Source organism: Zea mays, chromosome 3 (assembly GCF_902167145.1).
Source record: "Zea mays cultivar B73 chromosome 3, Zm-B73-REFERENCE-NAM-5.0, whole genome shotgun sequence".
Classification (NCBI taxonomy): Eukaryota; Viridiplantae; Streptophyta; class Magnoliopsida; order Poales; family Poaceae; genus Zea; species Zea mays.
In genome coordinates this window covers 10,024,448-10,096,201 of record NC_050098.1, presented here as the reverse complement: position 1 = coordinate 10,096,201, position 71,754 = coordinate 10,024,448, and the positions used below count along the sequence as shown (strand labels likewise).

Here is a 71,754-nt window from a genome sequence, read left to right as displayed (position 1 = left end):
CTCACGCTCGGATAAGCGATTCTGCTGACCGAACAAGTCTTAACGCTCGAAAACTTTTCTGCCAGAACGATTTTCGTGCCTTCTCGACTATATCGATAACAGAATCCTACGAACGAGTAAGAGTGCACGTAAGCGGCGAGGTCGACCGAGCCGAGGGACTCCTACGCCTCCGGGATACGGATACATCACTCATCACCTTCCGTGAAAAGTAACTCTCGCTTGGATAAACGATTCTGCTACCGACGAACAAGTCCTGATACTCGAAACAAGAGGAAAGGAAACGCAGCTTTACAACATGACAATGATATGTTTGGGCCTCGGCGGCCGCGAAAAACATACGCACACTACAGACAAACTCTCCCTGCAGGTTTAGACATCAACAGAGGGAGCAGCAGCACCCTCGGCGTTGTCTCCACCTTCGGCGGAATCTGGCCCGGCCTTGGACGGCGACGCGGGCGGAAGGATCTCCACCTCGAAGGAGGAAGCCAGCACCAAGCTCGGGCCATCATAGCCAAGGTCTCCGTAAGGGTCCCAGCCCAGGCAAACACCTCGACCGGCCGCTCCGTAGCCTCAGCCAGCTGTCCGCCAAGGACATCAGCCTGGCTCACGGCCTCAGCAGTGAAAGGATCACGATGCCCAAAAGGGGGGTGAATTGGGCTTTTCTAAAAATCAACACTAATTAAAAGCTAAACAAGAGCTAAGTGATAGTCGCCTAGAGGGGGGTGAATAGGGCGAAACTGAAATTTACAAATATAAACACAACTACAAGTCGGGTTAGCGTTAGAAATAAAACCGAGTCCGCGAGAGAGGGTGGAAAACAAATCGCAAGCAAATGAAGAGTGTGACACGCGGATTTGTTTTACCGAGGTTCGGTTCTCTCAAACCTACTCCCCGTTGAGGAGGCCACAAAGGCCGGGTCTCTTTCAACCCTTCCCTCTCTCAAACGGTCCCTTGGACCGAGTGAGCTTCTCTTCTCAAATCAAAGCCGGGAACAAAACTTCCCCGCAAGGGCCACCACACAATTGGTGCCTCTTGCCTTGATTACAATGGAGTTTTGATCACAAGAACAAGTGAAAAAGAAAAGAAGCAATCCAAGCGCAAGAGCTCAAAAGAACACGGCAAATCTCTCTCGCTAATCACTAAGGATTTGTGCGGAGTTGGAGAGGATTTGATCTATTTGGTGTGTCTAGAATTGAATGCCTAGCTCTTGTAAGAGGTTGAGAAGTGCAAAACTTGGACACCATGAATGGTGGGGTGGTTGGGGTATTTATAGCCCCAACCACCAAACTTGACCGTTGGTGGAGCTGTCTGTCGATGGCGCACCGGATAGTCCGGTGCACACCGGACATGTCCGGTGCGACAGCCACGTCACTAAAAGCCGTTGGGGTCGACCGTTGGAGCTCTGACTTCTGGGCCCGCCTGGATGTCCGGTGGCGCACCGGACATACACTGTAGATTGTCCGGTGCGCCAGCATGGGCGTGCCTGACCTCTGTGCGCGCAGCGCGCGCATTTAATGCGTCGCAGGTAGCCGTTGGCGCCGAAATAGTCGTTGCCCCGCTGTTACACCGGACAGTCCGGTGTACACCGGACAGTCCGGTGAATTTTAGCGGAGCAGCTGAAGTGAAAACCCGAGGCTGGCGAGTTCCGGAGGCCGCTCTTCCTTGGAGCACCGGACATGTCCGGTGTACACCGGACAGTCCGGTGAATTATAACGGAGTTGCCTCTGGAAATTCCCGAAGGTGAGCAGTTCGGAGTTGGAGTCCTCTGGTGCACCGGACATGTCCCTTTGCTCTTTGGTTGAACCCAATACTTGGTCTTTTTATTGGCTAAGTGTGAACCTTTGGCACCTGTATAACTTATTCACTAGAGCAAACTAGTTAGTCCAATTATTTGTGTTGGGCAATTCAACCACCAAAATTATTTAGGAACTAGGTGTAAGCCTAATTCCCTTTCAATCTCCCCCTTTTTGGTGATTGATGCCAACACAAACCAAAGCAAATATAGAAGTGCATAATTGAACTAGTTTGCATAATGTAAGTGCAAAGGTTGCTTGGAATTGAGCCAATATTAATACTTACAAGATATGCATGGATCGTTTCTTACATTCTTAATATTTTGGACCACACTTGCACCACATGTTTTGTTCTTGCAAATTCTTTTGTAAATCCTTTTCAAAGATCTTTTTGCAAGTAGTCAAAGGTCAACGAATAGGGTTTTGCAAAGCATTTTCAAGATTTGAAATTTTCTCCCCCTGTTTCAAATGCTTTTCCTTTGACTAAACAAAACTCCCCCTAAATGAGATCCTCCTCTTAGTGTTCAAGAGGGTTTTGATATATCATTTTGAAATACTACTCTTTCCCCCTTTTGAACACAATAAGATACCAATTGAAAATACTCTTTGAAAAACTAAGTTTTTGAAATTGGTGGTGGTGCGGTCCTTTAGCTTTGGGCTCTTACTCTCTCCCCCTTTGGCATGAATCGCCAAAAACAGAATCATTAGAGCCCTTTTGAACTACTCTCTCCCCTTTGGTCATAAATAAATGAGTGAAGATTATACCAAAGATGGAGTCCTTGTGCTCATGCTTTCTCCCTCAAGAATGGAGAGTGACTTGGAGCGACGGCGAAGGATGAGTTACGGAGTGGAAGCCTTTGTCTTCGCCGAAGACTCCAATTCCCTTTCAATACACCTATGACTTGGTTTGAAATAAACTTGAAAACACATTAGTCATAGCATATGAAAGAGATATGATCAAAGGTATGTAAAATGAGCTATGTGTGCAAATCAACAAAAGAAGTTCCTAGAATCAAGAATATTTAGCTCATGCCTAAGTTTGTTAAAAGTTTGTTCATCAAGAGGCTTGGTAAAGATATCGGCTAATTGATCTTTAGTATTAATGTAAGAGATCTCGATATCTCCCTTTTGTTGGTGATCCCTAAGAAAATGATACCGAATGGCTATGTGCTTAGTGCGGCTATGCTCGACGGGATTATCCGCCATCTTGATTGCACTCTCATTATCACATAGCAAAGGGACTTTGGTTAATTTGTAACCGTAGTCCCGCAGGGTTTGCCTCATCCAAAGCAATTGCGCGCAACAATGGCCTGCGGCAATGTACTCGGCTTCGGCGGTGGAAAGAGCGACCGAATTTTGCTTCTTTGAAGCCCAAGACACCAAGGATCTTCCCAAGAACTGGCAAGTCCCCGATGTGCTCTTCCTATTGATTTTGCACCCTGCCCAGTCAGCATCCGAATATCCAATCAAATCAAATGTGGATCCCCTTGGATACCAAAGCCCAAACTTAGGAGTATAAGCCAAATATCTCAAGATTCGTTTTACGGCCGTAAGGTGAGCTTCCTTAGGGTCGGCTTGGAATCTTGCACACATGCAAACGGAAAGCATAATGTCCGGTCGAGATGCACATAAATAGAGTAATGAACCAATCATCGACCGGTATACCTTTTGATCGACAGATTTACCTCCCGTGTCGAGGTCGAGATGCCCATTAGTTCCCATGGGTGTCTTGATGGGCTTGGCATCCTTCATTCCAAACTTGGTTAGAATGTCTTGAGTGTACTTCGTTTGGCTAATGAAGGTGCCCTCTTGAAGTTGCTTGACTTGGAATCCTAGAAAATACTTCAACTCCCCCATCATAGACATCTCGAATTTCTTTGTCATGATCCTACTAAATTCTTCACATGAAGATTCGTTAGTAGACCCAAATATAATATCATCAACATAAATTTGGCATACGAACAAATCATTGTCAAGAGTTTTAGTGAATAAAGTAGGATCGGCCTTGCCGACTTTGAAGCCATTTGCAATAAGGAAATCTCTAAGGCATTCATACCATGCTCTTGGGGCTTGCTTGAGCCCATAAAGCGCCTTAGAGAGCCTATAAACATGGTTAGGGTACTCACTGTCTTCAAAGCCGGGGGGTTGCTCAACATAGACCTCTTCCTTGATTGGTCCGTTGAGGAAGGCACTCTTCACGTCCATTTGGTAAAGCTTGAAGCCATGGTAAGTAGCATAGGCCAATAATATACGAATTGACTCAAGCCTAGCTACGGGTGCATAGGTTTCACCGAAATCCAATCCTTCGACTTGTGAATACCCCTTGGCCACGAGTCGAGCTTTGTTCCTTGTCACCACACCATGCTCGTCTTGCTTGTTGCGGAAGACCCACTTGGTTCCTACAACATTTTGGTTAGGACGTGGAACTAAGTGCCATACCTCGTTCCTCGTGAAGTTGTTGAGCTCTTCTTGCATCGCCATCACCCAATCCGAATCTTGGAGTGCTTCCTCTACCCTGTGTGGCTCAATAGAGGAAACAAAAGAGTAATGCTCACAAAAATGTGCAACACGAGATCTAGTGGTTACCCCCTTATGAATGTCGCCGAGGATGGTGTCGACGGGGTGATCTCGTTGGATTGCTTGGTGGACTCTTGGGTGTGGCGGCCTTTGCTCTTCATCCTCCTTGTCTTGATCATTTGCATCTCCCCCTTGATCATTGCCGTCATCTTGAGGTGGCTCATTTGCTTGATCTTCTACTTCATCAATTTGAGCTTCATCCTCATTTTGAGTTGGTGGAGATGCTTGAGTGGAGGAGGATGGTTGATCTTGTGCATTTGGAGGCTCTTCGGATTCCTTAGGACACACATCCCCAATGGACATGTTCCTTAGCGCGATGCACAGAGCCTCTTCAATACCTATCTCATCAAGATCAACTTGCTCTACTTGAGAGCCGTTAGTTTCATCAAACACAACGTCACAAGAAACTTCAACTAGTCCTGAGGACTTGTTAAAGACTCTATATGCCCTTGTGTTTGAATTATATCCTAGTAAAAAGCCTTCTACAGTTTTAGGAGCAAATTTAGATTTTCTACCTCTCTTAACAAGAATAAAGCATTTGCTACCAAAAATCCTAAAATATGAAATATTGGGCTTTTTACCGGTTAGGAGTTCGTATGATGTCTTCTTGAGGATTCGGTGTAGATATAACCGGTTGATGGCGTAGCAGGCGGTGTTGACCGCCTCGGCCCAAAACCGATCTGAAGTCTTGTATTCATCAAGCATGGTTCTTGCCATGTCCAATAGAGTTCGATTCTTCCTCTCCACTACACCATTTTGTTGTGGTGTGTAGGGAGAAGAGAACTCATGCTTGATGCCCTCCTCCTCAAGGAAGCCTTCAATTTGAGAGTTCTTGAACTCCGTTCCGTTGTCGCTTCTAATTTTCTTGATCCTTAAGCCGAACTCATTTTGAGCCCGTCTCAAGAATCCCTTTAAGGTCTCTTGGGTATGAGATTTTTCCTGCAAAAAGAACACCCAAGTGAAGCGAGAATAATCATCCACTATTACAAGACAATACTTACTCCCGCCGATGCTTATGTAAGCAATCGGGCCGAATAGATCCATGTGGAGTAGCTCAAGCGGCCTGTCGGTCGACATGATGTTCTTGTGTGGATGATGGGCTCCAACTTGCTTCCCTGCCTGGCATGCGCTACAAATCCTGTCTTTCTCAAAATGAACATTTGTTAATCCTAAAATGTGTTCTCCCTTTAGAAGCTTATGAAGATTCTTCATCCCAACATGGGCTAGTCGGCGATACCAGAGCCAACCCAAGTTAGTCTTAGCAATTAAGCATGTGTCGAGTTCAGCTTTATCAAAATCTACCAAGTATAGCTGACCCTCTAACACACCCTTAAATGCTATTGAATCATCACTTCTTCTAAAGACAGTGACATCTACATCAGTAAAGAGACAGTTGTAGCCCATTTGACATAATTGAGATACAGAAAGCAAATTGTAATCTAAAGAATCTACAAGAAAAACATTGGAAATAGTATGGTCAGGTGATATAGCAATTTTACCCAATCCTTTGACCAAACCTTGATTTCCATCCCCGAATGTGATAGCTCGTTGGGGATCTTGGTTTTTCTCATATGAGGAGAACATCTTCTTCTCCCCTGTCATGTGGTTTATGCACCCGCTGTCGAGTATCCAACTTGAGCCCCCGGATGCATAAACCTACAAAACAATTTTAGTTCTTGACTTTAGGTACCCAAACGGTTTTGGGTCCTTTGGCATTAGAAACAAGAACTTTGGGTACCCAAACACAAGTCTTGGAGCCCTTGTGTTTGCCCCCAACAAACTTGGCAACTACTTTGCCGGATTTGTTAGTCAAAACATAAGATGCATCAAAAGTTTTAAATGAAATGCTATGATCATTTGATGCAGTAGGAGTTTTCTTTCTAGGCAACTTGGCACGGGTTGGTTGCCTAGAGCTAGATGTCTCACCCTTATACATAAAAGCATGGTTAGGCCCAGAGTGAGACTTCCTAGAATGAGTTCTCCTAATTTTGCTCTCGGGATAACCGGCAGGGTACAAAATGTAACCCTCGTTATCCTGAGGCATGGGGGCCTTGTCCTTAACAAAGTTAGACAAGTTCTTAGGAGGGGCATTAAGTTTGACATTGTCTCCCCTTTGGAAGCCAATGCCATCCTTGATGCCAGGGCGTCTCCCATTATAGAGCATACTTCTAGCAAATTTAAATTTTTCATTTTCTAAGTTATGCTCGGCAATTTTAGCATCTAATAATGCTATATGATCATTTTGTTGTTTAATTAAGACCATGTGATCATGAATAGTATTAACATCAATATCTCTACATCTAGTACAAATAGAAACATGCTCAACATTAGATGTAGAGGGTTTGCAAGATTTTAATTCAACAACCTTAGCATGTAATATATCATTCTCACTTCTAAGGTTGGAAATAGTAACATTGCAAATATCAAAATCCTTAGCCTTAGCAATTAAATTTTCATTTTCTACTCTAAGGCTAGCAAGAGAATCATTCAATTCCTTAATCTTAGCAAGCAAATCATCATTATCATTTCTAAGATTTGGAATTGAAGCATTACAAACATGGGAATCAACCTTAGCAATTAATCTAGCATTTTCATTTCTAAGGTTGTTAATGGTCTCATGGCAGCTGCTTAGCTCACTAGACAATTTTTCACATTTTTCTACCTCTAGAGCATAAGCATTCTTAATTTTAACATGCTTTTTATTTTCCTTGATTAGGAAGTCCTCTTGGGAGTCCAAGAGATCATCCTTCTCATGGATGACACTAATTAATTCATTTAATTTTTCTTTTTGTTGCATGTTTAGGTCGGCAAAAAGGGTACGCAAATTATTTTCCTCATCACTAGCATTATCATCACTAGAGGACTCATATTTAGTGGAGGATTTAGATTTAACCTTCTTCCTTTTGTCGTCCTTTGCCATGAGGCACTTGTGGCCGACGTTGGGGAAGAGGAGTCCCTTGGTGACGGCGATGTTGGCGGCGTCCTCGTCGTCGGAGGAGTCGGTGGAGCTCTCGTCGGAGTCCCACTCGCGGCACACGTGGGCATCGCTGCCCCTCTTCTTGTAGTACCTCTTCTTCTCCTTTCTTCTCCCCTTCTTGTCGTCGCCCCTGTCACTATCACTTGATAATGGACATTTAGCTATAAAGTGACCGGGCTTACCACACTTGTAGTAAACCTTCTTGGAGCGGGACTTATAGTCTTTCCCCTTCCTTTGCTTGAGGATTTGGCGAAAGCTTTTGATGACAAGCGCCATTTCCTCGTTGTCGAGCTTGGAGGCGTCGATAGGTGTTCTACTTGATGTAGGCTCCTCCTTCTTTTCCTCCGTCGCCTTGAATGCGACGGGTTGAGCTTCGGATGTGGAGGGATCATCAAGCTCGTTGATCTTCCTCGAGCCTTCGATCATGCACTCAAAACTTACAAAATTCCCGATAACTTCCTCGGGGGTCATTTTAGTATATCTAGGATTACCACGAATTAATTGAACTTGAGTGGGGTTAAGGAAAATGAGAGATCTTAGAATAACCTTAACCATTTTGTGGTCGTCCCACTTCTTGCTTCCGAGGTTGCGCACTTGGTTCACCAAGGTCTTGAGCCGGTTGTACATGTGTTGCGGCTCTTCCCCTTTGCGAAGCCGGAACCGACCGAGCTCCCCCTCGATCGTTTCCCGCTTGGTGATCTTTGTGAGCTCATCTCCCTCGTGCGCGGTTTTGAGCACATCCCAAACCTCCTTGGCGCTCTTCAACCCTTGAACTTTGTTATACTCCTCTCTACTTAAAGAGGCGAGGAGTATTGTTGTTGCTTGAGAGTTGAAGTGCTCGATTTGGGACACCTCATCCTCATCATAGTCTTCATCCCCTACAGACGGTACCTGTGCACCAAACTCAACAACATCCCATATACTTTTGTGGAGCGAGGTTAGATGAAATCGCATTAAATCGCTCCACCTAGCGTAATCTTCACCATCAAAAGTTGGTGGTTTGCCTAATGGGACGGAAAGTAAAGGTGTATGTTTTGAAATGCGAGGGTAGCGTAGGGGAATCTTACTATACTTCTTACGCTCTTGGCGTTTAGAAGTGACGAACGCCGCGTCGGAGCCGGAGGTGGATGTTGATGAAGTGTCGGTCTCGTAGTAGACCACTTTCCTCATCCTCTTGTGCTTGTCCCCACTCCGATGCGGCTTGTGAGAAGAAGATTTCTCCTTCTTCTCTTTGTGGTGAGAAGAAGATTTCTTCTCCTTCCCTTTGTTGGAGGAGCTCTTCTTTTTCTCCTTCCTTTTGGTGCGGGACTCTTCCAATGAAGTGCTCCCGTGGCTTGTAGTGGGCTTTTCGCCGGTCTCCATCTCCTTCTTGGCGTGATCTCCCGACATCACTTCGAGCGGTTAGGCTCTAATGAAGCACCGGGCTCTGATACCAATTGATAGTCGCCTAGAGGGGGGTGAATAGGGCGAAACTGAAATTTACAAATATAAACACAACTACAAGCCGGGTTAGCGTTAGAAATAAAACCGAGTCCGCGAGAGAGGGTGGAAAACAAATCGCAAGCAAATGAAGAGTGTGACACGCGGATTTGTTTTACCGAGGTTCGGTTCTCTCAAACTTACTCCCCGTTGAGGAGGCCACAAAGGCCGGGTCTCTTTCAACCCTTCCCTCTCTCAAACGGTCCCTTGGACCGAGTGAGCTTCTCTTCTCAAATCAAAGCCGGGAACAAAACTTCCCCGCAAGGGCCACCACACAATTGGTGCCTCTTGCCTTGATTACAATGGAGTTTTGATCACAAGAACAAGTGAAAAAGAAAAGAAGCAATCCAAGCGCAAGAGCTCAAAAGAACACGGCAAATCTCTCTCGCTAATCACTAAGGACTTGTGCGGAGTTGGAGAGGATTTGATCTATTTGGTGTGTCTAGAATTGAATGCCTAGCTCTTGTAAGAGGTTGAGAAGTGGAAAACTTGGACACCATGAATGGTGGGGTGGTTGGGGTATTTATAGCCCCAACCACCAAACTTGACCGTTGGTGGAGCTGTCTGTCGATGGCGCACCGGACAGTCCGGTGCACATCGGACATGTCCGGTGCGACAGCCACGTCACCAAAAGCCGTTGGGGTCGACCGTTGGAGCTCTGACTTCTGGGCCCGCCTGGATGTCCGGTGGCGCACCGGACATGCACTGTAGATTGTCCGGTGCGCCAGCATGGGCGTGCCTGACCTCTGTGCGCGCAGCGCGCGCATTTAATGCGTCGCAGGTAGCCGTTGGCGCCGAAATAGCCGTTGCCCCGCTGTTACACCGGACAGTCCGGTGTACACCGGACAGTCCGGTGAATTTTAGCGGAGCAGCTGAAGTGAAAACCCGAGGCTGGCGAGTTCCGGAGGCCGCTCTTCCTTGGAGCACCGGACATGTCCGGTGTACACCAGACAGTCCGGTGAATTATAGCGGAGTTGCCTCTGGAAATTCCCGAAGGTGAGCAGTTCGGAGTTGGAGTCCTCTGGTGCACCGGACATGTCCGGTGGCACACCGGACAGTCCGGTGCGCCAGACCAGAGGTGCCTTCGGTTGTCCCTTTGCTCTTTGGTTGAACCCAATACTTGGTCTTTTTATTGGCTAAGTGTGAACCTTTGGCACCTGTATAACTTATTCACTAGAGCAAACTAGTTAGTCCAATTATTTGTGTTGGGCAATTCAACCACCAAAATTATTTAGGAACTAGGTGTAAGCCTAATTCCCTTTCACTAAGCAAGAGCCCAACTTCACCCCAACAACTAGCACTAAGATAATAATACTAGAAATACAATAATGCTAAGACAATACTTCAAATACTTGCTAAACAAATACACAATGAAAAGTGCTTGAATTAAGTGCGGAATGTAAAGCAAAGTTTAGAAGACTCCTCCAATTTTTCCCGAGGTATCGAAGAGTCGGCACTCTCCACTAGTCCTCGTTGGAGCACCCGCGCAAGGGTATCGCTCCCCCTTGGTCCTCGCAAGAACCAAGTGCTCACTACGAGATGATCCTTTGCCACTCCGGCGCGGTGGATCCCTCGAGACCGCTTACAAACTTGAGTCGGGTCACCAACAAGATCTTCACGGTGATCACCGAGCTCCCAACACCACCAAGCCGTCTAGGTGATGCCGATCACCAAGAGTAACAAGCCGTAGACTTTCGCTTGACCAAGAGAAGCCTAATGCAAGTGGTGTGTGCTCTAGGTGGCTCTCGCTAGCGCTAATGAGGAACAAACGCGGATTAAGATTCTCTAATCTCCTCACTAGGCTTTTGGTGCTTGCAATGCTCTAGCAATGTGCTGGAATAAATGTGGAGTGCAAGACATTGAATATGGTGGGTGGAGGGGGTATAAATAGCCCTCACCCACCAACTAGCCGTTACAGGCATCTCACTGCGCAATGGCGCACCGGACAGTCCGGTGCGCCAACGGTCGTTTCTAACGGCTAGTTCTGACAGTTAGCCGTTGGACTCATGGCACACCGGACAGTGAACAGTCACTGTCTAGTGCACACCGGATAGTCCGGTGTGATGTCTGGTGCGCTGTCCGGTGCGCCACTAAAATTCAACTCCGAAAACCTGTGCTCTCAGGTTTCTGTGTGGGGAAGGTTCTTCCCCGGGCCAGCCTGGCCCCACCTGGCAGAGGGTGCACCGGACAGTCCGGTGCACACCGGACAGTCCGGTGCCCCAGAGCCAGAAACCCTACTTCTTGTTTTTCAGCTGTTTTTCAAATCGGTTTTCGTTCTAACTTGAGTGTGAGTTCTAGAGTGACACCTAGCACTGTATGTGAGTGTGATTGTGCACCAACACTACACTAGAACTCTCTTGGTCAAACTACTCATCAACAACCCCTCTTTATAGTACGACTAAAAGAGAATAAAAGACCTAACTAAATCACGAGTGTCCACATCTCCTTGACACTCAGACTCCGTAGTCCTTCACCTTTTGTTTCGTCGTTTTAGCCGTCGCTTCGAGTTCTTATCTCCGGGATTGTTTTCATCGTTGTAGTACTTCTACCTGTCATGCGACCTAACTTACCATTTGTCTCTGCAAAACACACGTTAGTCACATATAACATTACATTGTCATTAATCACTAAAACCAACCAGGGGCCTAGTTTCTTTCAGGCAGCGCGACTCCAGGGTTGGTCCCACTAGCGGACGACCTGGCCAAGCTCCAGCTGCCGCTACTGCACCTCCTCGGCCAGGGAGGCCACGTGCTCCCGGGCCGACGAAGCTTCTTCTCGAGTCGACTCCGCCTCTGTCCACGCTGAAACCGCTGCCTCCGGCTCCAGCTCATTGCAGAGCAGCCGAGGGTTCTTTAACTGAGCAAGAGAAGCCTTGCGTGGCAAGGCCGACTGAGCCAAGGGACTCCTACGCCTCCGGGATACGGATACCTCACTCGTCACCTTCCGCACAGGGCAACTCACACTCGGTTAAGCGGTTCAGCTAGCCGACAGGCGAGTCCTAGTGCTCGAAATGAGGAAGAAACCCGGTATTACACTAAAATACTTGGATGTTCAGGCCTTGACAGCCACAATGAACACACACCGACACTCAAGGTGCCATTACAAACGGAACTCCGGTTCCACTCCCGCGGGTATGAACAACCTCCACATCGGAGGGCCTACGGGACGACAAATTCCAGGTGGCTCGCCGCCGACCGCTCCATCAGCAGCGACAACGACCTCCGCTCCGCGCGGCTAAACAGCAGCAGCGATGACCTCAGGGCAGACACTGCTGCGACAAGGCCCTCGCCCGCGTCCCCACTCGAGGGGCGAGGACAAGCTATCAAAGCCAAAGAGCCGGAGGTCAGTGCGCGGGTGGCGCCAACGGTCTCATCGGTGGAGAAACCTTCTCCGGCTGCCACCACCTCAGCACCGACGACAGGCAGGCCCACCGGCAGATCCCCACTCAAGTCCTCCCGGACGGGCGAGCACCGACCTCCGCGCAGAGGCGTTGTGCCGGAGTGAGGACAAGACAATCCAAGAACACGAACGCCGCCCTAGCGGCGTGCGACGTATTGGGCGGTCCCCCGGTGCGCAACAGCCACCCGTACGGCGGACGGATAGCCACGCTCCGCCCCAGCGGTGGGAGGTGGCACCGGAAGCAGCGCCAGAGCCAGCTGAGCCAGCGAGCCATGCATGCTGAAGCTGACGACGCCTGCCGCCGACCGACCCCGCGTTGTTGAAGTCCGCCCCCTCCGCTAGGCCGGTGAGCGCGCTCTCCCCTGAATGCTGAAGGAAGAGGTGGCCCGCCGGCCCATACGGGAGGTAGGGCTCCGGCTCAGCTCGCCCCCCGCCGCAGCAAGGATGATGAAGATCCTTGAAGTTGAGGGTGGGGCAGATGCCGCAGCTTGGCTTGCTTCTCCCCACCATCGAGCTAGTGGTCACCATCCTGGGTGACCATTGGTGAGGGAATGCAGCCGGGCTGCCTGATGAAAATCCTTGAAGCCGAGCGATGGCTGAAGGGTGCCAACCTCCGTGAGGTTGCGCTCCTCCAACAACGAGACGAAGCAACACGGGCGCTCCCCATCCAGGGGCTCGAATGATGGAAGGGCGCGATGCATGAGGGGAGTGCGAAGGCATGGCTACCTCCCGAGGGATCGATCCCTTTTTAAAGGCGGCTCTCCTCACTCGCGTCCTCAGGCGTCGTGGACTAAGTCTTCACCAACGTGCTCCAGGGTCCTCCCCCTATGACACGGGGGCTGGGTCCCACATGTCATGCAAGTTGGCCCAGAACAGAAGAAGCCAAACCGCCGCGCGCGGAGCGTGTAACCGTCTCGCGGTTACAAGCACTCCTCCACCCTCGTCGAAACCAACGGTTGAAAGGGTGGACCGCCACGAAGGTGGTGTGCAACCACACCACGGAGACGCACCCCTTCGACTTCGACGCATCCAGCATGGAGGCCTAGGCCCACACGTCATGTAACCGGCGCGCCGGTTACTACGTGCGAGAAACTGCACCACCACTTGCGCCAATGCCGCGCCTTCTCGACTGCGGAACCGGTGCCGCGACTCGAGGCAACCCTGCGCATGGCCCAACAGTGCCAACTGAGCACATCGGTCACGGGTCAGTCAGCCGCGGGAGGAGGCGCGACGGTCGATATGGCCAAAAGTGGGCCGGCAGTATTGGCGACAGCAGGCGGGCGGAAGCAGCAGTCAAATCGCCTGCAGTCTCACGTCCCCTCCTGGAGCAGCAGGGGAGCCCTCTCCCATGGCGTGAAGACGGCGCACCCGTGTTCCGTCCCTCGAACGGCTCGCGCAACAGCTGCCCCGCGAACCACCCGTCTCGTCGCGTTAACTTCGCGGCAAGGTAGGCGACACCTTTGGCAGGCGAAGCGGGCGACGTTTCACCTCCGCCATGATGACCGCGTCAAAAAAGGTGTGCCACATCATTTAAATTCGTATCCTTTTCTTCTCCCCCTTCCTCTCTCTTGCTACATAGACCGGGAAAGGGGATATTTCGAAAGGGATCCTTCTCCGTGAAGGAAGCAGGCCCCGAGCCCTCCTACTGATCAGGGGTTCGAAGGCTGGCCCCTCGGAAGTGTTCGACAGCCGCCCTAGAGCACTTGGGCTTCAGGCTCATTACTGATCAGAGGTTCGAAGGCTGGCCCCTCGGAAGGGTTCGACAGCTGCCTTAGAGCACTCGGGCTCCGCGCCCACTACTGATTAGGGGTTCGAAGGCTGGCCCCTCGAAGGGTTCGGCAGCCGCCCCAGAGCACGTAGAGCGAGGGATGACTCTGGGTACGTCTGATACATGGCCGAGGCTCGGGCTACGCTCCCGAGGTACCCTAGGACATTTCCGAGACCAGCAGGAGCGATTTTGTAACGGAATCCCATCAGAGGGAGGCATCGAGCCCTCGGACCCTATCAAACGGGACCGGGTCCGACAAATCACCTGCAGGTACTTTTGGAGCGCGCCTCTGGGCCACTAGCCGACCCTTATCGAATGGGGCACGGGCATCCACTCGGATCACCCGTTAGCAACTCACTGGAGACACCATGTTCGGCGCCCTCCGAGGGCAACATGGCGCTTTCCCCCCTCCTCCTTGCAGAAAGGCGACGAAGGGGCGTATGATAAAAGCCGAGTCAGTCCTTGATCGTCCTCTCGCTCTGTGCAGAGGCTCAGGGACTGCTCTTGCAAACCCGACTCCGGCCAAACCGTTGACAGCGTCAACAAACCAGCCTGAAAACTCGGAACCTGACCGTGCACCCGGACCACAATCAGATCGCATGAGGGAACAACCTGACCGGCCAAGGCATCACGAAAGGCATTAAGACCTCGGAGGAGTCAAACAACTCCTCCGAGGCCTCGGGGGCTACACCCGGCGGGTGCGCTCGCGCGCACCCACCGAAACAAAATATAACCGAGAAAGGCCGGTCCCCTTGCAAAAAAGTGCGACAAAGCCTCCAAGCGAGTACCAACACTCCCTTTGAGGCTCGGGGGCTACTGTCGGGTACCATAGTTAGGGGTACCCCCAACACTCCTAAACTCGGCTGGTAATCACCATCAGCGCAAACTGCAAAGGCTGATGGGCGCAATTCAGGTCAAGGTTTCGTCTACTCAAGGTACGTGATCTCGCCTCGCCCGAGCCCAGCCTCGGGCGGGAACAGTAGTCCCAGACGGATTCACGCCTCGCCCGAGGGCCCCCTCAAGCAACGGCCACTCTCTCGACTCGCCCGAGGCCCAGCTCGGGCAGGCTTCGCAGTGAAGCAACCTTGACCAGATCGCCTCGCCAACCGACTGTATCGCAGGAGCATTCAATGCGAGGATCGCCTGACACCTTATCCTGACGCGCGGTCCTCAGTCGACAGGGCCGAAGTGACCGCAGTCACTTTGCCCTTTCCACTGACCGACCTGACAGGAAAGCAGTCGCCTGCCCCGCTCCGACTGTTGTGCCACCCGCCAGGGTGAAGCTGACGGCAGCTGAGTCCAGCCTCAGGCGCCACAGGAAGCTCCGCCTCGCCCGACCTCAGGTCTCGGCCTCAGGAGAAGTCTCCGCCTCGCCCGACCCCAGGGCTCGGCCCCCGCCTCGGAAGATGGACTCCGCCTTGCCCGACCCCAGGGCTCGGCCTCGACCTCGACCTCAGAAGATGGATTCCGCCTCGCCCGACCCCAGGGCTCGGCCTCGACCTCGACCTCGGAAGGTGGTCTCCGCCTCGCCCGACCCCAGGGCCCGGCCTCAACCTCGACCTCGAGCGGAATCGCGTCCTCGCCCGACCCCGGCCTCGGCCTGAGGAGGAGTCTCTGCCTCGCCCGACCTTGGACTCGGACCCACCACGCCGCAAGGGGTACATCATTACCCTACCCCTAGCTAGCTCAGGCTACGGGGGAACAAGACCGGCGTCCCATCCGGGCTCGCCCCGGTAACAAGTAATGATGGCTCCCCGCGTGCGTCCATGACGATGGTGGCTCTCAGCCCCTTACGGAAGCAAGGAGACGTCAGCAAGGTCTCGACAGCCCCGACAGCTGTGCTTCTACAGGGCTCAAGCGCTCCTCCGACGGCCACAACACCCCGTACACAGGGCCCTAGCACCTCTCCGACAGCCACGTTGGCATGTACATAGGGCTCCGGCTCCTCTCTGCCGGACACGTTAGCATACTGCTACACCCCCATTGTACACCTGGACCCTCTCCTTGCATCTATAAAAGGAAGGGCCAGGGCCCTCATACAGGAGGGTGGTCGCGCGGGACTCTCTCTCTCCCTCGCGAACGCTTGTAACCCCTACTGCAAGCGCACCCACTCTGGCGCAGGATAACACGGAGCCGCGGTTTTCTCCCCCCCCCTTCGTGTCCCGTCTCGCGCCAACCCATCTGGGCTGGGGCACGCAGCGACAATTTACTCGTCGGTCCAGGGACCCCCCCAGGGTCGAAACGCCGACAAAGACCTTCAATCAACCCCTCCTCTTTAGCTTTGCGAATCATACACGCCAAGCCATCAGCCACCAAATTAAACAAAAGGGGACAAAAAGGATCCCCTTGTCTCACCCCTTTATGCGTAGTAAAATAAGGACCCACCATATCGTTTGTTTTTATGGCTACTTTGCCACCTCACACTATCCTCATCACCCAATCACACCAAGTACTCCCAAAACCTTTTTTCTCCATCATGACATAAAGAAAATGCCAATTCACTTTGTCATAAGCTTTTTCAAAATCAATCTTAAGGACCACTCCACTTTGTTTTTTCCTCTTAACCTCATGAAGAATCTCATTGAGCGAGACCACCCCGTCCATTATGTATCTGCCCTTAATAAAGCCATACTGAGAATCACTAATCACTTTTGTGATACAACTAGCCAGCCTGTTATTCAACACTTTGGTAATAATTTTATAACAAACATTCAAAAGACAAATGGGCCTGAAATTCTTCATATCAACCACATTATCCACTTTTGGTAAGAGAGTAACCATCCCATAATTCAATCTCTCATTATCCAGATTTCCATCATAGAAGTCTTTGAATAAGTTCCAAATGTCCATGTGAATAAGCTCCCAAATTTTTTGAAAGAATTCAGCAGGAAAACCATCAGGACTAGGAGCACTGTTATGCTTCATCTCAAACACCACTTTTTAAATTTCATTGATGCTAAAAGGAGCAGTTAAAAGCGATCTGTCTATGTCAGACAACTGATTCATTATGAGATTTGAAACATTAATACTAGAGTAGACAGAAGGGCCAAAAAGATCTTTATAATATGAAGACGCAATCTTATTAATAGCTATAGTATCATTCAAGCTTTTCAATTCTTTCAGCATCCGAAATGCCTAATATTTCACTTCTTTTATCCAAAGTATCAATTTTACTCATCAACTCTTTTTTCAGTTTCAAATATCTTCCTTCGACATTTTTGTTCCAACCTTTCAACGTTTTTTTGAGACGCTTTGTTTTTTCTTTCCAAATATCAATACTTTTTTTTACCTCTGACAGGCATAGACCAATTATTTTCAACTAGTTTTCTAAAATCAGGTCTAAGCATCCAACACAGCTCATATCTAAAATCTCTGAATAAAGAGGGCGCAAGGCAATAATGGTACATGTGATACAGCACCTTTGTAAAGATCCACCATCATCACTTATGAACCTTAAAGCACAGCTGACGGCACATCACATATGTAAATACAACAAGTGAAACACTCAAACACAGATCTTAATTCCGTTCCAAGTCACAGCAGGTTTCCTGAACCAGCTGCTCTCATCGCTGTGAGGATCAGCCTGTCCGAGAGGAACAAGTGATTATTACGCCGCCACAGCAGCAGCAGCAACAACAACAGACAACACTTACATGTCCCGTAGCAGCAGAAGCAGCAGCACGCAGTGAAGAGGCTGCCAAATATGAGAAAGCTATCTCCAACAACTTACTCATCTTCATTCATATATTTAAGCTCTACTATGCAAACATTACAAAACACGGTCATATAGTTAAGCTGCTAGAGACATGCATGGTGGCAGCCTCCCGTGGCGGAGCTTCTGGACGTGCACATCTTCTGCGTCGCCGGAGGGTTATACATCTTCATCTTCTACCTCTACAGGAGGAGTTCACGAGATTGTTCCTGCAGCTCTGATGTTTCTCTTATAAAGAGAGCTCTCAGCTCAACTCAAGGTTGCCATGTGTCACTATCAGGCAGGCTACTTCGTCCGGTAAGCAAGTATCACTGCTACCACGCACCACCTGATCGGTCAATAGTCTTTCATATCTGAAAGGAACATGTTGTTCTATTAGACTATCTGCAGATCATCTATCCCATCTTTTATCTTATTCCCTATTTCAAACATCACTATGTAATGTTATCTACAGTTCTATTTTACACTATTCTTAGTTGTTAATATTCTTGTCTGGCGCTTGGCAGCGTTTGGCAGACGCACGTTAACGGATGTCTGGAGTAGAGCAATAAACAAGTGCTTGTTAAGACTGTCTCAAATAGAGCGTGGAAATGTGGAAAATATGGGACGTGAAATTGTAGATGACATTGTTTGACACTGGTTACGAAGAAAAATTTAAAATAGAAAATGAGGTAGAAGATGGATAGATGATTTACTAGAGATAGCCTAATAGAAGCGGTGGGATTCAATTATGAGGTGGGGATTGAGTAAGGATTCAGACAATGTACTCCCTCCGTTTCTTTTTATTTGTCGCTGGATAGTGCAATTTTACACTATCCAGCGACAAATAAAAAGAAACGGAGGGAGTATATCATATCGTACAAAGGGACATATATACAGCGTATGAATTCATTTCTTACTTTTTTCTGGACCTATATACTCTCTCCTCTCTAAATTATACGATGTTTCAGTTTTTGACGCACCTAAATAACACAAGTTATATCAAAATATATCGTATCTACAAATGCTAAAACGTCTAATAATTTAAAACAAGCAGAAGAAGTATATACGTGTGAAAACGTATCTATATTAGCAACGTATACTTTGAAGACGACGTAGAAGATGTGCATGTCCCTTGCTTTGCTCGGGGCAGCATCCTTATGTTGGACAGTGGCAAAAAATCCAAAACGTCCCTTTGTCCTCAAACCAAAGGGCTCCAGTGGCAAAAATCCAAAACATACACTTTCAAAGCCTGCACACATGCTTGGACAGTGGCTCTAGGGGCTCTCTGAAGCTATGCAGTCCATTGCTTTGCTCGGGGCAGCAGCCTTATGTTGGTCTATCTGACTCTATAGAAATAATATTGTGTTTGAAAACAAAATTTGTGCTTCTTCTATACAGGTTATCTTTGCAGCTATTCATTGGGTTCGGTCATGGGCTATCCTTTAACGGGGGATCACAGTCACAGGAGCTTGCTATGGAGGCCTCGCTTCACTTAACGCGAGTGGTCGTGGATTTCTTTTCCTGAGAGCATGAGTGGCGGTCTAGTCTAAGAATTGATAGCCACTAGTTTATACCGCGAGTGGTCGTGGATTTCTTTTCCTGAGAGCATGAGTGGCGGTCTAGTCTAAGAATTGATAGCCACTAGTTTATACCGCGAGTGGTCGTGGATTTCTTTTCCTGGGAACATGGGTGGCGGTCTAGTCTAAGAATTGATAGTCATTAGTTTATACCCGGTTTTATGTTTGGGTTTGTAGTGTTGGCTGTGTGTACGGAATAGAGGCCGGAAGATGTGTTTTCAAAAACTTGCAACTCGTTGTGTGAACTTGAAATTAATATATCTTCCATTTCCAAAAAAAATTAACAACCTACACTTTGAAATTGAAGGCTATCTGATCCCCACAGCTGGATCCAAATAATCTCAGAATATTAGGTAAAAAACATTAAGCCAGTTCTTGGTTACTAAGGCTCCGTTTGGTTTCATACAGATTATAGAATCTAGAGTGTGCGCGTTACCCCGAGAAAATCTAAGGAGCACTTGATTTCCAAAAAAAAAACAGTACCAATCAGCAAGTAGATAACCTAAGCACAACATTTTGAGAGAGACTTGTTCGTTTTCATCCAGCCTCAGCTGTTCTTGTTTCTTTTTTTACTGATTATGTCCACTTAAAAGAATAAAAAAATAAGCACAAGCTATTTGCCACGAAATCAACAACCAAAAAAAAGGAAAGCTGCAAACTTGTCGATTGTCATCCTCCCATGGGGCATACATACTGTCCAGATACACAGCAGAGAGCGCTGTGGTAGAACCAGACAACATTTAGGCAGCAAGAAGAGAACACCATGCCCATTTCAAGAATACGCCATTGCAAAAATCCAAAACGTCCCTTTGTCCTCAAACCGTCAGCTATTAATTACAGACTTTGACAAGGGGGGTTATGCATACACAGAAGGTAACAAAATGCCTTCGTGCGTGCATCCCCCAGCGAAGCAAGCAACTCCATCATCTAGCTTTAGCTACCAAGCGGCGAAAACAGAGCAACATCTGGTTGCAACCTCGTGTTCTCATGTCACGGTGAGGGATACAAGACGAGCCGATGAAGAGGGCGCGGGGAAGCTGCTCGCATCGGCAGCGATCGTCGTCGGCTGGTGGTACCCGCGAGCGGCACTTCGCTCCAGCTGCTCCCACATGAGCCTCCGCCGCTCCTCAGTCACGGCCCGCTTCTCCTCTTCCTCTTGGAAGTTGTCGTGGCAGGCTTGAAGCAGCCTCTCGTCCATGTCGCGGAACATTTTCCGCACGTTCATGGTTACGTTGAGGACCGACTGGTTCCAGTGCCAGCGGGTGTTCCTCTCCAGAGCTGGGTATATGATTGGTAGGATTACTTGGCGGTTTTGGGAGATCATGTCGAATAGGTGCTCGTTGTTCCATAGGAACAAGGCTCTCTCTGCAACCTGCAAAAAAGCATGCCAAGAAAAGGCAGTGCTTGAGTGTCAAAGGATAATCCCTTTACGCAACAATGCAATATGCATGTGTTGTTGAACATGCCAGTGACACGAACAAAGATAGTATAATCACAAACATCATGCTGTTCCCAACCCTACATTTATGTATCCTATTTAGTCGACGAAGACAGATGAATACAATATATTGTACATACAAGGAAATGAGTGTTGCTGTGTTCATCCACATCCGTGCACAAAATCGATACAGAACCGATTGAAAATCACAATTCTACCTAGCTGATTGTCAAGCCCCACAAAGTGCAAATGTCTGCATCTTCGATTTATTGAGAAAATTCGAGTATTTACAACTTACAAGAGAAGCAGAATTTTGGCAATTGCCACACAAACACCCCAAAGACTCCTATCATCTGCCTTTGTACCGGATTTATTTGTGACCTAAGATTTCCGTAGTACACTGAGACTGATATGAGGCAGAATTAGATAGGTCATTTCCAATTCTATGGTCAAAACGAATGGCCTGAAGCCTCATAAAGAGAAGTGACCACCAACTAAACTTAAGCCACTAACATAAGTGTGTGGTCTCACTTTAGCCAACAAGAACAGATTCTAACCACTGATGAAACTTTTATCATTAATTAGCGAGCACTATGTCAGAAAGGCATAGGAGACCATGTAAAGGGACACTAATAAATCAGAAAAGCAAGGCGAAAACGAAAGGTGCCAAACATACTCTTCAATTAACATAAGAAAAAAGATCCATCTGGCAAACAACATTGCAACTATTACTTGATTAAAAAAAAGCTTAAAGCTGTGCATCTAACCTTTAGTCAAGAAACTAATGATTACACGAGCATATATTCCTGTTAGCATTTCTTACCACGGCAATTGTTATGAGCACAAGACCAGAGCAAAAATATAAAGAGTGAATCTCACCTGAAAATGAGAGCTATTCAGGCAACTAGCAATCTTCCGGAATAAGGGGACCATGCACTTCTGAAATTCAGCCATGTCAGTCAACTCCAGCACCTCCTCCAACTCCCCCAAAAACATCATTTCCTTTTGACTATTTGTAACTGGCCAATACTTTAACAGGCCCCTGATCACAGTCCCAGCAAGCTTTGGTTCCTTGTCAATAAATTGTGTGATGCAATATGTCAGCTGTGGCAGATACACTCCCATTGATTTCGGCTTATGAAGTGGTATCAATGCTTTCCATAAGAACAACTTATGTTCCTCCTTCAATGGCTTTGCAAACCCACTTATCACACTGCCAAAGACCTCCAATAGTTCGGCAATCCCATTGTGGTGATCCGTCTCGAACACAAACCTATAGAAGATGTTGCTCACAGCCTTACGGATGAACGGTCGGTTTCCCATGAACTTGCCATATATCCTATGCAATATTGTCTTCAAGCAGTCCCTTTCTCTCGGGTCATCCGAATCAAACAGATCGAGCAGCTTGGAGACGAAAGGGCTATCCACATACTTCCTAGCCACCTTAGCATCCACGAGTGGTGAGGTCACAAACCTAAGGAGAAACTCGTAAACGACTTGCAGGTGGTACCAGGACGGATCGAAGAACGGCTCGTCCTCCTCGGTCTCCGAAGCCGAGGTGCCAGACCGGACTTTGGGCGGGAAGACCCTGAACAGGTTAGCAGCGAACATGCGCACGCACGCTGCTATCATCGTCTCCGTGAGCGGCTCCTCGGCGGCGCCAATGCAGTCGACGAGGGACATGAGCATTTGCCGCTTCCGCTCCTTCTCCGGCGAGTCCTTGCCTCGGTCGGAGAAGTCGTACACCGCGCAGCAAATGTTAACTTTCTGGACAAAGGCGTCCTCCCTGGACCTCACCTCGGCTCCGGCTCCGGCGCCAGCCGCGGGAGACCGAGGCGAGACGTTAGGCTTCCCCGTGGCCCCATTCTCCCGCGGTGAGGCTCCATTATCCCGCGGCGACGATAGTGGCGCCGGCGGCGACCCCCCGCTGCCAGAGCTGGATTTCATTGACTTCCACGATAGCTTTCCGATAAATTGCTTCCACATGTCGGCGAGATCCGGCGGCACCAATAACACATCAAATCTCCCCAATTAGACGACCATTCCGACAAGTCCGACCTCCTCTCGGCGACACGAACACGCGGAGGGGGCGAATCTTCGGGCTTTAAAAGAGCGCACTTGGCAACGGCGACGAGGCGGCCGGTCCTCCCGCAGCAACAGCTAGAGATCGCAAGGCGCGCTGCACCCGCCAGTACAGATCAACCACCACCCCCCGGTTAGCGCACAAAGAAGAAAGGGAATGCCACGCCGCGCCCAATAGAACCGGGCCGGGAGCGCGACGGCGGGGTGGAGACCTGGCAGGGATCCGGCAATGGCGGGCTCAGCGCCAGATCCGGGGGCGGGAGGTGGCCATGGATGGGATCTCGGGGGGAGGGGAAAGGGCGTCTAGAGGTGGGGAAATTTTTGGCGTTTTGAGGAGGGGCGGTGGTGGGCTGGTGGCAGCCGCTGGCGGAGAGGGGAGGAGGCGAGAGGACACACTCCGAGTGTTGAGCGAGCGAGCTGCAGTGGTGCGCTGCAAGGACGACGGATCGCCCGCTCGGCGCGGTTTGGACCGTCGGATAGGGCGTTTCGAGCTTCCTCAGCCGTCGGATCTCCGCCTTTTTTTTAATGTCTGCTTTCCTTCTTTAGCTCTGGAAAGGTGTACGGGTATGAACTGCATGATGGTGATTGGATAATAGGAAATCAGTTAACATCTCGGGAAATAATATTTGTCACACTCGAATTTAAGTAACAAAGCTGGTTAAATCTTATACATACGCTAAAAAGATATCATATATAATTACATAGTGTATAGAGATAAATGTCACAATAATCAGAGTATTTATTACATAGCGTAAGTTTTACAAAAAAATAAGATAAATATAACAGAATCTAAAATCCTTCCTTGGCGCCAGAAAGCTGACTGGGAGACGGCACCTAGATCAAGTCGAAAGCCTCAGTGTTAGGGAGCTCCTCTTCGACCACATATTCTTCTCCTGTAGGGGGTGTGAGACAGCAAGAGTGAGCTCACATATGTTCATCGCTCAACAAGTTGTGAGGAATAATGTGGCATGAACTCACTAAAGGTGGGAGTTCATGAAGTGTAAGGCTGATCAATAAACTAAAGGTTGAAGCTGAGCATTGCTTATATAAGTTGGTCAAAATTTTATTAGCAGTTACTAAGTGTTAGTAAATACCAAACCATAATAATAATAAATAAAAGTAATAATAAAATAATCTCAGATACAATAAAATGACACGTTGAATTTAAGTTCCATAAATTAATCATGTGAGTGTCCGAGTCGCTCATGACCGTGAGCACGGTTAGTATATCAGTTTTACACTCTGCAGAATTTGCGTATCTTTACCCACAAGTCGTGTTACCCATTTGCCACGGAGTTGATCAGACCCCATACACCTCTACCAAGGAAGCGAGGCAGGGTACCACTATGAGGCCTTTACAAAGTTTCACTAGCTTCAGAAAACCCGCTACAGTTTATAGGAAGCTCCAGTGCAGGAATCCCTCGCCTGACCGCCATCGCAGCAAAATCAACCCAAGGACCTCCCTACACTGACCACTCCCCTACTGCCCTTGCCCCTTTCGGGTAAGGTAGTCATCCACTAGCTTTCCTAGTTAATCAGCCAAGGGCGTCCCATTAAACCCTTGTGGTAGCACTGTTTTACTGGGTGGTTCTTCATGTTCCCATTAACATAATGATCTTATCATGAACAGTAAATAATAAACAAATAATAAAAAGTGTAAACATGAGTAATGAATATCTCTATACCCAAAACCACATAAAGCAATAGCATGTACTATCCAAAAATTTAGTAGTAAAACCAGTGATGAAACAAGGTATAAAGATAGTCAAAATCTAGGGTAACCTATTGGGTCCTATCAAAATTAACCTATGCAGATCATTATGATTAATAAGAACATGAATGGGTAAAAGGAAGTGATCAAGGGCACAACTTGCCTTCCACGAGCTCCTGCTCAGTAGTCTCTACCAGCTGAACCTTAGGATCCTCTGTAGCTTGCTCGTCTATCCGCATCAACACAATACATACATAGTATAGCAAAAATTAACATCACACCAAATATGTAAATAAAATATACAATAATAATCTAGACATTAAATTAAGATCATAGGAACTGGAATTATTAATTTGGGAGTTATAGATTTTAAGTTATGAATTTCCAAAGGTTTTATGTATTTAATACAAGATTAAGTACTAGATAAATTTTAATGTGTCTTTCATGCCAAAACAGAGGCACAAATGGATAGACAATAATATTACAAAAATTTAGGAACTGGAATGGACCAATTTGGAGTTCATATGAATTTTCTACAAATTAAACAAGTTTCTGCATTTAAACATATACTAAAAACTATTTTCTAAATACTTTTCCTAGTTTTATCAATTATCTGGACTGCGCATTATTTTCTGGAAAGTGCAGGGGCCCCGGGGTAAAATTTCCTAGACCCAGACTACAGTGGTCGTGGACTGCGGGTTTATTTCTAATAGAACCAGGGTTTCTTAAGCAAAACGTCCTTGTGAAGGGGTATGGAGAGTTCTGGGCCGTTGGATTCAAATCTCACGTCCAGGATTAGATTCCGCCGCGGTTGACTCGGGGTGTAACCAGAACCGATGGATCAGGGTTCAACGACTAGGATCCTAGATCTAATTCCATTCGTCCGATCGAAGATCAACGGTCTTGATTTAATGTCATGAAGGGGTATCCCCTGCTTCTAATTAGAGCCGTTACCCCAAGGATCAACGATCCTCGTGATGCCTACCCCAATCCTGACCAGGGACGGCGGCGCCCGGAGTCTACGGCGGTGCCATGGTCGGCAGAATCATATCCCCGCGTTCCCGACCCCGTTTTCCGATTCGGTGCAGCCACACAATGTGGAAGGCATAAAGATGACAGGGATGGCTTTATTACCGGCTATGGCGTCGTGCAGGAGCCATGCCACGACGAGAGGCGGAAGAACAGCGCACACTCAACTCCGATGTGAAATTCTGCGGCCACCGCGGAGCCCCGATCTCCACCAACGCCGCGATTACTTCTGCCGCCAGCTGGTGTTGCTCACTGGCGCGCTTTGCCCACGGAGCAATTGCGTATCCACCTAAGTCTCTGTACGCTGGAAAGGCTTTCTCTCCCGTCTCCACACCGTGGTCTCTCTGGTGGCGTCCAATGTGGGTCGGTGATTCACGCGATACACCCAAGGTTGAAGGCGAGGTGGCTGGTATATATACCACGCAGGATGGTCCACCAAGCTGGCCAGTCGGTTGAGAGATCCGCGACCAATTCGCGGAGTCCGCGCAGTCCACGCACGCCGCGCTCGTTTCGGGAGGTGGGTGACGCTCCTGTCACCCGGGCCCACGCGCAAGACAGCCAGATCGCGAGCGTGGAGCGGAACAGGTGTCGCGGCCCACGCGTCGGTGAGCGACCACCCTCCGTGCGCGCGTGCATAACTGAACAGCGGGCCCCGCCGCGTAGAGACCCAGCCCGTGTGTGCGATGGCGTGGATAGGGACCCTGACGGGTAGGGCCACACGTCATAGACCCAGTGAAGCGACGCGGAAGAAGGGCTGACGGGCTGCGTGGTGGGAAAACTCTGGTGGGCTAGAATGGGGTACAAAAGCCCGGTTAGGAGTTTCGTTAGTTTTTCTTTTATATTTTTACTTTCTCTTTTCTTTTCTCTCTTAATTTTTTTCTTATTTTTGAATCCCCATTTGAATTTTGAATTTGAGGTGAATTTACACTCAGATTAATTACTCATCTTGAAAATACTAGTGTGGTATCCACTTATTTGTGAATTTATTTCATATTTTTATGGTATTTCCTTCTACTTCTCCATTTAAATCCCAAATTCCAATCTAGGGTTTAATCTAAATCCTCTACTCATTGCAATATTATTTTTTATCCATGTTATTATTGTTTTGAATGCACAAACAAACAAAATCCAATATGATGCAATGGTTTATTTGTGTCTTAGTAAAGATTTACTTACTTTTTTTTAAACATGATCAGTCACATGTGATGATAAATAGGGATACACACATATATAAAGGAAAAATAATTTCTCTCCTTTTATATTATCTCTTACAAATTGGGTATTACAATATTCGGTTGTTTCGTTTTTTTAGCGACGACACATGTTAAATTTGTAATTTCATAATAATTTTCCACCGTTTATATCAAATTTTATTTCTTTTTTCTACTAAGTGCACTTGGCAGCTACAGCGACACTTAAGCTAGCTCGTACAAAGGTAAAACAACATTTTGCCTGTCTAAAGGAAAGAGAAGAAAGATAGAGAATAAACTTGGGCGAGTTTTGAGATTTGACACCATGACTATATACAAAAACAGATAATAAGCGCTAGTTTGGAAACTCCATTTTTCCATGTGATTTCTATTTTCCCGAGAGAAATTGAACTAATTTCTCTTGGAAAAATGAAAATCTCTTGGGAAAATGTGGTTCCCAAACTAGTCCTAAACGTGGACGAGTTTTGAGATTTGCAACGATGACTATATACAAAGATAGGGAATAAACTTAAACGGTTCTAAGATTTGCTAGGATGGCTATATGTAGCAAGTTCTAATGTTTGTGACGATGGCTATATGAAAGCGCGTTCTAATGGCGGCTAGAGAGAGAGCACGACGGCAATGGCAGTAGTGCGAGTGAGTCCCGAAGCAAGTCACAACAGGAGTTGGGTAGCATCCAAAGCGAGTCACAACGATGGTCGGCGCAAGCTCCATCTGCAATAGCATCCATAACAGTGGTGGGTTGTAGTAGCTTGTTGTGGTAACTTACTAGACAATAGGGCCAACGGTGGTGGTAGTACGATGCGAGTAGGGCTATTACTATCTTTGGATTAGGCGAGATCGAGAAGGAAGTGGGTTGGTAAAATGAATACATTGGATTCATTATTGTCCTTGGTTCATGTAATTTAGGGACTAGGTAGTATAGTTAGAATAGCTGGGCGACGTGTTATCTTTTAGATGATGTAGGCAAGATATAAGTTGTTAAGATAGCTTGATCTTTGGAGGTGCTCTAACCACTACAAAGCTACGAACATTGCAAATGTACCAACATGACGACTTAGTGTTTAGTTTCTTTCACCTTCTAAATAAGGGTCATGCTAGTTAGCTAAAATATGAGCACCCATCTAAACAGAAGTTTTAAACTCAAATGAACATTTGCACAAGAAACTTGATTGTCTTCGACTAGGCTCCACTCATTTTATATTGGATCAGTCACCTATTTTACATAAGGTGATGTTTGAGTTTAACATCAACATACGAGCTAAAGGTTTAGTTTTTTTAAAAAAGGAATTTCATTTCGACTTCTACATGAGATATGTGTATAACTAATCTTTAGGGTAGTTTCAACCTCTGACTAAAGGTCTAGTAGCAAATCTTAAACATCAACATAGTAACATGAAATTTCAAGTTATATCATTGATGGTGATATTTATTGTGTTATAATTGTAGCTCATGCATTGGAAATTATTATACTTTTATTTTATTTGGAGCATCTAAGTGCATTCATGAAAACAAATTTGGTGCTAGTTTAAGTAATACTTATCTTAGTGGGGTCGCCCATTATAATTTCATCTATCAATGCTATTGTGACGACTATATCCTCATGTACTTGTGTTAGTAATGAATACATATCATGAGATGGTGATGGATCAACACATTATATCCCCTTAAGCAAAACAACAATGCAATGTGTAAGAAGGTGATAGATAACAAACAAACCTCTTGCCCCCCCCCCCTAGCCTCCAATTTCTCAAACTAAAATAACAAAAGTAGTTCATCACTTCTATTTCCTCACAAAGGTATATGATAAAAAAAATACTTGCCACAAATTAATATATACAATATTCCAATGTATATCTTGACTATTAATATCTTCTATAACATATTCTTAAAATATTATAATTTTTTGATACAATATATGCAAGCATTTTTCAATTCAATTTATATGTAAATCTTGCATATTTTTTGAACTACATATTTCAGAAGTTACAATGTGTATAGACAATAGTTTTAAAAGTTTGACCAACTCTTATCTTCGATGATATGTTTTTTAACCATTTTTTATTATGCACATTAGAAGTAGAAGGTTTTTTAATAAATAAATAGAAGGCTTCTCTAGAAGTAAGTGTTCTATAGTTGAGAAACCGATGGTGCACTCTTCGTTCTTCTAAAGGCGAATAGGCGAATGATGGCTTCGTCTTCGCTTGACATCCCAATACCAAATCATTTCAGTTCATTGTCAGACTGTGGTTTGAGTAGCTACGAAGTCGTTTTCTGAACTTTTGTTTGCCCCAAGGCCGTAAACTCATGAAGCACATGCTACAATAGTCCAGTGTAGTCTACAATAGTCCAATGTAATACATACTCTTTTATCCGAAAAAATAGGTTTAAGATAAATCAAATTTTCTTTAGCTTAAACTATTTTACAAAAAAATATTCATGTTTCTAAATAAATTTACTATAAAAATATATAATTTTATAATTAATCTAATGTTATTTGTTTGATATAAAATATGTTGATGTGTTTTATCTACTGATGATCAGAGTTAGAATCAACTAACTCCTCGAATCGTTACAATTTTAGGTTCAAGCTTAGTCATACCTTTTTTTTAAAAAAAGTTTGATCCATTTTACAGAAGAGAATATCAATATTTATATCTTTATATAGATTTATTATAAAAAAATATATCTTATAACTGATCCAGTTATACTCATTTGATACAAAATATATGTTAATATCTTTTTTTATAGAAGTGGTCGAATTTAAAATCGTTTAGCTCATGGTTTCAACTGAAGCGCCTAGCTTGTGAGTGACATGCATCTAACTTTCCCAAGCTTCAGGCGTGTCACTTTTTTAAAATAAATCTTTTTAAACGAAAAAAACAAAGACAATGACATGCATGGCAGCAGGCGATAGCCCTGTATAGGAGGGAGATACAGAGACACAGATAAGGCGATCGTTTTCGCTCTGAAAAAGGCCTTTTTCGTTTGTATCGGATTGTAACCGAAATTGTTTCAGCTAATCAAAATTTATATAAATTAAGAAGTAATCTGATTAGAAATTGACCCACCAATCCGACAGACCGACACAAACGAACAACACCAAAGAGAATCCGGACCCGGACGGATCCGAGGCGACGCTGCCACACCACCTCCACCTCATTCAGCGAGCGGCGACGAGAGATCACGTCCTCGATCACAAGCCTGGCCGAGTCGCCAGCCGCCGCTGCCGCCGCCCACCCATGTTCCGCGCACGCGGCGCAGGCGACACCACACCAGTTTAGAGCCAGAACTGGTGTGGGCTGGTGACTCTGGTCCGATTTCGATCTGTCGTATCAGCGGAAATTGGGGAAAAAAAGGAAGAGAAGGGCCTTTCATTTGATCATCATGTGTTCAGATCAGGTTTCGGTTGAGCTGGAAGAACATGGCCGAGAGAGTAGCTAGATAGGACCATGGTGGTTCTTGAACGCGACAGCATCTAGTTTTTAAATTATTTTGATTCATTCTAACTACAAGCTTAAACATTTTTTTAATCAGTCTAACTACAAACTTGAACATGCAAAGCCGTATGTACAGGATTGTTAGGGTCTAGATGGCCGGCCACAAGAGGAGAGGGCGAATAGTCTCTATAAAAAATTATTCTGCAAACTCAAAAACATTACTAGATCAAAGTTAATTAGTAACAAAGGTGTCGTAAAAATGTTTGCTTGCTCTAACTCTAGTTTACTTTATACAATCTCCCTAAATAATACTAATAGCTTGGTCTAGTAAATATTGAATGAAGCAAGCAATTTATTAATAAGACATACAAATCAACTGAAATTACTACTAAGTGCTGGAAGGATCAAGATACCCAACAAAAGAATGAATTAGGCTTCTTTAAATTCTTGCATAAATTAAATCCTAGATCGTCACCAACTAGTTTCAGCCCAACTATAACCATTGAAACATCCTACTGCGCATGAACGGGAGTGGAACATCAAGCTTTGTTACGCATGTCAGCCAGTGTTACGACGAAACAAACAGGCACGACGAGGAGACGAAGCAAACCAGAATGTACTTGCTAGGGGAAAAGCTGACCAGCATCCCGTAGGAACAGGATGCAGAGCCATGAACTCTCAAACAAAACCATATAATAAAGCTCAACAAAACACGATTAAAGATTGTATAAATGGCAGCCACGCCATCAGCCTCACACCTATAGGAAGCACGACCACCACCACCACCACAAAACCACCGAGATGGCAAAGCAACCGTGTGGAGGACGAGTTCGGTTCGGTGCTGTCTGGTCTTATTCATCAAAAGACATTGTAGGCAATGTGTATCTCAAGCTTCTTCGCATCTATATAAAGTAGAGACTACAGACAAGTAATGGAACTTCCAAGTTTCCTCAACTCAATACCATAAGGCGACAACTGTACACACGTTCCTATCTCACGTGAAGATCCTCATCAAGACCAGCAGAGTTCCCCCTTTCCTTCAAGACGCCAGTGCGTGCGTGCGTGCCAACGCCCAACGGAGTGTGCCTCATCGGGCGGCTCTTGGTGCTGTGAAAATGAACAAGAGCGATGGCTGTGAAAAAAAGCAGACGTTTTTAAACACATGGAGGTAGGCTTTAGGGGAAAAACATGTACGTACCCAAGTTCACGGCCTCTGAACCTTTCATCAGACGAAGGCGCTGGCAGGTTTCCACGAACATCCTGCAAAACCACCAGTTAGAAACTTGCCGGACCAAGTCTAATGGGAGCATGCTACTACATCCTTGGCAGCTGGGTATCAAGAGCTCCTCTATAGCCCCCCCCCCCCCCCCCTCTTTGCAGTACGATCAAGGAAGAAAACACAAATGAAAACTAACCCGACAAACCCATCTCAGTGCTTGAGATAGAATATTCTCTAGGAGGGTCTAGGAGCAATTTGCTTTTGCTCCATAGGCAGCCGATATGTCAGGCGAACAGTTCAATCTAGCTATCTAGTGCTGGAGAACAAAACTGGAAAGACAACCTTATCCAATGTATCCAAACTTAATAAAGTCGGTTCTTTTCACATTTGTCGGATTAGAGAATATAGCATATTCTGTACATCAAAGTTGCTTATAATATGGTAAATGCTAGAAACAGCAACACGTTCGGTTCGGTGCAAGAAGTATCAGTCTATCAGATAGGAAATTGTTGTGGTTGGTCCACGTGGAAGGCGTTTTTGGATGGAATCTACGGTTAAAAAAACAAAAGGCAAAGAGGTGTGGATAAGAAAATTCATCCCCCCCCCCACCCCTGTAACCTGTCTCAGTTAGATTTGATCAGTGTCATTGCAATATCCTAGCATGGCTGCAGTGGGCTAACAAGTGGAGAAGGAACTAGCAAAGGTTGTCTGCTGTCATAGTCAAGGGTGAGAAAGGGCTCCCTAATAGTTCTCCTATCCCGACAGTTCCAACATCACTTTCCGATCAGCTGATGCTTCATCTGAGGAGCAATTCGGCCTCAAATGCACTTACACTATAGGCATGAATTACTGCCAACAACCAACAGCGCCTCTCGAGAATTTCACCTAAAAGACGCATCGTTGTCAAAAGAGAGAGAGAGTGAGAGGCAAACCTCTGGTCTTATCTGGATTAGATCTATTCACATCATATCGATGGTGAAGATGAAGTAATTTCCAAGACAATCCATTCAAACCCCTAATTCATCGCTATCCCTATTTATCCAAACAACTCTTTCTAGGATCTGCTTCCTTCGATCCCAAAATACAGCCATGTTGTTGCAAATCTACTCGGCACAATCTAATTCTACCGCTCCCCCACTACTCAACACACACACACAAAAAGTATTTCGTCAAAGGGACTTGGTTGATCTTCTCAAATCAAAGCTACAACGTCCAATTTGATGAGAAGTGCAAGATCCCAAGCATTAGTCTCATACCTACGAACAAACCATTCGACTACTAAAAGCTAAATACAAGCAAAGACTTAGTCAAAGGACTGTAAAGAAACTGTTAAATCGAAGCTACCACATCCAATTGGAGTAGTGCAAGATCCTAAGAGATAGTCATACGAAAGGACAGTAGACGAAGTGTTAAATGGAAGCTATCACATCCAATCTGATCGACCCTAAGCAATAATCATACGCTGAGAAACTATTCGAGTTATATCAAGTAAAGAATATATAAGACCACGTACTCGTAGTAAAAGTAAAACAGAACGAAGAAGCAGAGGAGCTCACTTCCAGGGGACGTCGCCGACGAGCATCCAGTCGCCATCCTTGTCCTCGTACGTGGGTACGTACTCCGTCCCGTTCACCGCGTCCACCAGCTTCCTCTCGTCGTCGGCGAACTTCCCTGCGCGCGCATCCAAACCAAAAAAAAAAACCCTCCGTCAGCCGGAACGCTCGACCAAACAGAGCAAAGCGCTGCGGAAATTAGACCCAGGAGGAAGCACGAAGCGAGGGGGTGGTGGTGGGACGGTAGCACTGACTGATGGTGAAGTGGGAGAAGAACTTGTCCTGGAGCGCGCGGAGCAGCTGGTCGTAGCCGGCGTACGCCTGCAGGTCCACCTTCCGCAGGTAGGGCGCGCCGTCGACGGCCACCTTGACGAACTTGGCGGCCTTGCTGGAGCCCGCGGCGTCGGCGAGCGCGTTCTTGCGGTACGACCTCACCGGCGGCCAGCCCACCACACGAGCCCTGCCCCACCAAAACAAATGAGGAGGAGGCACATCAAACTCCACTCCACCTCATATTCACCCGCCAAAGCAAGCGCCAGCGCCCGCCTCGCGTTTCCTGGGAGTAACAATAAATAAAAAACGGAAAAGGCATGTGTTGGTCGGAGAAAACGGGCGGCGTACTTGGGTGCCGGTGCAGCGTCGGAGGACGCGGCGAGCGGGGAGGAGCGGCCGGGGTCAGCGTCGGAGGAGGCGCGCTTGCGGTCGGGGTCGGGGAAGGCGGAGGACGACGAGGAGGAGAGGGACAGGGAAGCCGCGGCGGCGGCGGCGGCGGAAGGCGCGGAGCCCGGGAGGCGGAGGGTGAGCGTGAGCGCGGTGTCCTCGAAGTCGAGCCCGGAAGCCCCGGAGGACTCGGTGGAGCTCCGCTCCGTCTCCACCGACATGGCCGGTGGCTGGGTGAGGGGAGCCGGGAGGAGGAGGAAGGAAGGAGAAAGCGGGGGAAGGAAAAGGAAAAGGCAGAGAGGTCGGGGGGAGGGGGAGGGGGAGGTTGGTTTGGTTATAGTGGGCCGCGGGTCACTCACCCGTCAGGTCGCGATAGTTTTTGCTTATGAGCCCCTGGATATAACGCTAATAATCTGTCTAAAAAAAGGTTCCACATGTCCTCCTCGTGTGCTAAGGCTATCTGCAACCGTTACCTCTAAATTTTTCTCCTATATCATTTTTTTCCTCTATTTCTCCCCTATTTTTTCATCTTCCGCAGCGGTTCCCCCTAAATACTCCCCCTTATATCCCACTACAACCATAAAATATCATTTTCTATACCTACTTTTTATCCACTATCAATTTTTTATCCACTAATAATTTATCGTGGGCCCACAACTTGTGTAGGGCTGGAAAATTAGCTCGAGGCTCGCGAGCCGGCTCGAGCTCGGAGCGACTCGGCTCGGCTCGCGAGCCTCGAACGAGCCGAGCCGAGCCCCTTCTTCGAGCTCGTTTTTGCAGCGAGCCGAGCCGAGTCGGCTCGTTCCAGCTCGCGAGTCTTACAAAAATGATCATTTTATGGAATAATAATGAATACAAAAATGATCATTTTATGGAATAATAATGAATATTAGATAGTTTTATGGATAATAGCTCATTTTTTAGTCTTTGATGATGAATATATTACAAGTTATAATTTAATTTACTCATAATTTAAAATGATGATTCTATATTTCAAATTTATATAATGTTAATTCACCAAATAATGCAACGATAAATATCAGAATATGGCTCGCGAGCCGAGCCGGCTCGCGAGCCAAGGTCGAGCCGAGCCGAGCCTCTTTCACTAGCTCGTCGAATGGACGAGCCGAGCCGAGCTCGTTCAGGCACCGAGCCGAGCCGAGCCGAGCTCGGCTCGGCTCGTTTCCAGCCCCATAACACGGTGCGAAACAGTGTAAGTGCGCATGAACAGTGAACCGCCAGGAGTGGAGGGAGAGAGAAGCGCTCCCCTCGATAAGGGGCTCCGTAGAGGCAACCGTTGCACGGGTGGGGGGACTTCTGTACACGGCATGCAAGGTGAGAGGAAAGTATAGCAGCGACCCGTGCAGACAGTCTAACCATACTAGTGTAGTAGTGTGACCGAAGATCTGTTACGTGAATACGAGATAAAGCGAGGTGCGAAACGTAATAGAGACGTCGAGGAAGGCGAGGCTCGAGACTTTGCAATCCAAAACTAATCTATATATAATTAAATACAAACAAGGAAACTCGCGGTGCCGCACTCGCGCGGGCGGCCCCACCAGCGGGCCCCGGCTGCCGGTTGGGCGCCCTGCAGCGGCCCCCCCGGAGGCGGCAAGCGGGTCCACGGCGGACCAGCCGTTCGATCCCCCGGCCGACGGCGGCCCGCCCGTCGCCGTTGAATTGCTAGCGGGTGCTTGCGCTCGTAAAGAAAACAAACGAAACAGAATCCCCGTCTTTGATCTCTCTAATAAAAGGAAGGGAATTGTCACGGTGGAGAGGAGGGCACGCAGACCAGACGCAGAGAGTTTGGAGTTTTGAAACTCGTGGAACGCGTTCCAGCGCTACTGTACAGGACGAGGGTGGGTCAGTGGGTGGTACGTAGTACCGTGGTAATGGTAGGGGGTGAGGTGACTGCGATGCGGTGGCACTGGCACTGGCAGGCCGGACGGGCGCGTAGCTGTCCGGGTGCAGGCGTGCCATAAAGCGGCGACATGTGAATGTGCCGGGCTGTCGGCCGCTTGTCCCCCCCCGTATCGTCTTCGTCTCCTTCCGATTCCGTGGGCAGGTGGGTGGTGGGCTCGGGCTCGTTTGGTTTGCGTATCCGTTTCGCTTTGCCCGTGCGGCCGTGCCGTCGCTCGCATCGCAGTCGCACTCGCACGTCTCCTCTACCCTTGTCCTCACCTCCGGGTTCATCAAACGCTTTCCACGCCGCGCGCCCGTACGTGTGCGGTCGTCGCGTCGGGTGAGCAAGCAAGCAGCTTCGCGGTCCGGTGGCGCGTTCTGCTGCCGTTCAGGCACTAGGCAGGGGGCACGGTTTACAAAACCGTTCTGGATGCAAAAACCGCCCCTCACCGGTAACGGTTTACCAACGGTAAACCGGTAAAAATCGGTAAAAACCGACCGGTTTGACCAATTCAAATCAATTTGAATTTGAATCGGTTTACCGGCAAAAACCGGTGAAAAACCGGCGAAAAACCGCTCTAAACCGCCGGTTAATCGCGAAACAAATCGGTTTTGCTGTTTTTTACAGAAGAAATAGAAAATTTTGACAAAATTTATTTGTAGTTTGTTCAATTCACATTGCACAGTAAATATTAATTGATCCACACGACATGTGTTTACCAAAATAACATATAACATACATATGCAACCACAAACTCCAGTTCTCATGCAACAAACAATCAGCGAACTTCGCAATACTCAAATACAAGTTCTTTTACAACTCTCCAACGAGGCAACGACACGCAGGTTGACTTATTTCACAATACTCACATGTTTATCTCGAGTCATAGTGATAGTACTCAGACATGTTGGAAGGATCGTGATATTGTTCTAATCCGTTAGCGATAGTGATAGGTCTATACAAAATATATGAGATACATTAGCGAGAAAACAAGATCGATAAATAAATATTTATCCACAAAGCAAAAAAAAACATATCGGTATGTGGTATGTGTGTTCGGTGTTTGTGTATTGCATGTGCACCTAACCAAGTGTTAGACTTTTCTCCTGATCAGCAAATCTTATGAACACATATAGAAGAACTGGAACTAAGGGTTCTAGATTGAGTCTTGTCTAGATGGATAGTTATTAGAAGAACGGAAACTACTTGATTTACGGACTCCATCTTGATCAGGAACTGAAATCGAAATTGACCACTAAATGTCTAAACTGAACTTGAGCTATTGGTTTATCTTCACATATAACATATAACATCTTTACATATAACATATAACAGTAAACAACACTAATATACCTAAATTGACCACTAAATACTCAGTTTTGATATTAAATCCGATTTTTCGGCAAAAATTGACGGTTTACTAGTCTCAAATAACGGTTTACCGGTTCCAGAAAACGGTTTACCAGCGATTTTCGGTTTTTATGAATTTTTTCAAATTTTTGAATTTAGAATGAATTTTAAAAGAAAAACCGGTGGTTTACCGAAACCGCACCCAGCGGTTTCAGTAAACCGACCAGTTTACCGCCGGTTTTTACCGGTTTTGTAAACCTTGGCAGGGGGCAGGCATGAGCGAAGTGCGCGTGAACGCACGATCTCTCCGCCCGGCAGCCGTGGAAAGGAAGAAAAGAGAAGGTGCATGCGGACTGGACGGACGACGGGACGAGCGCCACTGCAGTGGCCGGTGCTGTGCGGCGCGTGGATAAGCGCGCTGGCGAGAAGCAAGTGCTTGTCCCTGTTGCTATTGCTAGCCTGGAGATCTCGACGCCTTTTTTTTCCCTGTCCAGTTCAGGCGCGACAGGGCAGGCCCGACGCCGGCCGGTCCACCTATGCACACGTAGTACGTACACCGTGCCTTGTCCTGCTCCAACGAATCCGATCCATCACGGCTAGTGCTGGATATCGAGCTGGCTCGACTCGGCTCGGTTCGACTTGAGTTGGCTCGTTATGATAACGAGTTAGCTCGACTCGACTCGTTATAATAACGAGCTGGAGAAGCTGCTCGGCTCGACTCGTTTGGTAACTCGGTCTGACTCGATTAACTCGTGAGTCAGCTCGTTATCAAAGTTACCATAAGCCAACAACTATACATATAATCTTACATAATATCAGATATAAATATTTTACAAAATAACAGCCATTTTGGGCTTCTATGGCGGCGAGCCGCCGACCAACGATGGACAGAGGGCGAGGGCACAGTCGGGGAAGACGACGAAGGTCGGACCAAGGCGAGGGCGCTGGACGGTCGAAGTGCTGGAGCTGGACTGCTGGAGTCTCGAGCGCAGACACCGCAAAGTGCTGATGACCGGTGCGGCGGCGCCTGCAGCCTGCTCTGCTCCACGCCTCCACGGACCGCGGCGGCGCTAGGGTTTCTATTTTGGGGAGAGAGGGAGAGACCGAGAGGGTGAGGGAGGGAGACTGGCGGCGCCGCGACGGACTGCCTTCAGGATAGCAGGACTGCAGCCGCCCGTGGACCGTGGTGAGGCCGCCCATGCCGTGACCGAGAGGCCGACCGTGAGGGGCTGAGGCCGTGTGGGCCGTGTAGCTGTGAGCCTATGAGTGGGTTGCCTTGTGGGTTGGGCTGGGCCATTGCAGTGATGTACAACTCGTTTGGCTCGTTAAGAACCGAGTTAAATTGTTAGCTCAACTCGTGACTCATTTTCAACGATCCGAGTCGAGTCACTAATGAGTCGAGTCGAGCGAGTTATCGAGTCACGAGTTTTTTTGTCCAACCCTAATCACGGGGGCACTGCCAGTGCCAGAAGCCACGTATTGAGGGGCGCGCCGGCACCACAGCTACAGCTGCAGCGTGATCTTGACGGATCGAGAGGGCTGAGGCTGAGGGAGAAAGATCTGAAAAGAGAAAAAGAGCGAAGCACGTCCGCGGCATGGGGCCGATGGGCAGGGAGCAGAGCACAGCCAAAAGGGCAAAATTTTGGTACAGCCCAGCGAGGAAATCACATGTTTGTCACCTGTACATAGTATATACCCGATTTGTGTTATTTACGTGTGCCACCTGTTTAGCCAGTAGCCACCATGGAACCGTGGAAGCATAAAACTGTTGTTTTAATATAATCGAGAAGAGACATTTGAAACATTTAGTTTTGTTAATTCCTTTATTCGAAGTATTACTTTTAGGATAAGTTTTTATTAACTCCTTTATTTGGAGTATTACTTTTTTTTGTAAAAGTTTGAATTTAATACTGTTTTATTTTTTGGTAGAATCGATGAAAATAAACTACGTCAACATTAATTTTTGAAAATGGCATTATATAAAATTAGATTTATAAAAAATACGTTAATTATATTTTAAAAATATTTTAATTAAAGCTTTGTGTATCTTGCTAAGAGTATATATTAATATCTCGCACAGGGCCTCAAAAATTGAGGGCCCAAAAATTTAGCAGATATATATAGTCTAGTTTTATGATCTTCTACACATGTTAATATGTAGCATATATTTTTCTCTCTACCATACATCTGCGCTGAAACGAAACTACCGAGCGCTGCACTAAAGAATAAATCTTTATAGGATCTTAACATATCTGTCCGCGTGAACAAAGTTCTCTAAATTAAAGCTACTAAATTCATATTTGTGTTCTACTATGATAAAAAAAAGACGTATTATTTTGCCACAATAGCAGAGTGAAGCTTTGGATAAGATCGAATATAAGCATATTGTACAATATTTTTTTTAAAACCCACCAAAAGAACGATGTTATTCAAATAAAATAGAAATGTTTATTTAGATATTCTATTGCAATATATATTAATGTAACTTGTAGATTGTTATTACTGATTTTTAATAAAAACATACATTATACTGCTTTAGATTTAGCACAGGGCCTCAAATTTCTTTGGCCCGGCCCTGTATATTATCATATTACACACGATGTTTGTGTTTCTTGTGTAGCATCCACCAATCAGTGCATGGTATTTGTTCCGAGAAGGCTGCGGTCCAATGTAGGCCTTGTGAGTCACGAGACGAGCAAATGCCAAAAAAGCGGGAGGGATCTCGGCAGAGAAAACCTGTAGCGTAGAACTTGTCAAGTGTTGTAGTACGAACCGATCGCACGGTAAAGTAGGCTGACCAGCAGTGACCACCGCGCCGCAGCTTCTCTTTTGTCGCTTCCGGCTCCACAGCTCGAGTCTATTTTTTTTTATCCTGATGCTGATGGTCACTGCACAAGAATCCGATGCAGCACCAGCAGTGCTACCATGCGACATGCCCGTGAGCCTCTCCTCTCCCACTCTGTGTTTTTTGGAACTCGGAACTCTACGGAACATAAAAAATGCCGAAACGCTTGCCTGTGCCTGACCACTGCAGCTTCTTATTTGGCGCTTCTTGCTCAAGCTACTGCTGTTCTGAATGATGATCACAAAAGATGCCCGCACTCGCTTCTCCTTTTGTCGCTTTCAGAAGAGGGGCCCCGCGGGTCACTATTCACTTGCTCTCTCTCACTCCGACTTCTCTTTCTCTCCGGTTTATAAAACAGTTTCTCTTTATCACTCTGATTTATTCTAATACTCTGAGTAAAATGGTATTATCACCACGATAGAACTAAACTTTAGTATTCAACTCAACTAGTCCAGTAGTACATTAGACCCTGTTTAAATGATCTAAAATTAGTGGTAGACATCCAAATAGTCCAGCAAATGGATCACCTATTTGCTCACGGACTAGAGTTAGACCCTATCACTACATAGACTAAAAATATCAATAACACATTAAATGACTCATAAGAAGACCCAAATACCCCTAACCATTTCTCTGACATTAGTGCAACTGAAATAAATGAGGGGCAAAATGTAGAATTAATATGATTTAGTCTTTTTTAGTCATCCCTTGAGTGACTACAAACTAAAACAGTTTAATCTCTATTTTAGTCCCACTCGTTAGCAATTTAGAGACTAAATGTGGCTAAAATAAAAAGACTAATTTAGTCCATTGAACCAAATAGATCCCTAAACACCCTAAGCTAACTTTTTTGATAAAGGAAGCTTTATAGATAAAGGTTACAAATACGTTACATCAAGCGGATACAAAGTCTTAGTACAAGCTCCCGGCCTCTGCCTAACGCACATGGCCAAACTAAAGAAAAGGATAAAAAAGGATCAAGAAACACAGCAACCTCTCTAATCTAGCGGCAATCAATCCGAAGACTAGAACGTCGCCCTAAGCTAATAGTTTCAATTAATTATTAACTGCACACTAAACTATCTATCGATTCATTTGGTGGTTAAGCCCAACTAAATACGCAACTATTTTCACTAGATTTTTTAGTCCGCTAATTATTGACTTTAGTGCAATCAAACGGGATCTTAGTTGTAAGAGTGGACTAACGTGAACGAAAATTTGATATGTGTAGGAAATTTTTTTCCTTTCACTTCACTTCTATTATATGCTTTTATTATATACATACAAAAACATAAGTTTGTTTGGGATCATATATAATTTCACTTATTTTAAACTAGCACCTAGTTCAAAATAAATTAGGTTATATAATGTAGGTAGATTATGATCCCAAACAAATTAGCTTGATGCTATGCTTGTTTGCCCTTTAGATTATATAATCCAACTTAAATAAGAAAAGAGACAAAACAAGCAACATAGATTATGGAAGTGGACTATATAATCTAGATATCTATATTATGATAATCCATAAGCAGACCATGAGGTACTTATTTTAGATTATTGTTTGCCTTTTTTATCTACTACTAATTCGTGTAAACAAACTTCTCTAATAGAATTATAGGATCTGAATTATATAATCTATATAAAATAACCTGGATTGTATAATTCTGCAAGTAAACAAACGTGCCCAACTCTACTATAACTAGATTATTCCAAACGGGCTGTTCTGGTATTGCGCACCAATCGTCAGGTCAAAGCACGATCAACTGCTTGTCCCCTCCGATCAACTGCCTGCCGACTGGGGCGAACCTACCCTGCTACCCATACCCAACACGCTCACTCTGTCGCTCACCTGGTCAAAGCTTGCGGTTCTCCCCTCCGTGCAGAGAAAAAAAAAAAGAGGCGGGCGGCGGACGGCTTGCCCAGGAAGGTGCAGCCCGATGGAGGGAGGAGTCAGTCAACGTACATCCTGTCGGCTCAGTGAGGAGCACCCGAATCCGATGCCCAATTCGCAAGCGACTTGCCACCACTTTTGAAAAGTCCGTGGTACGTGCTCCATCAATAAGTTATTACTACTACCACAGTAATCGTGGTTGTGGCCGGCCCAGGTCCTCGGTCTGAACTTTTGTCAGTGGCACCGTCTGTTTGGCAGTAAGGTTTATTTACAGTTTAATTAAACTGTAATGTTTGATTGAATGTGTTTATTAATAAAGGTGTTTGATGGATTACTTCAGTTAGGCAAAACTGTACTGCTTTTTTTAGTAGACCAACATTTTGTAAACCATATCAACGTTTTCTCTAATAAATGTAGACTATAGTATTCTGAAAGCAGTACAGTTAGGATAACAGCGGTAGTGGGAAACGGGAGCAGAACTGTACGTACGTACGCTGCAAGTCCGCTTGAGTGTCCGGGGGAACAAGCACTAGTGGGGGAGCTGCAGGGGGATAGGAGGAAACTGAACCAGAACTCCAGAAGCCATGACTTTTCGCTACTGATAGCACTTGACTTGTTGTTGCTCACAATGTGCGATCCACATGTCCTGAACACGCATGCCAATGTACACTACAGTAGGAGTACATGGGCATCCTCCCTCCGTGAACGCTGCAGTAGTATTACTGTAGTAGCGGCCGCACCGTGCACATTCCTGTCATGTCATCGTCGAACAGGGAGGGATGGATGCGAGCCGCTTCGTTAGGGCCGAAAGGCTGTAGTTGTACACAAGGCGACAGGCCCACAGCCAGTAACGTTGCTGCTCCTGGATGCAACGTGGGCCGCTTCCGGTAAGCGCCACAAACATCCGGCCCAATGCAGGCAACGCTACGGGCCTTCCCAAAGTAGTTAGCACTTAGCAGTTAGCCCACCCCCAAATCACTGGGGGTTACCACTTACCGGCCGCGTTCCCTGTCATGGAACATGGAAGCGACGGTGCTTCTCCTCGCGGGGAAACGAGGCTGCACCTGCACATGTTGCCGGTGAAGCCATGAGCCCATGACTCCATTCACCACGGCTACGTCACCCAGTGACATCTCCACTGGCAGCTAGGGGCCATGATGCACATCGGCTGCAGGTCTCTTCACTGCGAACATATATCCTATACACGAGACTGCCTCTCGTAGCCTCCTTGTCTTCCCAATGGTACAGAGACGAATCAACTTCCGCTAGGACTGTCGTAGCAACCTTCCACAACTGCATCCACCAGCCATCCAACAACCACTAGTTCAGCCATGGCTAGTGACCAAGCCACCATGGGATCAGCCGATCAGGGTACACAAACATAGGGTCAATAGTCACCAGTGACGTAGCCAACCAACAACCATACGCCCAATAACGACCATTCTAGGCCTTCCAATAATGTCCTATACGCGTCCGATGACGACATCTCTCCTGTTTGGCCATGGCCATGGCTAGGAGCCCAGGACGTGTATTCGCTTGGCGGCTTGATGGCTCTCCCGAACGCCTTGGATGAATGCACGACAAGCTCCATGATCATGTTCCTCGATCCTAGTGGTACCATGGATGATCGTGCAACAAGGTCCCAGTTGTCATATCCTAATATCGGTGGTGCCATGGATAGATGTGCCCCCTATTGGTGGCAATGGCATTGACGTGCTCCCTGATCATATTCGTTAGCATGGGCACAATGTTGACACACCTCGTTCATGGGTCATGGCCATGGACACAATGTCGACTCGTTTGTTCAAGTTGTTCATATCCATGAGCATGACGTGGACACGCGCACCCTCTTCTTTGTGGCAAAGTTGTTCATCACCATGGACAAGATGTCAACACACACGATGCTAATCATACTAAAGCCAGTGTTGTCCATGGCACTGGCACCATCGCCATTGGCGCGCCCAACATCCACATGGACACATGTAATGATATATTTAGTACACCCCAAAACCCAATTCTTCCTACATCAGTGAGCTATTTTGCTTTAGTTTAATTGGTTGCCAATGGTGAACAAGAAGTATGTACTGTTAAATGTGATAATTTTTATGTTTTATTTTGCAACGTTCATCATGTGTACCTTCCTTTGAGGACGGACTCAAGGTAGTCGTTGGAATGTCATTTGATTCTCTAGAGGTCGTGGAAGAATTCTATAAAACAAATGCACGTCAAGTTGGTTTCTTGGTGCGTATAGGAGCTCAAGGCAAAGTGCTTGATGTGATTGAGAACAAGAGTGTAAGGAAAATGGACCCCGGGCCATTTGGCTAAGTAAGTTTTGGTGTTTGATGATTAACACAATCTGTGGACTAACAAGTTTCCTAGTGTTTATGTTTGTAGTTCACAGGATGCGAGAACTACTTGGACTAAGGAATTGAGGAAAGCAACACCTCAAAAGAAGACATTAAGATCAAGAAAAGTCCAAGAAAGGAGGCGTGCGGACTGTCTGTGCGTGGAGCACCGGACTGTCCGGTGGCACACCGGACTGTCCGGTGCCCACACGCCGGACTGTCCGGTGCACCTGGGAACTGCAGCCCAACGGCTAGTTCTAGGTGGCACCCGGAGCCTGCGGCGCCAACGGTCACCTGCTCTGACAGGAGTCAGACAGGCAACGGCTAGGCGCACCGGACAGGCTACAGTGCGCTGTCCGGTGCACACCGGACTGTCCGGTGTGCCGCAGAGAGCAGCAGCTTTTCTCCAACGGCTACAATTGTGTTGGGGGCTATAAATACACCCCCAACCGGCCATTCTCATGTGTGGGAGCCCAAGCAACATACCAAGCAATATTGTAGACATTCCCAAGTGCTCTTACACTCAAGTGCTTAATAGAATCACTCGGTGATTAGCGTAGGTGCTTTGCGAAGTGCTTAGGTTAGTTAGACCGCTTTAGCGCTTGCTCTAGGTAAACCCTAGTTAGTTGAGTGAGTTTAGACAAACCACACAACCCCTCGGCTCTTGCGTGAGTCGTTGTATTTGTACCAAGTGGGGCGAGAGTCTTGCGAGACCGTGACAACCGCGTTTGTGTCACGGCCGCCACCGTGTACCGGAGGGAACGAGGCCCGCGGCGTTTCGGCCGGAAGCTCGATAGTGGAGACGCCGGGGAGCGTCCGAGAGGAGCCGGAAGCGGAGCACCACTTGCGTGTGGAGAAGGCCCGTGGCTCTCTACGGAGTTACTCGACCGAAGGTGCTTGGCCCTCGCGTGGGCTTCCCTTTGCGTAGGGGCACCAACGAGGATTAGTCGGGACCTTGCACGGTTCCGGATACCTCGGTAAAAATACCGGCGTCATCCACGAGAGTTTGCTTCTCTACTTTGCTCTTTAAGTTTCCGCATTTATATTAAGCATTTAAGTTTCAATCTTGTATTCATACATATCTAGTGTAGATTGAAACTTAGCCTTTGCGGTAGAGATAGCAACACTTAGACAAAACCTAGTTTGCACATTCTAGTTTGACTATTTGCATAGGTTTTGCTCTAGGGATTTAATTGTGGCCATAGTTTAGCGAAAGTTTTAGAAGTCCTAATTCACCCCCCCCTCTTAGGCGTCACCCGTTTCCTACAAGTGGTATCAGAGGCCGGTTTGGCTCATTTGAAACGCTTTAGCTTCACCGCTAAAAGAGCCGACGCTTTTTGGAGGAAGGGATGGATACCCATAGGCCACCACACTTCGACGGCACTAACTTCCCATATTATAGTGCTAGAATGGCTTGTTACCTAGAGGCCGTTGATCTAGGTGTTTGGAGAGTCACTCGTGACGGGATGAAACCCCTCAAGAATCCCGAGAAACCCACCACGAGTGAGGAAAAAGAAATTCATTTAAATGCTAGAGCCAAAAATTGCTTGTATGAATCTCTTAGCATGGATATTTTTAATCAAGTATTTACCTTGAAAACTGCTAATGAGATTTGGCTAAAACTGCATGAGCTCCATGACGGCACATCCAATGTCCGTGAGCAAAAACATTGCCTAGTCTTAAATGAGTATAATTCTTTTGCTATGAAAGATGATGAGCTTGTTAGAGACATGTATTCTCGTTTAAATCTAATTATCAATGAGCTCAATTCTATTGGCATTAATAAGCTAGGTGATGCGGACATTGTGAGGAAGATTATCTCCCTTCTACCTCAACGAAGATATGGGAGCATCATCACCATCCTTCACAACATGGAGGACTTGAGCAACATGACCCCGACAATTGTGATTGGGAAAATCGCGGCTTTTGAAATGTCGCGAAAAATGTGTCGGGGAGAGGAGCCAACTTCCTCAAGGCCATATGCGTTTGCATGTGATAAGAGGAAGGGTAAAAAGAAGGCTTCCACACCAAGTTCCTCAAGTGAAGAAGAAGAAGAAGAGAGTGATGATGATGAAGATAATCAACCATGCACATCATCCTCCGAGGACGAAGAAACAATCCGACGCGTCGGAAAGGTAATGGGGATGATCCGCAAGATTAATCTAATGGGTGTCCCACTGCAGGTCGAAGATATTCTCTTTAACATTGACAGGAAAAAGCAAAGAAAGAGAGGATGCTTCGCATGTGGGGAGAAGGGCCACTTCAGGGACAGCTGTCCAACTATGGCCAAACCCAAAAAGGAGAGGAGCAAAGGCAAGGCACTAACAAGTGTTAGAACTTGGGATGATTCTTCAAGTGAAGATGAACCTCCAAGGACGCGCAGCCACCGATCCTCATCACGCTCATCACGGTCATCACACAAATGCCTTATGGCAAGAGGTAACAAAAGCATTCCATCCTCTAGTGATGAAAGTAGTAGTGATGATGAAGGTGAGGGAAAGCCCTCCATAGATGAGCTTGCGGAAGCCGTTGAATTTTTCCAGGATGTTTGCACTAAGCAAAAAGCCCAACTTAAAACTTTGAAAAATAAGTTGATTAGCTCCCAAAATGATTACAAAGGTTTGCTAGAAAAATTTGAAACTTTTGCAAACTTGAATAGTGAGTTATCAACTAAAATTGAGCTATTAGAGTCTAGTGCTCCATCCACTGCTACCGATGATGGTCTTTTTAAAAAGAATGAAAAACTTAAGGCTAAGTTAGCTAGCTCCCAAAATACCATTGAAAATTTGCTAGAGAAAATGGAAATTCTTAGCATACACAATGATGAGCTAACTACTAAGCTAGAAAATATTGGTAGCACCCCTGTAGCATCTCTAGTTAAAATTCCTGAAATTATTAAAAAGGATGCTTCTACTTCTTGCTTTGATTCACTTAATGACACTAACTCCTGCAACCAAGTTCTTGTTGAGAATATTGTTATAGAAACATGTTCGGATGAGGTTGCAAAGGAAAATGAGCAATTAAGGCAAGAAGTGGCCCGTCTTGGCAAGGCTTTGTATGAAAAGAAAGGCAAAGCCAAACAAATCCAACCTCCACAGGATAACACCACTGCGGGAGTGAACAAGCCTATGGAGGGAGAAACCGTGATTTGTAGGTTATGCCACAAGGAAGGCCACAAGTCTTTCCAATGCAAGACGATGACCGGGGATAAGCAAAGGCAAAAACTCAAGCAAAAGCCATCAAGCAAAATCTCCAACACCTACATCAAAAAGGTGGACAAAAAGGCTGCTACACCATATTTGATCAAGAAGAAAAAGAATGGAAAGGTGATAGCAATCAAGGCCAACAAGCAAGCCAACAAAGGAAAGGGGGCCAAACGCATCTGGGTGCCAAAGGAAATTATTTCAACCATGAGAAGCACCAAGAAGGTTTGGATCCCGAAAGGGAAGTGAGTGGACCAAAGGTCTTCGGGAAATTTGGAGACTTGGCAAAATTAGGATGTATATCATGGAATACATCATATTGGATCAAGTTTATTGCCAAGTGGGCTAGTGAAAATTTTGGACCCAAATTTCCCACCCATGACTAAGGTAACTAGATTTATTGTATCTCTTGTTTTTAGATATGCGTATCTATTTACCTTGTATCTAGTTTACCTATCCTGCCTAGTACTAAAATTGTTATTTACCTACGTTTTAAAATAATGCATACTAGGCAAATCATATGGTAGGATTGCTTGTTTTCAATTCATATTCTTTAGCAAACCTACATGGCTCAAAATGCTTATTTAAAGCATGGCACATAGCTTTTATATCACTCCATAGTAAATGATGCATCAGTTGATAATCTTGATCCCTACTAGTTGTATCATTTAACTTATATGTGCCAAAGCTCGGATTATGGATAACCTACCCCTCTTGATATCAGATCAAAGTGCATGTCTCCTACAAGTATTCAAAAACTTGTATGCACACTTTTAGGGGGAGATTACTCTATAATCTAAGACTTTGAGACTAACACTTTTTCAAGTCTATTTCATGTGATAGTCTCATTGTAAGAAAAATGAAGTCCCCGGAGAAAGACAACAATCTTCCACTGCAAAATCTCCAAGAACTCTCAAGTATCATTTACATGTCTTCTCCAATAATTGATTAGACTACTATTTCAAATCTTATACTTCCTTGTTGCTATAAATGCATAAGTGGTTCAATCATATTCTGTTACCTATGCATAAGGGAAGTTAGTCTTTTCAAATCATGTCTTGCACCTCTCTAATTTTCACATGCTTTTTCCTAAGTAGAAGATCTCTGTCAGGGGGAGTATTTCTTCGTCTCTAAAAAGGGGAGAAATTTCTTTCTAAAAGAGAACACTCATTTAGGGGGAGTTTTCATATGTTCTTGTTCTACAGGAGCTTTAATTTCTTGAGGGCAAGTTTTATTTTACTTCCTACATACTTTTAATGTCTTCCTTTTCGGTGGTTGATTCCAAAGGGGGAGAATTTTAGGGACCAAAGCAATGAAAAATGTATCAAACACCAAACACCACCAATTTAAAATTTTAAATTCTGCAAGTGCCCTGTCAAGTGGTTTTGGTTATTTGGTCCAAAATAGGAAGTAAGTGAATTATGGAGTTAGGGGGAGGCTTAAGTCCATAATATCACATTAAGGGGACAATCATGCATCCTAACAAGTAGATTGCATATTTACACTCAAATACTTGTATTATTTGCTTGCTTTGGTTGTGTTGTCATCAATCACCAAAAAGGGGGAGATTGTAAGGAAAATGGACCCCGGGCCATTTGGCTAAGTAAGTTTTGGTGTTTGATGATTAACACAATCTGTGGACTAACAAGTTTCCTAGTGTTTATGTTTGTAGTTCACAGGATGCAAGAACTACTTGGACTAAGGAATTGAGGAAAGCAACACCTCAAAAGAAGACATTAAGAAGATCAAGAAAAGTCCAAGAAAGGAGGCGTGCGGACTGTCTGTGCGTGGAGCACCGGACTGTCCGGTGGCACACCGGACTGTCTGGTGCCCACACGCCGGACTGTCCGGTGCACCTGGGAACTGCAGCCCAACGGCTAGTTCCAGGTGGCACCCGGAGCCTGCGGCGCCAACGGTCACCTGCTCTGACAGGAGTCAGACAGGCAACGGCTAGGCGCACCGGACAGGCTACAGTGCGCTGTCCGGTGCACCACCGGACTGTCCGGTGCACACCGGACTGTCCGGTGTGCCGCAGAGAGCAGCAGCTTTTCTCCAACGGCTACAATTGTGTTGGGGGCTATAAATACACCCCCAACCGGCCATTCTCATGTGTGGGAGCCCAAGCAACATACCAAGCAATATTGTAGACATTCCCAAGTGCTCTTACACCCAAGTGCTTAATAGAATCACTCGGTGATTAGCGTAGGTGCTTTGCGAAGTGCTTAGGTTAGTTAGACCGCTTTAGCGCTTGCTCTAGGTAAACCCTAGTTAGTTGAGTGAGTTTAGACAAACCACACAACCCCTCGGCTCTTGCGTGAGTCGTTGTATTTGTACCAAGTGGGGCGAGAGTCTTGCGAGACCGTGACAACCGCGTTTGTGTCACGGCCGCCACCGTGTACCGGAGGGAACGAGGCCCGCGGCGTTTCGGCCGGAAGCTCGATAGTGGAGACGGCGGGGAGCGTCCGAGAGGAGCCGGAAGCGGAGCACCACTTGCGTGTGGAGAAGGCCCGTGGCTCTCTACGGAGTTACTCGACCGAAGGTGCTTGGCCCTCGCGTGGGCTTCCCTTTGCGTAGGGGCACCAACGAGGATTAGTCGGGACCTTGCACGGTTCCGGATACCTCGGTAAAAATACCGGCGTCATCCACGAGAGTTTGCTTCTCTACTTTGCTCTTTAAGTTTCCGCATTTATATTAAGCATTTAAGTTTCAATCTTGTATTCATACATATCTAGTGTAGATTGAAACTTAGCCTTTGCGGTAGAGATAGCAACACTTAGACAAAACCTAGTTTGCACATTCTAGTTTGACTATTTGCATAGGTTTTGCTCTAGGGATTTAATTGTGGCCATAGTTTAGCGAAAGTTTTAGAAGTCCTAATTCACCCCCCCCTCTTAGGCGTCACCCGTTTCCTACAAAGAGGTTCTTATGCTCGACACAAGGTTTCTCGAATAAATATCCTAAATGTCTTGTTGCTCCTTCTAGATCAAAGAAGCCAAAGAAGCGCTTAGAGATAATATGTGGATGTCATGCACTTATATATGTGAAGTTGGTTTCGAACAATAGGTTCTATATCGCTTCAATGGTCGAGCATCATAATCATTGTCTAGTCTTGCATAATAAATTCCTTTTTCTTCGATCAAACCATTCAATCAGTCAAAGAGCCAAGACTACCTTACTCACACGCCATAAAACAATTATTCGCATCTCGCAAGCATATAAGATTCTACAAGTAAGCGATAGATTCAAATAGATGCATGAAGATAGACCTTTAGAACTACTATCAATGACTTATGGATAAAATAAAGAATGCATATGTTGAATTATTTGTTGCTCCGATGGGAAAACGAAAGAGGCAAACTCTACATTCTTCTATGATTTCGTTGTGGATGAGCAAGGAAAGTTGGTATGCATATTTTGGGTTGATGGTACAAGTAGAAAAAACTACAGTGATTTTGGTGATTTAGTGTCTTTTGATGCAACATATAGCACAAACCAATATAATATGATTTTTGCACCTTTTACTACCGTCAACCATCGTATGCAAAGTTTCTTCTTTGGAGGTGCTTTTCCAGTAAATGAGAAGATTGAGTCCTATTCTAGACTTCCCTTATGGCAATGGGAGAAAAACCCCCAAGGCTTATTATAATGGATGAAGTTGCTAGCATGAAAGCAACAATTCATTCTATTTTCTACATATAGTTTTATAGGTTCTGCATGTGACACATTGTGGAGAAGATTCCTAAGAAGGTAGTCCCTCTAACAAAAACAAGACAAGAAGTTTTCGGTTGTTTTGAATGCTTATGTCTAGGGTTCAGAAGCCGAAGAGGATTTTGAGATGCAGTGGAATTCTATCATAATTACTTATGGTCTCGAAGGAAATGAATAGTTTGCTAACACGTATGAAATTCGTGAGTCATGATTTCAGCATACTTCATGGATATATATATTGCTGGAGTATCTAGAACGACCTCAAGATATAAGAGCTCAAATAGTCAAATTCATTCTTCAACCACTGCAAGTCAAATTTTGTTGATTGTTGGCTTAGATTTGATACAACCTTATAATGCCAATGGCACGAGGAGTCCAAGCTAAATCATTCACATGCTTAATTGGTGCAACAAGTTAAACCCACAAAAGGACACTGTGTGTCATGTGTGCACTACATGCAGACCAAGAATGCGTGTGTCCGTGTATCATGGGCCTTCACAAATCAAGGTCAGACCGCTAGATGAAAAAATTCGAGGATGGGAGAGCCCATGACTGTTGAAGTGCTGATGCTGACGTTGATGCATGTTCCAGAGTTTAGATAAATGGAATAATAAAACAACATGGTTTCTCAGGAAATAATTGTTGATGCTACTCACTGCCTTATATTAACACTGACATGCAAATTAGAATAAAAAACCTCATCAATTTTAGCCATGCACTTCGTCCCCCACATTTTTTCACCAAAAGTTTGCCTAGCTCCCCGTTTCCTCCCTTTGTCCAGCTTTAGGCAAAAGACGCTAAACGACACGAGGAAGCCATGTGAGCAATTCCTTAACTTAATCTGCCCTGCCACCGAATCGCACACGAGTTTCCATCTCCAAATGGAGAAGAAGAACGCCGCATGCCCGCATCGCATGCGCTGGCTGTCAACGACGGCGTTCCCGGGCTCTCCGATCCTGCCACCCCGAGTGTCGACCTATATTTACCGAGCTACCTCTTGCCTTCTCCTCTCTCCGGCTGTCCCCTCTCCTCCCCTCCCCTCCCCGCCGAGGACGAGGACCCCCCGACAACTTACCCGGGGGGCAGCTACATTTATACAAAGTCGACGACGGCAAGAGGATAAACGAGTCGAGGAGAAAGGAACAACCTTAACCGGAGCCCCCGTTCCCGCTAGGTACGTATATTGCCCTGCACCCTCCTTCCTCTGTCCTGCCTTGCAGTCTGATCAGCGGAATGTGGGTTTGTTTCATTCCATTCATCTCCGGCCAGTCTATATCGTAGGCCTCGGCCTCACCGATTTGCTCGCCCCAGTTGGTTGGGGCGTTGCATGACGTGTTGTTGTTGTCGATCATCCATCAGTGTGTCGTTGCCGCGATGCTCTTTTTGTTCGATTTAACGCACATAGGATGTGGGCTCCCGTAGCTGGTGGCCACTATTCCTCGTCCTCACATGCTTCTGGGCCGTTAGTTATTTAGGCGATTCAGTTGTGGTGTTCTCTCGTTGCTGCAACATGCATTCTTGAACAATCCTATGTTGAACCAATGTTTAGCTATCACCACTGCTATGCACTTCATTCCTATGATTTGTCATGTTAGCCTTGGTTTGCTCACGGGTACTCCTTGCGAAACTACGCCCAAGGTGTGGCCATCTGCTAGGTAGTATTATGTTGTTTTAGTGTACCAGACTACTCCGCTCGTTAGTGGGCTGCAATATTTTACGAGGATAATTCGTTCCATATCACTATAGCTAGAAAAACGAGGTATATTGACATGTCATTTGCCTCTGTATCAATCTTTTCTTTAAAAATAAAAAGAAGAAGACTATTATTATTATTATTTTTGGTGTGACTAATTTGCAGTCAAGCTCACCTTAGTTTGACAGTGAAATAGAATGCAATAGTTGGATGTAATGTCAAAGTCAGAAGAATGCTAGTTGGGGTTATGGAAAGTGGGGTTCACCTTAGGCAACGACTCTAATCTCCAGACACACTTCATATAACTTGGCTGCAATCTTTCCTTCTAGTCTAATCATGTCTAATCAATTATTCTGTCTTAGCTTAGACAAAGTGTTTCGTAGTTTATTCAGGACGATTTGCAGTCAATTAACACCTTGTTTACTTTACTTCTTCAGGTAGATTAAAAGTTATCTCAGGTGCTTCACTAGGAAAAAATGAAGTACCTTAGTTAAGTTTTGTAACAAGGATATTTGATCAGTGCATGTCAAAGGAGGGTATCAAACCAACGTGTCATATGACTGTCTAGCTTATGAATGTTGCTCCTGTTTTATCACCCCTGAAGGCCAAGCACACAATCATCCTTTATTGATGGCTCACACTGGAAACTTGAGCCAGCGTGATCACACAATCGATATACCAATGAGTGATGGTATGACCGCATCAACATCTCACCAGGATGATCATAGTGGCTCGGATGAGCTGCATCGCAGCAGAGGTCCTTCGAATGAAGTTTCACCAAGCCCAGATACATCTTCCGGTACAAACGATGTATCTAACTCTCACAATGCATCCTCAGCAAGAATAGATCGAGGCCACCGTCAACAGAACCCTTTGAATTCTGGCTTCTGGATCTCAATCGAACTTATTGTAAATCTTAGTCAGATTGTAGCAGCTGTTGTTGTTCTGTCAGTATCAAGGAACGAGCACCCACAGGCTCCATTGTTTACATGGCTTCTTGGCTATACAATAGGTTGTATTGCTATTCTTCCGCATCTTTACTGGCGTTATCTTCACCGCAATCGCCTAGACATGGAGCAGGAGATGCCACCCCAAAGGTCGCCAGGAATGAACATATCCGAGATTAATTCTTATGCTGTCGTTTCATCTCCTCATGCATCAGAAGCTGTGGAAGGTGCCAACAGTACTGGAGTCTCAAGAACTAACTTACCAATGGCAAGTCCAAGGTAATATTCTTCCATGGATAAATCTGTGCATACATAACTAAATATTGCATAGTTGAGGACTTGAGGTGGATCCACCTATGCTATTTTCGGTATTTAGGATCCACATGATCCTGAGAACTTTCACTATGATGATAATCTACCTTCAATAATTTTTTACTGCATTTTTCCTATTAACAACAACATAAAACATTAGAGGCTACTACATCATATGACTTATTTGGTACTCTGGATTTAGTATTTGAAATGCATCCTATAAATGGTGCAAATGTTTGAAGTTTTTTAATATGATATTTTCGTTCATAATGAAGTGATGACGCATTAATCTATGTAGGTTTTACGCAATGGTTGCCTGCTTTAAATTGGTGTTGGATTGTTTCTTTGCCGTCTGGTTTGTTGTGGGAAATGTGTGGATGTTTGGTAGCCGTTCTTCTGCCCATGACGCTCCTAACCTATACAGGTATGTGTTGATTGGTTGCAATCCTCTAGCCACAACTTAGATGTTTTATCTCTTGTTTGTAACCATTTCCAGGATCTGTCTAGTGTTCCTTGCGTTTGGCTTCATTGGCTACGCGTTGCCTTTCATTTTATGTACAATGATATGCTGCTGCCTGCCCTGTATAATCTCCGTTCTGGGCGTCCATGAGGATTTGGATATGAACAGAGGCGCTACCACAGAGGCAATCAATACCTTGGTGGCATACAAGTTCCAATCAAAGAGGGTTCATGATGGGGATGTGGGAGGAGATGGTGGTGGAGTCTTGGCAGCTGGAACTGACAAAGAGCGAACTATTTCTGCAGAAGATGCTGTGAGCTCTCTTTCCCCTTCTCATATATCATGTTGTCTATTACACATTTGTAACGAATTTTGGTTATTGGGGGAACTGCAGATTTGCTGCATCTGCTTGTCAAAGTTCTCAAACAACGAAGACCTGCGCGAACTTCCCTGTGCACATGTCTTCCACATGGAATGCATAGATAAATGGCTCCAGATAAACGCGTTGTGCCCTCTATGCAAGGCTGAGATAGGGGGATCAAAAGCAACAAGTAATCCAGAGAGTGGCTCTGTGGATCCCGACAACAACAACAATAGAGTAGACAACGACGTGGAGTCACAACGGTAGTTGTTGTCTGCTCTCTTGGCCTTTCCAATGAGCATGAAGATGACGGAGGGGCTCTTTGATGCGGTCTAATTAAACTGACAATCATATAACAAACTACAAGTAGGAAAGTTACACACTATATGGTCCAACAAGTCCTCTTTTTTCCTGATGGTTTTGTTTCATCTTACCAATATAGTATTTCCTGCCTCAGTGCAGAGCAGTGTGTTCAACATTGTTCTTGGCCGAAACATTTTCGCTTAGGAACCATGGATGCTGGTAGTGGTGGCCACCTAAGATGACCCCACTGTGTTGGTGGTTGATGCTATGTTGCTAACCTCCTTGCTGTCAGGATTTGCCTGGTGATTGTCTCCTTGTATAGAAAATGTTACCTGATCAGCTGGTGGCACCGCTGCAGCTCCTGTAATGGTTTACCTTGTACATTGCATAGGTTCATGTATATATATGCTAGGTCCTTGGTACATGCCTGCAAGGTACAGTTCCATTCTGTTCGAGAGATGTACTTATGCACACGGGTGTCTGTAACATCGATGCAATAATGACCGGGTGACTGTAAGTGCACATACAAATATATCTATCCATGATATATAGAAAAGAGCACATCAATCCGTGAAATGTGAGCCCACATTTCCTAATTCCTCATGTTTATTTTGGAGTGAATCATTCTAGCACAAATGCAGATCCAACAAACTGATTCTCCCACACATGATTAAGTTGTTAAAGCTTATCCAATCTTTTTCATTGCAACATGAAAACTCCATTGACAACTGTTGCTTGCCCTTGCATCCCCAATTTCCTCATATAGAGGAGAGCGTCTCCAATTATTGGTTCATTTCTTTGGTTTGCTCCGATGATGATACTGTGAAGAAGGCAGACAATACTGGTACAACTATTTAAAATGACACTTTAGGGCTAGTTTGGGAACCCCATTTTTCCCAAGGGGTTTTAATTTTCTCAAAGGAAATTAGTTCATTTTCCCTTGGGTAAATAGGAATCCCTTTGGAAAAAGGTGTTGCCAAACTAGCCGTTACTGTTGCTCCTCCCATTTTTCCTATTCGACAGCCTAGAATAGATCTCTAAAATATCCTTCAAACACACAAAAAACATAATATCTAATATACCTCTTTCACCCCAAAAAGCATATATTTTTACAACATTAAGGTCAGAGGTTATACAATCTTAATTAATACCAGAAGCAAAACTAAGAGCTTTAACAAGCTTAGCCTTGCAATCGACGAAGTAATTTAGTATGTTGCTAGTGGTGGTTTGACTATAACAAAATTAGGGTTATGAGAAGTTTTAATACACTCTTCAAATTCCCTATATTCACTCATATAGGTCAGAACATCGGGGCTAGCAATCAATCAAACCAACTGAGTACAAGCAACATCAGGACTATACTCTTAATTACACATATTAACATTAGTTTAAAATAGATTTGAGACTGAGTCATACAAGCTTTATCGTGCCTCTTAACACATTTATCCCATACTAGGAAGGGTGACCAATGCCACCAATAGAGAGAGAGAGTACCTCCTAGAGCAATGGATACACTTAGTTGCATACATGACCATATCAACATTAACACTTTTGAAGATCTCATCATAATCCTTCCACACAAAAGAGGTAGAGAGATGTGAGCTCTTGGCATTATTATCGTCCTCTATGTTTGGAGCCCTGCCTTAATGATCATCGCTGACATCGATGGGAGCCTCAATGCTATGACCGAACATGGCCCCATGTTCCTTGTGCATGCCATCATCATTGTCATCTCTGGCTCTCCTACACAAACAACTCCTCATTGGTATCGACCTCAATTGTGTCGTCATTGGAGCCAGCCATGGTCACTCATCAGCGCCTTCTCAACAACTTTAGGAAAAGAACCATATGATGTATAGATATAGGGTTATTATTAGCAGGTTAGGGTTAGGGTTAGGTTACCTTTGTAGCAGGAGCACTAGAACCATATGATGACATCAATGAAGCTTTAATATGACCCTATAGTTCATCAATGGATTCAAAAAAAGTGAGGATCTAGGGAAACATACAAAGATGTAGAGTAGACAAATAGATAGACGAAGAGTGAGAGGGTGTGTGTGAGACAACAGTTGGGCAAAATTACGCTGAATCTAGAGCCATAGTTTGGCAAGGTTCACGATGGAGATGATGAGGTGCGCAATAAGTAGAAAACGTGTCTACATAGATGGTGCGAGATCAATGTGAAGGGTATAGATGGTCGTAGCATGAGCTTGTGTTGGCTATCTGTCGGCGTTTCGAACCCGGGGGGTCCCTGGACCGACGAGTAAATTATCGCCGCGTGCCCCAGCCCAGACGGGTCGGCGCGAGACGGAGCGCGAAGGGGGGAAGAAGCCGGAGGGAGACAGGCGTGAGAGGTGAAATCCCGCGACCTTCGTGTTTGTCCCGCGCCCAGGTCGGGTGCGCTTGCAGTAGGGGGTTACAAGCGTCCACGCGGGAGGGAGCGAGCGGCCTCACGCGAGCGCCGTCCCGTCCTTCCCCGCGTGGCCAACCCTCGTAAGAGGGCCCTGGATCTTCCTTTTATAGGCATAAGGAAAGGATCCAGGTGTACAATGGGGGTGTAGCAGTGTGCTAACGTGTCTAGCGGAGGAGAGCTAGCGCCCTAAGTACATGCCATCGTGGCAGCCGGAGAGGTTTTGGCACCCGGTTCGTGTGATGTCGTGGCCGTCGGAGGAGCGCCGGAGCCTGGCGGAAGGACAGCTGTCGGGGCTGTCGAGTCCTTGCTGACGTCCTCTTGCTTCCGTAAGGGGGATGAGAGCCGCCGTCGTCATAGAGTGTGTGGGGCGCCATCATTACTCGTATAGTGGAGCGAGCCAGATGGGACGCCGGTCTTGTTCCCCGTAGCCTGAGTCAGCTTGGGGCAGGGTAATGATGGCGCCTCCTGTTGACGTGGTTGGTTCGTGCCCTGGGTTGAGCGAGGTGGAGGCTCCTCCGAGGTCGAGTCTGTCTTCCAAGGCCGAGGTCGAGTCCGAGCCCCTGGGTCGGGCGAGGCGGAGACCGTCGGCTGATGCCAGGGCTGAGTCTGAGCCCTGGGGTCGGGCGAAGCGGAGTTCGTCGTCCTTCGGGGCTGAGCCCGAGTCCGAGCCCTGGGGTCAGGCGAAGCGGAGTTCGTTGTCTTCCGGGGCTGAGCCCGAGTCCGAGCCCTGGGGTCGGGTGAAGCGGAGTTCGTCGTCTTCCGGGGCTGAGCCCGAGTCCGAGCCCTGGGGTCGGGCGAAGCGGAGTTCGTCGTCTTCCGGGGCTGAGCCCGAGTCCGAGCCCTGGGGTCGGTGAAGTAGAGTTCGTCGTCTTCCATGGCTGAGCCCGAGTCCGAGCCCTGGGGTCGGGCGAAGCGGAGTTCGTCGTCTTCCGGGGCTGAGCCCGAGTCCGAGCCCTGGGGTCGGGCGAAGCGGAGTTTGCCATAGCGCCTGGGGCCGGGCTTGGCTGCCGTCAGCCTCACTCTGTCGTGTGGCACAGCAGTCGGAGCGGCGCAGGCGGCGCTGTCCTCTTGTTAGACTGGTCAGTGGAGCGGCGAAGTGACTACGGTCACTTCGGCTCTGTCAACTGGAGGACGCGCGTCAGGACAAAGGTGTCAGGCCACCTTTGCATTAAATGCTCCTGTGATTTGGTCGGTTGGCGTGGCGATTTGGCCAAGGTTGCTTCTTGGTGAAGACTGGGCCTCGGGCGAGCCGAAGGTGCGTTCGTCACTGTAGGGGGTCCTCGGGCGAGACGTAAACCCTTCGGGGTCGGCTGCCCTTGCCCGAGGCTGGGCTCGGGCGAGGCGCGATCGCGTCCCTTGAATGGACCGATCCTTGACTAAATCGCACCCATCAGGCCTTTGTAGCTTCGTGCTGATGGGGGTTACCAGCTGAGATTTAGGAGCCTTGAGGGTACACCTAATTATGGTCCCCGACAGTAGCCCCCGAGCCTCGAAGGGAGTGTTAATACTCGCTTGGAGGCTTTTGTCGCACTTTTTTGCAAGGGGACCAGCCTTTCCTGGTTGCATTTTGTTCCGGTGGGTGCGCGCGAGCGCACCCGCCGGGTGTAGCCCCCGAGGCCTCGGAGGAGTGGTTTGACTCCTTCGAGGTCTTAGTGCGTTTCGCAACACTTCGGCTGGTCTGGTTGTTCCCTCATGCGAGCTGGCCGTAGCCCGGGTGTACGGTCGGGTCCCAAGTTCTCGGGCTGGTATGTTGACGCTGTCAACGGTTTGGCCGGAGCCGGGTTTGCGAGAGCAGCCCCCGAGCCTCTGCACAGGGCGAGAGGACGGTCAAGGACAGACTCGACTTTTTTACATACGCCCCTTTGTCGCCTTTCCCCAAGGAGGAGGGGGGAAAGCGCCATGTTGCCCTTGGAGGGCGCCGAACATGGTGTCTCCAGCGAGCTGCTGACGGGTAATCCGAGTGGACGCCCGTGCCCCATTTGTTAGGGGTCGGCTAGAGGCCCGGAGGCGCGCTCCAAAAGTACCTGCGGGTGATCTGCCAGACCCGGTCCCCTTTTGACGGGGTCCGAGGGCTCGATGCCTCCCTCTGATGGGATTCCGTTACAAGATCATTCCCGCTGGTCTCGGAAATGTCCTAGGGTACCTCGGGAGCATAGCCCGAGCCTTGGTTATGTATCGAATGTACCCAGGGTCATCCCTCGCTCTGTGTCTGAGGCGGCTGTGAACCCTTCGAGGGCCAGCCTACGAACCCCTGATCAGTAGTGTCGAGGACCATAATTAGGGGTACCCTCAAGACTCCTAATTCTCAGCTGGTAACCCCCATCAGCACAAAGCTGCAAAGGCCTGATGGGTGCGACTAAGTCAGGGATCGATCCATTCGAGGGACTCGATCACGCCTCGCTCGAGCCCAGCCTCGGGCAAGGGCAGCCGACCCCGGAGGATCTACGTCTCGCCCGAGGCCCCCCTCCAGCGACAAACATACTTCCGGCTCGCCCGAGGCCCAGTCTTCGCCAAGAAGCAACCCTGGCCAAATCACCACGCCAACCGACCAAATCGCAGGGGCATTTAATGCAAAGGTGGCCTGACACCTTTATCCTGACGCACGTCCTCCAGTCGACAGAGCCGAAGTGACCGCAGTCACTTCGCCGCTCCACTGACCGGCCTGACAGAAGGACAGCGCCGCCTACGCCGCTCCGACTGCTGTGCCACTCAACAGAGTGAGGCTGACAAGCAGCCAGGCCCGGCCTCAGGCACCATAGGAAACTCCGCTCCGCCCGACCCAGGGCTCGGACTCGGGCTCAGCCTCGGAGGACGGCGAACTCCGCTCCGCCCGACCCCAGGGCTCGGACTCGGGCTCAGCCCCGGAAGACGACGAACTCCGCTCCGCCTGACCCAGGGCTTGGACTCGGGCTCAGCCCTGGAAGATGGCGAACTCCGCTCCGCCCGACCCCAGGGCTCGGACTCGGGCTCAGCCCCGGAAGACGGCGAACTCCACTTCGCTCGACCCAGGGCTCGGACTAGGGCTCAGCCCCGGAAGATGGCGAACTCCGCTCCGCCCGACCCAGGGCTCGGACTCGGGCTCGGCCCCAGAAGACGGCGAACTCCGCTCCGCCCGACCCAGGGCTCGGACTCGAGCTCAGCTCCGGAAGACGACGAACTCCGCTTCGCCCGACCCCAGGGCTCGGACTCGGGCTCAGCCCCTGAAGACGACGAACTCCGCTTCGCCCGACCCCAGGGCTCGGACTCAGCCCTGGCCTCCGCCGACGGTCTCCGCCTCGCCCGACCCAGGGGCTCGGACTCGACCTCGGCCTCGGAAGACAGACTCGACCTCGACCTCGGAGGAGCCTCCACATCGCCCAATCTAGGGCACGGACCGACCACGTCAACAGGGGGCGCCATCATTACCCTACCCCAAGCTGACTCAGGCTACAGGGAACAAGACCGGCGTCCCATCTGGCTCGCTCCGCCAGACAAGTAATGATGGCGCCCCGCACGCTCTATGACGACGGCGGCTCTCAGCCCCCTTACAGAAGCAAGAGGACGTCAGCAAGGACTCGACAGCTCCGACAGCTGTCCTTCCGCCTGGCTCCAGTGCTCCTTCGACAGCCACGACACCACACGAACCGGGTGCCAAAACCTCTCCGGCTGCCACGATGGCATGTACTTAGGGCGCTAGCTCTCCTCCGCTAGACACGTTAGCACTCTGCTACACCCCCATTGTACACCTGGATCCTCTCCTTACGCCTATAAAAGGAAGGACCAGGGCCCTCTTAGAGAGGGTTGGCCACGCAGGGAAGAGGACGGGACAGGCGCTCGCGTGAGGCCGCTCGCTCCCCTCCCGCATGGACGCTTGTAACCCCCTACTGCAAGCGCACCCGACCTGGGCGCGGGACAAACACGAAGGCCACGGGATTTCCACCTCTCTCTCGCTCCGGCTGCCTTCCCCCCCCCCTTCGCGCTCCGTCTCGCGCCGACCCATCTGGGCTAGGGCACGCGACGACATTTCACTCGTCGACCCAGGGACCCCCCCGGTCTCGAAACGCCGACAGTTGGCGCGCCAGGTAGGGGCCTGCTCCGTGTTGACGAACAGCTTCCCGTCAAGCTCCAGATGGGCAGTCTCCAGCAACCTTTCCAGCCCGGGACGGTGCTCCGTTTCGGGAGTCTTGAGTTCATGTCCCTCGACGGCAGCTACGACATGATACTCCTTCCCCCGCCGTGTGACAGCGACAATGGCGGCCGACAGCCCGCCCGCCGGCGGCGGAATCGACGACGTCTTCCCCGCGTGGTGGAAGAACAACATTCGAGCTCACCCCGCCCTCTCCCCCGCCGACGGAGGAGGAGGCGGGGCAACCAAGGCCAAGCAGGAGGCGGCACCTCGTCGGCTGTCGAGCGAGTCGACGGCGCCGGCGCCCCAACGGGGGGCACGTCGGGCATCGACCTCGCGTTTGAGACGAAGACGAGCGCCGTCTCCCCACAACACGCCAATTCCAAGCAAACGGACGACGCCAGCACGCTCGCGAAAGGCTTGCTGGGCATCACCCTTGTACCTGAGACGACGGTGCAGTCAGTCCCTGATGTGACTTTGTCACCGCCCATCGACCAAGAGGTACCCACCGATTCCTATCTCACGCCCTTTGGATTCAGCCTCGACCCGCCAAGCGACTTCGCTTTGGCGGACGCTCTCGTAGAGGCGAGTCCAAACCCTCTGGGGTTTCGTATGCGGTCACCCTGGGACCGGCTGACGGATGTCTCGACCTACGGGCCCTCGGGGTCCGAGGAAGATGACGTGTCCGACTTCTGTTGGGATTTCTCCGGACTTGGTAACCCCAGTGCCATGCGGGACTTCATGACCGCATGCGACTACTGCCTTTCCGACTGTTCCGACGGTAGCCGCAGCCTCGGCGACGAGGACTGCGGCCCAAGTTGTGAATGTTTCCACGTCGATCTAGGGGGTCCCTCCGAAGGCAACCATCTTGGTATGCCGGAAAACGGTGATCTCCCTAGGCCTGTGCCTCGCGTTGACATCCTACGGGAGCTAGCTATGGTCCCCGTTCAGGCGGGGGGTCATGACCCACAGCTCGAGCAAATCCGTGGGGTGCAGGCCAGGCTCGACGAGGGAGCAGGAACACTTGAGCCGATCCGCCGGGACATTGGGCAGGAATGGGCGGGCCAACCTCCGGCCGGAGAAGTGCGCCATCTACCCCAGGGTATCTAGCACCGCATCACCGACGATTGCGGGGTGAGGCCGCCACCCGCTTCCAGTGGAGTCGGCCAGAACCTGGCTGCAGCGGCAATGCTTCTCCACGCTATGCCGGAGCCATCAACCACCGAGGGGCGGCGAATCCAGGGAGAGCTCAAGAATCTCCTAGAGGGCGCCGCGATCCGACGGGCCGAGAGCTCCGCCTCCCGAAGACAGGGGTACCCCTCGGAACATCGCGCCGCGACTTCCCGATTCATGCGGGAAGCCTCAGTCCACACCGGGCGCACGCGCGAAACAGCGCCTGCGGCCCCGGGTCGCCTCGGCAACGAGCACCATCACCGCACCCGTTGGGCCCACCTCGACGAAAGGGTGCACCGAGGCTACCACCCGAGGCGTGGGGGACACTACGACAGCGGGGAGGATCGGAGTCCCTCGCCCGAACCACCCGGTCCGCAGGCTTTCAGCCGCGCCATACGATGGGCGCCGTTCCCGACCCGGTTCCGAACCCCGACTACTATCACAAAGTACTCGGGGAGACGAGACCGGAACTGTGGCTCGCAGACTACCGGCTGGCCTGCCAACTGGGTGGAACGGACGATGACAACCTCATCATCCGCAACCTCCCCCTGTTCCTCTCCGACACTGCTCGCGCCTGGTTGGAGCACCTGCCTCCGGGGCAGATCTCCAACTGGGATGACCTGGTCCAAGCCTTCGCCGGCAATTTCCAGGGTGTAAGGAAAATGGACCCCGGGCCTTTTGGCTAATTGAGTTTTGGTGTTTGATGAACAACACAATCCGTGAACTAATAAGATTTCTAGTGTTTGTGTTTGTAGTTCACAGGATGCGAAGAGGATTGGACCAAGGCAATGAGGATGCAACACCTCAAATGAAGACATAAAAAGATGCATAGAAGTCCAAGACTCAAGAACAAAAGAAGCCCATAGAAATCAGCAAAGAAACCTGAGAAGAGGGCTGTCAGCCAGCGCCTGGTGGCGCACCGGACAGTGCACAGTACCTGTCCGGTGTGCACCGGACTGTCCGGTGGGACAACCGGACGGTCTGCGCAGAGAGGCCGCAGGTAGGCGCTCTCGGGCTGTAGCACCGGACTGTCCGGTGTGCACCGGACTGTCCGGTGTGCCAACGGGCAGACGGCAACGGTCGAATCCAACGGTCGGATCCAACGGTCGACTGCTACAGACGCCAACGGTCGGCTGACATAGGCGCACCGGACATCTACTGTTCAGTGTCCGGTGGTGCACCGGACTGTCCGGTGCACCCGACGACAGAAAGCTGCTGCTTTCTGTCCAACGGCTAGTTGGGGGTGTGGAGGCTATAAATACCACCCCAACCGGCCATTCTCAAGTGTGAGAGCCCAAGCAACATTCCAATACACATAGTGCATATTTCCAAGTGCTCAAACACCCAAGTGCGTAATAGAATCACTCGGTGATTAGCGTAGGTGCTTTGCGAAGTGCTTAGGTTAGTTAGACCGCTTTAGCGCTTGCTCCAGGTGAATCCTAGTTAGTTGAGTGAGTTTAGAAAAACCTCACAACCCCTCGGCTCTTGCGCGAGCCGTTGTAATTGTACCGAGTGGGGCGAGAGTCTTGCGAGACCGTGACAACCGCGTTTGTGTCACGGCCGCCACCGTGTACCGGAGGGAACGAGGCCCACGGCGTTTCAGCCGGAAGCTCGATAGTGGAGACGGCGGGGAGCGTCCGAGAGGAGCCGGAAGCGGAGCACCACTTGCGCGTGGAGAAGGCCCGCGGCTCTCTACGGAGTTACTCGACCGTGGTGCTTGGCCCTCGCGTGGGCTTCCCTTTGCATAGGGGCACCAACGAGGATTAGTCGGGACCTTGCGCGGTTCCGGATACCTCGGTAAAAATACCGGCGTCATCCACGAGAGTTTGCTTCTCTACTTAGCTCTTTACATTCCGCATTTATATTAAGCATTTAAGTTTCAATCTTGTAGTCATACTTATTTAGTGTAGATTGAAACTTAGCCTTTGCGGTAGAGATAGCAACACTTAGACAAAACCTAGTTTGCACATTCTAGTTTTGATTATTTGCATAGGTTTTGCTCTAGGGTTTTAATTGTGGCCTAGTTTAGTAAAAGTTTTAGAAGTCCTAATTCACCCCCCCCTCTTAGGCGTCACCCGTTTCCTACAATTGGTATCAGAGCCAGTTTGGCTCATTTGAAACGCTTTAGCTTCACCGCTAAAAGAGCCGACGCTTTTTAGAGGAAGGGATGGATACCCATAGGCCACCACACTTTGACGGCACTAACTTCCCATATTATAGTGCTAGAATGGCTTGTTACCTAGAGGCCGTTGATCTAGGTGTTTGGAGAGTCACTCGTGACGGGATGAAACCTCCCAAGAATCCCGAGAAACCCACCACGAGTGAGGAAAAAGAAATTCATTTAAATGCTAGAGCCAAAAATTGCTTGTATGAATCTCTTAGCATGGATATTTTCAATCAAGTATTTACCCTGAAAACTGCTAATGAGATTTGGCTAAAATTGCATGAGCTCCATGACGGCACATCCAATGTCCATGAGCAAAAACATTGCCTAGTCTTAAATGAGTATAATTCTTTTGCTATGAAAGATGATGAGCTTGTTAGAGACATGTATTCTCGCTTGAATCTAATTATCAATGAGCTCAATTCTATTGGCATTAATAAGCTAGGTGATGCGGACATTGTGAGGAAGATTATCTCCCTGCTACCACAACAAAGATATGGGAGCATCATCACCATCCTTCACAACATGGAGGACTTGAGCAACATGACCCCGACCATTGTGATTGGGAAAATCGCGGCCTTTGAGATGTCGCGAAAAATGAGTCGGGGAGTGGAGCCAACTTCCTCAAAGCCATATGCTTTTGCATGTGATGAAAGGAAGGGCAAAAAGAAGGCTTCCACTCCAAGTTCCTCAAGCGAAGAAGAGGAAGAAGAAGAAGAAAGTGATGATGATGAAGATAATCAACCATGCACATCATCCTCCGAGGACGAAGAAACAATCCGACGCGTCGGAAAGGTAATGAGGATGATCCGCAAGATTAATCTAATGGGTGTGCCCCTGCAGGTCGAGGATCTTCTCTTTAACATTGACAGGAAAAAGCAAAGGAAGAGAGGATGCTTCGCATGTGGGGAGAAGGGCCACTTCAGGGACAACTGTCCAAATATGGCCAAACCCAAAAAGGAGAGGAGCAAAGGCAAGGCGCTCACAAGTGTTAGAACTTGGGATGACTCTTCAAGTGAAGATGAGCCTCCAAGGACGCGCAGCCACCGGTCCTCGTCACGATCATCACGGTCATCACACAAATGCCTTATGGCAAGAGGTAACAAAAGCATTCCATCCTCTAGTGATGAAAGTAGTAGTGATGATGAAGGTGAGGGAAAGGCCTCTCTAGAAGAGCTTGCGGAAGCCGTTAATTTTTTCCAGGATGTTTGCACTAAGCAAAAAGCTCAACTTAAAACTTTGAAAAATAAGTTGGTTAGCTCCCAAAATGATTACAAAGGTTTGCTAGAAAAATTTGAAACTTTTGCAAACTTAAATAGTGAGCTATCAACTAAAATTGAGCTATTAGAGTCTAGTGCTCCATCCACTGCTACCGATGATAGCCTTATTAAAAAGAATGAAAAACTTAAGGCTAAGTTAGCTAGCTCCCAAGAAACTATTGAAAATTTGCTAGAAAAAATGGAAATTCTTAGCATACACAACAATGAGCTAACTACTAAGCTAGAAAACATTGGTAGCACCCCAGCAGCATCTTTAATTGAAATGCCTGAAATAATTAAGAAAGATGCTTCTACTTCCTGCTTTGATTTAATTGATGATTCTAACCCCTGCAACCAAGTCGTTGTTGAGAATATTGTTGTAGAAACATGTTCTGATGAGGTTGCAAAGGAAAATGAACAATTAAAGCAAGAAGTGGCTCGTCTTGGCAAGGCTTTGTATGACAAGAAAGGCAAAGCCAAACAAATCCGACCTCCACAGGATAACACCACTGCGGGAGTGAACAAGCCTGTAGAGGGAGAAACTGTGATTTGTAGGCTATGCCACATGGAAGGTCACAAGTCTTTCCAATGCAAGGCGATGACCGGGGATAAACAAAGGCAAAAGCTTAAGCAAAAGCCATCAAGCAAAATCTCCAACACCTACATCAAAAAGGTGAACAAAAAGGATGCTACACCATATTTGATCAAGAAGAAAAAGAACGGAAAGGTGATAGCAATCAAGGCCAACAAGCAAGCCAACAAAGGAAAGGGGGCCAAACGCATCTGGGTGCCAAAGGAAATAATTTCAACCATGAAAAGCACCAAGAAGGTTTGGATCCCGAAAGGGAAGTGAGTGGACCGAAGGTCTTCGGGAAATTTGGAGACTTGGCAAAGTTGGGATGTATATCATGGGATACATCATATTGGATCAAGTTCATTGCCAAGTGGGTTAGTGAAAACTTTGGACCCAAATTTCCCACCCATGACTAAGGTAACTAGTTTCATTGTATTTCTCGTTTTTAGATATGCGTATCTATTTATCTTTTATCTAGTTTACCTTTCTTGCCTAGTATTACATTTGTTATGTACTTTTGTTCAAAATCATGCATACTAGGTAAATCATATGGTAGGATTGCTAGTTTTTAAATTCATATACTTAAGCAAACCTACATGACTTAAAATGTTTAGTTAAAGCACGGCACATAGCTTTTATATCACTCTATAGTAAATGATGCAATAATTGAAAATTTTGATTCCTACAAAGTGTATCATTTAACTTATATGTGCCAAAGTTTGGATTATGGATAATTTGCCCCTCTTGATATCAAATCAAAGTGCATGTCTCCTACAAGTATTCAAAACTTGTATGCACACCTTTCGGGGGAGGTTACTCTATAATCTAACACTTTGAGACTAACACCTTTTCAAGTCTATTTTATGTGATAGTCTCATTGTAAGGAAAATAAGGTCCCCGGAGAAAGACAACAATCTTCCACTGCAAAATCTCCAAGAACTCTCATATCTCTCAAGCTCGCCATTGACCTACAATTGGTCTTCAATTGGTATCTTTTGAGACTACATTCAGTACCATTTACATGTCTTCTCCAATATTTGATTAGACTATATTTCATATCATATGCTTCCATGTTGCTAAAAATGCATAAGTAGTTAACTCATATTCTGTTACCTATGCATAAGGGAAGTCAGTCTTTTCAAATCATGTCTTGCACCTCTAATTCTCACATGCTTTTTCCTAAGTAGAGGATCTCTGTCAGGGGGAGTATTTCTTCATCTCTAAAGGGGGAGAAAAACTCTTTCTAAGGGAGAATACTCATTTAGGGGGAGTAATCTTTTGAGGATCTCCTACTCATAGTATCTTTCATGATCTCCAAAGTGGTATCTTTCATGGCCTAATTTAATATACTTCCAGTGATATCATTTGTTGAGGGCAAGCCTTTATTTACTTCCTACATGCCTTTAATGTCTTCCTTTTCGGTGGTTGATGCCAAAGGGGGAGAAGTTTAGGGGCCAAAGCAATGAAAACTATATCAAACACCAAACACCACCAATTTAAAATTTTATATCTACAAATGGCTTTTCAAGTGGTTTTGGTTATTTGGTCCAAAAATAGGAAGTAAGTGAATTATGGAGTTAGCGGGAGGCTTAAGTCCATAATGTCACATCGTGGGGACAATCATGCATTCTAGCAAGTAGATTGCACTTTTTAATTCAAATACTTGTATTATTTGCTTGCTTTGGTTGTGTTGTCATCAATCACCAAAAAGGGGGAGATTGTAAGGAAAATGGACCCCGGGCCTTTTGGCTAATTGAGTTTTGGTGTTTGATGAACAACACAATCCGTGAACTAATAAGATTTCTAGTGTTTGTGTTTGTAGTTCACAGGATGCGAAGAGGATTGGACCAAGGCAATGAGGATGCAACACCTCAAATGAAGACATAAAAAGATGCATAGAAGTCCAAGACTCAAGAACAAAAGAAGCCCATAGAAATCAGCAAAGAAACCTGAGAAGAGGGCTGTCAGCCAGCGCCTGGTGGCGCACCGGACAGTGCACAGTACCTGTCCGGTGTGCACCGGACTGTCCGGTGGGACAACCGGACGGTCTGCGCAGAGAGGCCGCAGGTAGGCGCTCTCGGGCTGTAGCACCGGACTGTCCGGTGTGCACCGGACTGTCCGGTGTGCCAACGGGCAGACGGCAACGGTCGAATCCAACGGTCGGATCCAACGGTCGACTGCTACAGACGCCAACGGTCGGCTGACATAGGCGCACCGGACATCTACTGTTCAGTGTCCGGTGGTGCACCGGACTGTCCGGTGCACCCGACGACAGAAAGCTGCTGCTTTCTGTCCAACGGCTAGTTGGGGGTGTGGAGGCTATAAATACCACCCCAACCGGCCATTCTCAAGTGTGAGAGCCCAAGCAACATTCCAATACACATAGTGCATATTTCCAAGTGCTCAAACACCCAAGTGCGTAATAGAATCACTCGGTGATTAGCGTAGGTGCTTTGCGAAGTGCTTAGGTTAGTTAGACCGCTTTAGCGCTTGCTCTAGGTGAATCCTAGTTAGTTGAGTGAGTTTAGAAAAACCTCACAACCCCTCGGCTCTTGCGCGAGCCGTTGTAATTGTACCGAGTGGGGCGAGAGTCTTGCGAGACCGTGACAACCGCGTTTGTGTCACGGCCGCCACCGTGTACCGGAGGGAACGAGGCCCACGGCGTTTCGGCCGGAAGCTCGATAGTGGAGACGGCGGGGAGCGTCCGAGAGGAGCCGGAAGCGGAGCACCACTTGCGCGTGGAGAAGGCCCGCGACTCTCTACGGAGTTACTCGACCGTGGTGCTTGGCCCTCGCGTGGGCTTCCCTTTGCATAGGGGCACCAACGAGGATTAGTCGGGACCTTGCGCGGTTCCGGATACCTCGGTAAAAATACCGGCGTCATCCACGAGAGTTTGCTTCTCTACTTAGCTCTTTACATTCCGCATTTATATTAAGCATTTAAGTTTCAATCTTGTAGTCATACTTATTTAGTGTAGATTGAAACTTAGCCTTTGCGGTAGAGATAGCAACACTTAGACAAAACCTAGTTTGCACATTCTAGTTTTGATTATTTGCATAGGTTTTGCTCTAGGGTTTTAATTGTGGCCTAGTTTAGTAAAAGTTTTAGAAGTCCTAATTCACCCCCCCCCTCTTAGGCGTCACCCGTTTCCTACACAGGGCACGTACGTGCGCCCTGGGAACTCCTAGGACCTCCGAAGCTGCCGACAGCAGCCGGGAGAGTCTCTCCGGGACTACATCCGACGATTCTCGAAGCAGCGCACCGAGCTGCCCAACATCACCGATTCAGATGTCATCGGCGCGTTCCTCGCCGGCACCACTTGCCGCGACCTGGTCAGCAAGCTGGGTCGAAAGACCCCCACCAGGGTGAGCGAGCTGATGGACATCGCCACCAAGTTCGCCTCTGGCCAGGAGGCGGTTGAGGCTATCTTCCGGAAGGACAAGCAGCCCCATGGCCGCCCATCGGAAGATGCCCCCGAGGCGTCAACTCAGCGCGGCGCCAAGAAGAAAGGCAAGAAGAAGTCGCAAGCGAAACGCGACGCCGCCGACGCGGACCTTGTCGCCGCCGCCGAGCACAAGAACCCTCGGAAACCCCCCGGAGGTGCCAACCTCTTCGACAAGATGCTCAAGGAGTCGTGCCCCTATCATCAGGGCCCGTCAAGCACACCCTTGAGGAGTGCGCTATGCTTCGGCGCCACTTCCACAGGGCCGGGCCACCCACGGAGGGTGGCAGGGCTCGCGACGACGACAAGAAGGAAGATCACCAGGCAGGAGAGTTCCCCGAGGTCCGTGACTGCTTCATGATCTACGGTATGCAAGCAGCGAACGCCTCGGCTCGGCACCGCAAGCAAGAGCATCGGGAGGTTTGTTCGGTAAAGGTGGCGGCGCCAGTCTACCTAGACTGGTCTGACAAGCCCATCACCTTCGACCAAGCCGACCACCCCGACCACGTGCCAAGCCCGGGGAAATACCCGCTCGTTGTCGACCCTATCATCGGTGATGTCAGGCTCACCAAGGTCCTCATGGATGGAGGCAGCAGCCTCAACATCATCTACGCCGAGACCCTCGGGCTCCTGCGTGCTGATCTGTCCTCGGTCCGGGCAGGCGTTCCTTTCCACGGGATCATCCCCGGGAAGCGCGTCCAGCCCCTCGGACAACTCGACCTTCCCGTCTGCTTCGGAACACCCTCCAACTTCCGAAGGGAAACCCTCACGTTCGAGGTGGTCGGGTTCCGAGGAACCTACCACGCAGTATTAGGGAGGCCATGCTACGCGAAGTTCATGGCCGTCCCCAACTACACCTACCTCAAGCTCAAGATGTCGGGCCCCAACGGGGTCATCACCGTCGGCCCCACGTACCGACACGCGTTCGAATGCGACATCGAGTGCGTGGAGTACACCGAGGCCCTCATCGCCGACCTGGAGAGCCTCTCTAAGGAGGTGCCAGACGTGAAGCGCCACGCCGGCAACTTTGAGCCAGCGGAGACGGTTAAGTCCGTCCCCCTCGACCCCAACAGCGACGCTTCCAAGCAGATCCGGATCGGCTCTGAGCTCGATCCCAAATAGGAAGCAGTGCTCGTCGACTTTCTCCGCACAAACGCCAACGTTTTCGCGTGGAGTCCCTCGGACATGCCTGGCATACCGAGGGATGTCGCCGAGCACTCGCTGGATATCCGAGCTGAAGCTCAACCCGTCAAGCAGCCTCTGCGCCGTTTCGACGAAGAAAAGCGCAGAGCCATAGGCGAGGAGATCCACAAGCTAATGGCGGCAGGGTTCATCAAAGAGGTATTCCATCCCGAATGGCTTGCCAACCCTGTGCTTGTGAGAAAGAAAGGAGGGAAATGGCGGATGTGTGTAGACTACACTGGTCTAAACAAAGCATGTCCGAAGGTTCCCTACCCTCTGCCTCGCATCGATCAAATCGTGGATTCCACTGCTGGGTGCGAAACCCTGTCTTTCCTCGATGCCTACTCAGGGTATCACCAAATCAGGATGAAAGAGTCCGACCAGCTCGCGACTTCTTTCATCACACCCTTCGGCATGTACTGCTATGTCACCATGCCGTTCGGCTTGAGGAATGCGGGCGCGACGTACCAGCGGTGCATGAACCATGTGTTCGACGAACACATTGGCCGGACGG

The 71,754-nt window shown here is 47.8% G+C and overlaps 3 protein-coding genes across 3 annotated transcripts; 1 reads left to right on the top strand and 2 right to left on the bottom strand.

Annotated features, from left to right (window-relative positions):
* Positions 1 to 19,906: 19,906 nt before the first annotated feature.
* LOC100273799 (uncharacterized) lies at positions 19,907 to 23,110 on the bottom strand. Its single transcript, NM_001148201.1, has 2 exons — positions 21,582 to 23,110; positions 19,907 to 20,636 (listed from the first exon to the last, which is right to left on the bottom strand). The coding sequence occupies exons 1-2, from the start codon at positions 22,686 to 22,688 to the stop codon at positions 20,250 to 20,252; spliced, it is 1,494 nt and encodes a 497-aa protein (NP_001141673.1). The 5' UTR covers positions 22,689 to 23,110; the 3' UTR covers positions 19,907 to 20,249.
* A 7,737-nt stretch (positions 23,111 to 30,847) lies between these two features.
* Positions 30,848 to 33,872, bottom strand: LOC100193444 (uncharacterized). Its single transcript, NM_001138563.1, has 5 exons — positions 33,569 to 33,872; positions 33,202 to 33,407; positions 32,951 to 33,065; positions 31,374 to 31,435; positions 30,848 to 31,282 (listed from the first exon to the last, which is right to left on the bottom strand). Exons 1-5 carry the CDS (start codon positions 33,826 to 33,828, stop codon positions 31,263 to 31,265), a joined length of 663 nt encoding a protein of 220 aa, NP_001132035.1. The 5' UTR covers positions 33,829 to 33,872; the 3' UTR covers positions 30,848 to 31,262.
* Positions 33,873 to 51,896: 18,024 nt separating this feature from the next.
* LOC100384053 (putative RING zinc finger domain superfamily protein) lies at positions 51,897 to 55,501 on the top strand. The gene is given in 5 exon segments (NM_001176657.1): positions 51,897 to 52,026; positions 52,983 to 53,771; positions 54,103 to 54,228; positions 54,301 to 54,577; positions 54,659 to 55,501. Coding segments are annotated over 4 exon segments (1,233 nt in total). The 5' UTR covers positions 51,897 to 52,026; positions 52,983 to 53,175; the 3' UTR covers positions 54,893 to 55,501.
* The last annotated feature ends 16,253 nt before the right edge of the window (positions 55,502 to 71,754 follow it).

Excerpts from the sequence above, each read along its gene's own strand:
- LOC100273799 (NM_001148201.1), bottom strand. The coding sequence starts at position 22,688 with ATGTGGAAGCAATTTATCGGAAAGCTATCGTGGAAGTCAATGAAATCC. Across the intron at positions 20,637-21,581 it reads TGAATAGCTCTCATTTTCAG|GTTGCAGAGAGAGCCTTGTT; the intron begins GTGAGATTCACT and ends GCTTTTTTGCAG.
- LOC100193444 (NM_001138563.1), bottom strand. The coding sequence starts at position 33,828 with ATGTCGGTGGAGACGGAGCGGAGCTCCACCGAGTCCTCCGGGGCTTCC. Across the intron at positions 33,066-33,201 it reads CTTCTCCCACTTCACCATCA|GGAAGTTCGCCGACGACGAG; the intron begins GTCAGTGCTACC and ends ATGCGCGCGCAG. Across the intron at positions 31,283-31,373 it reads TTCAGAGGCCGTGAACTTGG|CACCAAGAGCCGCCCGATGA; the intron begins GTACGTACATGT and ends TCATTTTCACAG.